Below are 72,089 nucleotides of genomic sequence, written 5' to 3'. Positions count from 1 at the left end.
AGTCAATGTTGCAGCTGGACCAGCCCTTGTGCTTCTTATTATGATTACAAGACACACCTCAGCCATAACTATCAAATAAATGAAAAACAAACAAACAAACAAATCTTATTACACAGAAGTCCTGGAGGGTACGCTGTATACCCGGGGCCCCATAGCAGGGTGGAAGGGAGAGGGAGCCTTCACACGCGCATACAGCATGCAGGCCAGCATTCTGCTTTTATGGGAGGCCGGTTTCCTCAGGGTTTCTCAAGTGCACTCTTTATTGGTGAATGTAAAACATATGAGTGGGAAGGGAAAACTAGCAATCAAATGGTCAGTTACTGCATCAACCAGAGATCTCTAAAACAGAGAAACGTCAGTGGAGGAAGCCTGGCTGTTTTTCTAGGCCCATATCTGGCAAAGTGTGTACTGGGGATAGCTGTGTTGGAAGTGGATGCTTCCTCTAAGCAATCAAAAGCTTAATATCAGGCACTTGTGTTACCAAAAATAAATAAAAAGCAACTGTCAGTTGCTTGCACCAGATACTTTCTCCTTGCTTCCCTTGTCTCCCCACAGTCTGATCAAATCTTACCCTCCCTTCAAGAGTACTGCTATCCTACTCATGAAGTCTTTGTAAACATGAGGCCCCTCGCTGCCTCTGTGACATCACTTCCCCAGCATACTTTTTTTTTTTTAAGATTTTATTTATTCATTCATGAGAGACACAGAGAGAGGCAGAGACATAGGCAGAGGGAGAAGCAGGCTGGTGTCAGACTTGATCCCAGGACCCCGGGGTCACACCCTGAGCAGAAGGCAGATGCTCAACCACTGACCCACCTAGGTGCCCCTCCCCAGCACACTTAATACTACTTTCAAGACACTTATTTACTGAATAGGACAGTCATTTAATAGTATAGTTATTTAAACAAACCATTATTTCCCCCTCTAGATTCAAATATATATGAGGGCAATCTGAATTCCTATTTTCTCTTTTTCTCTGTCACCTTTTGCTGTGTAGCAAAAACTCCAATATCTTAGTGGCTTAAAACATTTATTCTCCTGCTCTTGATCAGGTTAAAAATAAATTAGCTGATCTCAAATGAGCTCTGCTGGGGAGTTGTGCTTTTGCATAATGGGGCCCAGCTGTTCTAGGATACAGTCTGGTGTTGGGCATGGATCTGCTCCGTGTATGTTCATCTTAGGTCTAGGCAGAGGGGGAAGTATTCCAGCAACTTGCTTTATGTGGCAGATCTAAAGACACAAGAGTGAGTTTGACAATACCCACGCATGCCATTCTTCTGCTTCCATCACATCCATTAACAACTCATTTGCCACAGGAAGTCACATAGCCACCACCAAAGGGAAAGAAAGTATATACACCACCACATGCCAGTTATGAGAGTAGATGTAGAATTCTATTATAGGGAAATGAAAAATTGGAAACTTCCATTTGATTTACCTAGGTATTCCTCACGATAATACCTTTATTCTTCCCCCAACCAATATAAATAAAATATTTAACACATAACCTTCTGTTATGTTAGGTGGTCAGGAAGGAATTGACTTAATCTCTCCTTGTGAGTACAGTTCTTTTCTCCATATCTGCTCCCTTCCTGATCACTCAAAACATGCATTCCCTTTATCATACACTTACATACACTTGCCTATGTTCTGTTAAGCATTCAGTTCATTTATGATTTTAAAAAATATTTCCCATATATATGTTTCACCTCCCCAGAGAAGTGACGAATTCCCAAAAGGCAACTCTGCTTCATTTGCTTATTCTAAGGCTCCCGCACAGTGTCTAGCCAAGGGCTGAATAAAAAAGTAGATATCCAATATGTTTCTGATGACTGCTATTTCACAGTAAAAATGATGGCTCTTCTCTGGGAATTTTCAGAATCTGTTCCCTGCCTTACTATACAGAAAACATCAATGGTGTTCATCTCATTACAAACGTGAGTGTCAGCTTTAGCTGTATTTCATTTAAAGGTGAATAATGATACATAAAAGCTTCCATAGAGCCTTAAAAAGCTGATATGTGACATTCCCTGCCATTCTGAGCTTGTTCTGTCAGAGTAACTGACACTGTTATTGAAATCCCCACTGGTAGAGAGCACAACTGTACTGTTGAGGAATTAAAGAAATTATTTCTTGTAACAAGTTATTGGTGATAATCTTATGCTACTATTTGTTTGTTGGACACTGATATTGAGTTGTTGAGGCAAGGCAGCAAGGAAGGAAGCACAGGGGTTGGGAAGAGTGTGAGTGCTGTATTTGATTACATTCTACAGGATGGAAGTGAGGGCAGGAAAAGCTCTTCAGCACTCCTTTTATGCAGCAAGGTAATCTCATCTCCTGACTTCATTATTATTCATAGATATGCCTCTGACAGGTTAATAAACCATTGCAAAAGGCTTTGGCATTGTAATCCATGCTATTAGGAAGAACCATGACATTAGAAGTTAAGCTGAACATGTTTCTTAAAGACCTCCAGCTATTTTATGCCTCAGCAGGTGACTGAGTCATGCTCTGGCTTCATCACCACATCAGCTGATACCAGAGGTATTGGCACAATAATTGCTTTGGTAGATGCATATGAAAATGAGTGGCTCTCCTTAAACCAGAAGAGCAGGATCAGATGTGTGCAACGTTCGCAGCAATACATCAAGGTCACATGTTCAAACTGACTTACATATAGTGTAATATGATAACATTATATAGGCCTGCAGCTACTATGGAATCAGAGAGAGAGAAAGAGGGATTTAATGAGTGACTGCCTGCCCACTAACTTCAAAGTTTCAAAAGGACAGAAACTCTATAAGCATCTTTATGTTGGAGATTCTAGAAATCATGCTACAAAGTATATAGGAGTTAATGCCGCCACGTATATTGCATTGACTGGTGTTACAATGGCTTTAGGCAATCAGTTAATCTCTCTGAGGCTCTAATGTCTCATCCATAAAATGGAAAACTGTCTTTTTACCTGCCTTCTCTACCTCCTAGTATTGTTGTGAAGGTTGCATGATGTCATATTTGGAAATGGCCCTGTAAACTTGAAATAATCACATATAGAGATCGATGGTTAAAAGTTTGCATTTATAGGAGAGGCAAATAGGATACAGAGAAACTGACTTTTCCAAAGCAAATATTTATTGTTATCTGTACATACTTATCAGATAGCAATAATAATTTTTAAAATTGCTAGCACTTAGTGGAAATTTACTAATGTGCAGACATTCTTAAGCCTTCTATATTATAGTACCAAAATTAATCTTCTCAGAAACAAACTACGAAGTAGCTACTGTTATTATCTCCATTTTCCAGATGCAGAGTCTCAGAGATTTTAAGTCACTTTTCTAAGGTTATACAATTAGCAAAAGGTGGGGCCAGTATTTGAACCAAGAAGTTTACATTCAAAGTCTCTACTAGCTGAACAAAATTACAGTAGTATTGTTTTTACAGATATCCAAGATGTGCTTTTAATCAATTTGTAAGAGTTTACTGGGTGTCTATTATGAAAGCTAGAATAGTGCTTTGTACTTTTTGGAAGTCCCATAAGGAAATGTGACCTTCTTCTCGGGCTATTCATTCTTTCTCCTCTGGGTCGTTTATAGAAATTTGGTGGTGATGAATTTGTTTTATTTTGTTGTTTTGTTTTAGTGTGTTTTATTTTCCTCATAGCTCTGTCAATCAGTTTGCTGAGTATTATATCTGAACAGTAAACGAGCTGATTCATGGATCAACTGAACATGAGCTGATTCACATTGTCTGTGAATCAACCACACTGAACCCTGACTTTTCATGCCACAAATACCTTAGAAATGAAGGACCTTTCAGTTAACATGAAATTAATCACCAGGCTAAGCTAATAGTTTCCCTAGATTAAAAATACATTGTGATTTCTATGCAAGTCTAGTGACAACCTGCCCTTGCTAAAACCACATTTAGTTTTTTTAAAATATCTCTCCCTCAAAAAAAAAAAAAAAACTCTCCCTCTTTCCTTCTGTGTCTCCTATTTCTTTTCCTCTTTTTCTCTTTCTTGCTCTCTCTCCCACACATACACTCTCTCTCTCTCTCTCTCTCAGCAAATTTCTTGAAGTGAATTGCTTTTTGACTAAAAGATTTAGGCTTAATCCTATAGATCACACTTTAGCTTTGTTATTAAACATCTGAAATATAACCTCCTTTTTGGTGAGGGGAAGTCTTTCATACTTAACCCCTGCCTGTTCCCTTGCAAACAAATGAGAGAAAATATAAGCCTAGAGAGAAATATTTCTGCAGAGTTGCTCATAAAGTTGAAGATTGCCAGGAAGTCTTAGAGGACGTTGTCTCTCTTTTATTTAAACACATGGATTAGGTTAGTTACAAAGAGTCAGCCGCACCTTACTGACTTCCCCTGCTACTGCATCCCAGGCTGGGCTCCTGAGAAATATGTTATATAAGTATATGGGAAGAATTATGTTATATAACTATTAATATTTCTGCTTGACAAAGAATGAAAAATATATATCAAAGTGACACCAAGTGGCTACTTTGCAGATTGGCCATGAGAATTTTTGGCATAGAACTGCACTTATAGGGATATCCAAATCTGTAATATTCTCATACACTTTGTTTTGTAGAAATCCTAAGTGTGCTAAGTTTTCTAAGTAAGTATCATACGTAGAGTAAACCACTGTTGTCTCTACCTACTTAATATTTCACTCCAATTTTTGGACCAAGATCACAGCTTTTATCTGAGGAATCATCTTTCCTCCTTTATATATGTTATTGGTGGGACTTCCCATCAGGGACCCCAACATACCTTTTGGTAATTTGAATCAGGCAGGGCTAATTCTCTATCCCCAGAATTTATCTCTTGAGAGGAATAATGTAAGGACAAGAAATGGATGGAGCTGATCACTCTAAACTCTTAGAGATCTAAACCAACTTTCCGTTAAGTCTGGTTATTTCTATTTAGAAATTGTCCTTTTTAAGATCTATTTATTCATTTAACTATTTTCTGTCCTTGAAGTGCTCACATCTTCTTTTGATTTTCTCTACAAGCTTTTGTCAAATTTAAAAGAAATTTAAAACTAAAAATCTGGACTTAGTAAGGAGAGGCTATTCAAAAGGAATGGAAAGGGATTGTTTCAATAAGGAGAATGCTCAGACCATAAAATATCCAAGTGTTCTCAAAGGTTGGGCAAAAACATTTTCTTTTATAGAGAGGAGTAAACAAATTTAGAAAGAATCAGGCATAGAAAAGTGAGGGGAAAGGCTGGTTTGATGGATAGATTAGAGAATATTTTACCCTAAGAGTAATCTGTTCCATGAGGGCTGTCAAGCACAAGTTGGTTGAAGGTTCAAGCTGAGGATGGGCCAAAGTTCAGGGACCTGGGGAAGGAAAGAAACTTAATCAAATTTGATGAATGACCCATTTTGTTCCAGATGATCAGTGGGGATGAGCATTTCAGCTCATCCTTTAGGAGGCAAAAAGAATAGGAATTTGGAATGTTTTTATCTGGTCTTCTCATAAGTAAACAAGAAGGGTATCTGTGAGTCAATTTAAGTTCTATGGGGATGGGTCACTCTTTAAACTGTTTCCCAGAACATAAAAGGATCAGAGGATTTCCTAAAAGTCATTGTTTTCCAGAACTGCAGAAGTCCTGTGAAATTCAGTATTGTTAGTTTCCATTGCGTGCAACAAAAAAGTAGAAAATAATGCACTACTTTAATTTCCAGATTATTTGATCTAGAGTTGCCATTAATTTCTTATGTCAGCTGATGTCTGGTGCAGGAAGGATAGAAGGGAGGGAGGAAAAAAGGGAGGAAGGAAGGAGGGAGGAAGGGAAGAGGGAAGGAAGACAAGCATGCTAACTTTAACCACATGATGCAAGCTGAAGAGAATGACTTTACCCTGGACTCATAAAAGGGTATATTACTCACAATCTAAAAAATATGCAAACCTGCAAAGGCTAGCAGAGACCCAGATTACTACTTTACATGCTTTATCTAGCCTGAGAAATCTTTGGGGACATTCTGACCATCTCTTTAGTGCATCTCAGAAAAAAACTGCCAAAAGTTTGCCTTGTGTATTCATTCTGGTGTAAGAACTACACACACATGATGTAATGAATTTCCCCAAATGCCTCATCCCCCAGAATATGAAAAGAAAGGACATGAAGTGTGAGATACTTTGATAATAAAAAGACCTTTCCTCTTGAGTTCATTTCCTAGTCTCTGCTGCCAAGCCTTGCAGAGAAGATATTGTAAATTTTTCAGTATCATTCTAAATAGGATTGCATGCTAAAATAATCCTTTAGAAAATCTGGTGGGCCCATTGCATGATGATCCATAATCACTCTAGAAAGAAAATGAAGAACAATTTAACATATCCTCTTTCTTGCAATAAAGCATATCACAATATAGTATCTTCTTGGAAAAAGTGAGAATATGAAAATCTCATCACTACTGCTTTGACCACCATTGTAGATGGTAATTGATCAGGGAAGAGAAAACTAATAATATTCAAAGAACCATACAACATCAACGTATTTTTTAAAGGAAAGGGAAATAATCACACTTGGCTCAAAATACCTATAAGTGCCTCATTAAAATCTCAAAAGTACGTTATAAATTCCCATTTGTCCCCTAGGACATGACTTAATTATTCCTGGCTTGTAAGTGTTCATCACCTCTTTATGCCTATTTTAACCTCTTTATGCCTGTTCTATGAAGTTCCATCATGAACAACAATCCGCTTCTCTTAATAGCACCTCCTTTATAGAGCACATCATTTCCATTTATCTGCTCTTGGACTGTGTGTTAAATCCAACTAAATCAATTTTAACAAGCCCCTTCTTCAATTCTGAAGAAGCAATTAGCACCCAGTGATGTCACCCAAATTCCGGTAATTGTGAAGCAAATGTCTTCCATCTTTTCTCACAGGTTTTAAAATTCTGACAACTTGGCATTACTGATCCATTTGCAAATGGAATTTAATTTGTCTTTTTTAAAAAGTCCCATTTTCCCTAAGAAGTGTGAGTTATATAAGAAAAGAAAATATCCTGACACCCAGAGAAATATCTATGAAGTATCTTGGCTTTTATGCCACTCCTGCCTCAGAGGCATTCTCTTTTTAAAGATGGGGACCAATTCTCAGAGAATATGGTATCCGATTGGCCTTCCATTCATCCCTATATTGATTTGTTGTGGCCTAAGTGAAGGATCTTCACTACTCTTCTTTCTGGTTTTTTGCTCCCTTAATTCTGGTCTCATTACATTATGCTAATCCTCATCTTGCTGACTTTGTTGCCTATTAGACCACATGCTGAAATAATCAAAACCCTTCAGTGTCTCAATGTCATGGACTTCTTGTTTTCCCCTTACTGAATCCCTCCAATATCATTTCAGGCTTCCAGATGACTGCAAGTCTCCCTTCTCATCCCAGCCTCCCCTATAGGAAATGTCATGGGGATGACAGTGAGCTCTCAGAAAATGTGGTGTCTTTGGTTATTTAATAGAGACCTTGTACACAAAGTTCCCATTATTTTCGAGAGGAGGTAAATTTGGTTTCGATTTGGGAGTGGATTTCAAGTTGTCTCAACTCCACCTCTAGAGCAAGGCCCAGAGTCTAAAAGCATGTCCCCATGTTTGAATCTACTTTCATTATTATTGAACACTTAATGCCAAGTAAGACTGGAAGATGAAAGGAAGAGTAAAAGGAGCACAGAGAGGACTCCATACTTCCCCACCTACACTAACAGTAATAGTCCAGTAGGGAAAGAGAGAGAGAGAGAGAGAGAGAGAGAGAGAGAGAAGAGAGAAGATTTTAGAAAGCGATCATTTTGAAAAACATGAGTTTTCAGAGATTCTTTGGATAAAGCAATGAAGGGAAACATAGCTGGCTCATGAACAGACCCCTGAGAACGGTGGGTCTGCATGCTTTCTGGGCCTCGGAGCCTTAAATCCAACCCCCATACTACCTGTACTTGTGCATTTTTCTTCAAACCATCATTGCATACTTTGGGTTAAATCATTTTTTAATAGAAGTGCTTCAAGGAGTGTTGTCATTCCAGTAGCAGCTCTGACTTTAGTGTAAATTCGTTGTTTACTTTTCCTTCACAAATAGGTTAGACCAAAAATACTGAGGAGACAGAACATGAGAGGGATATATACTCCTGGAGCATAAAGTACCTTGAAGAGGAAAGTAGGCACAGGTTTAGAGACATAAAAGCCTGAGGTGAAAAATAGAAGGACAAAGAACTATAGAGACACAGGATGCTTCCAGAATAGCTCTTCTTAGTTTGCCTGGGGTCAGCCATCTGCTCTGGAATTGGAGAGAAGTTGTACTCCTTTCTTTTTATAATCTCTGCCCTCGTGTGCTTTCTGTTTATTTGCTTTCTACCTTCTTTCTCTTTCACTTTCAACTCATCCTCTGCTCTCCTTCTCTTCTTTCCCTGCCTTGATTCTTTCACCCAAAGGTTCAAAAACCAAGCCACTATTATGCAGATTGAATTGCATTATAAGATAAATCAGTTTGGAGTTCTGCTTTGACAAAAAAATATATATATACAACCCATCAATCTGAAGAAAAAGTATTAAGAGTTTGTAATAACCAAATTACAATCAGATTTTGGGACAAAAAGAGTGTGCAAATTGGGTCTTGAATTCTTCTGTTCTCCAAGGCACAGATTACACATCCTCTGATTTTTAAAATTTTATTTATTTATTCATGAAAGACACACAGAGAGGCAGAGACACAAGCAGAGAGAGAAGCAGGCTCTCTGCAAGGAGCCCAATGCGGGACTCAATCCCAGACTCCGGGATCACGCCCTGAGCCAAAGGCAGAAGCTCAACTGCTGAGCCACCCGGGTGCCCCACATCTTCTGATTATACTGATCCCAATGGAATGATTTTCCCAAACATAGCTGACTCTGAACAACATGGTCCGCGCCTCAGCTCCAGGACAAAAATGTTAGAAAATTATTGAAATATAAGAGATCAAACACACTTTTTTCCTTCCCAAAATTACCACAGCTTTGACTGTTTCTGTTGACTATAATCATCAGATGTAATTATGTTAGTACAACTGTATCATAAATACTTTCCTGTTTTTGTTTTATTGAATTTGCTTGGAATCCATCCAAAATACTTTCTATTCTTGATCACTTCATTACAACTGCAAAAGAACATATTCAGGGCTTAAATCCTCTGCCCTGAGATTTTGTGCATGAACATTATGACCCCATAGGTTGGCCAGAGATGAAAGAAATAGACCTTTCCTTTATAGAGAAGCTAATTCAGCAGAACAGAGTTTTTCCTCCAAACGTAACATTTCTACATATTGTTGGTTACTTCATGGGTATGTGGCTATTCTTGACTTTACCCCATAATTAGATTAAATAATAACTGCTGAGAACCCTTTAGCTTATCAAGGTTTAAATTCCTATCATGTAAGCCACATTACTAGACAAAAAAGTGTAAAGATCCAAAAACTCTAGAGCTACAGCAGTATTCTGTGTGCTAGTGTTTCAATAGAGAGTTACAGGTGTGGGTCCCTCCTGTAGAGCTACTATCCCCATTACAACGCATTAGGCCAAATCCTGACATTAAGTAGCTTCTTTCTTCTCATCCTCATTTAAGCTTTCCTACTGCCATTGAATTTTTATCTACAACCACAGAGAAGTACAATTTAAACCCACAATTTCATTTTGGTCATTTTATAATTAACTCTTCTGACTCCCACAATAAACTGGCATTACATAAAACAGACAAAAGATAGTATTATTCAGGAAGAGGTATTAGATCATAGGAATTATAAAACAATGCCATTTATTCAATAAGGTAAATTTCATTGTGAACTAACAAAAACATCAAGATAATTTTACCACCATTTAAGAACAAGTCAGCCCTTAAAGAGCTAGCAGATGATCCAGCTTGGATTTAGAGGTCTTCGTATCATCTTGTTGCTTCCTCTAGGTCCTTCTTGGTGCCCTCTTACCTATTCATTTAGGCAAGCAAGATGCATCCCACCAATAAGATGCTTTTGGAAGTGCTGTTTAGAGGGCAGAATGAATTTATGCAAATCAAGGAGGAAATAAGAATACAGAATTTGTGTTTAGCCTTACCTACAGAGGTCTATTTATCTCTAATCTCTGGCAGTTGGACTGATAGACTTACCTGCAGATTGACCCCATAAACAAAGTTCAATTCCTCAAATGCTAAAAGAACCTTTTCTGTTTAGAGTTTCATCTCTGGACTGTTCTTTATACTTTAGTCCTATTTATGCAAGTCAGTTTAAATGTCCCTTCCTGGACTAACACAGATCGTATGGCCTCCTGATAAACTCTCAAAGCATCCTCTGTGTTTCCTGGTAACAACCACACATTATAATAAATTCAGTTCATAGCACAGCACAAGAGATTTGAAGAGAAGACACTTTCAAGCTGGCTTCTAAAATTAGACAACTGTCTTCAGAGTTTCTCTGAGTCCTGTAAGGTGTGGTAGCCTGCCAAGTGGCACTGTCTTTGAACATTCTGTGGTCACTATGAAGTTCTCCAAACACTCATGATGGATTCATTTCCACCTTTGGCCCTTGGTGTCAGTGAACATACATGAGAAAGAATTTCACCCAAAAGTGGAGTTAAGTTCCAGGATGGGCTGGGCACACTAAAGAAGTCTAGTCTTGAAGGAGAGAAACAAAGAAAATTCCCCATGTGTATAAACAGTGATGCTGCAGAAATGAACAGGTTAAATCACAAGGACAGAAGGGGATAGTGATTCCAAAACTGGTGTGAGACTCTCTTTTTTTTTTTTTTTTTTTTTAAAGATTTTATTTATTTATTTGACACAGAGCACAAGCAATGGGAGTGAGGGAGGCAGAAGGAGAGGGAGAAGCAGACTCCCCAGTGAATGGGGAGCCTGATGTAGGAATCCATCCCAGGACCCTGGAATCATGACCTGAGTTGAAGGCAGATGGCTGAGCCACCCAGGCACCCTTACCACATCTTTAACCCAGACTCTGCTTCTATCAGTTGAGGCCCCTGGACAAATATCTTATGAAGATGTGATTCTCTCTTTCTGAGGACTAACTTTCATTTACAACATATACTGTTTTGGGGGAGAAGACCGTAAATATATTATCAGATTTGTCACAAAAGGCAGTTGTTTCTGCTCTCTGTCACATTTGATATCACCTCTTACGTACTCCATTCAGTTACCTGCTTTTGTTTTCATTTTTCAAGGAGTTTTCTGGCCACTAAATAATTGTGCCAATCAGCCCATTCTTTACTTAGAGTTTCTAGAAACGTGCCAGGAAGTGAGTCCTAAATTCTTTTGGCTGTAATTTCCATTTTAGTCTCTGTCTACATGGCTTTCTCTTGACTATTAGATTCATCTCTGGGTCCTGATCATTTCCTTATTCCTTTCTCCTTAATTACTATTGCTGGGACTTAAGAAATTCCTAGCTAAAACTCCTAACTCCACCTTTATTTATGGATTAATTTTATGGTATCACACAACATTTTGTTAGGAAGCTTTTCTCCCAAATAATAACATTTGTTGAGTCTTCACTATGGAAACAGGCACTGTTTTGAACATTCGCTATGTATTCACTGATTTTATCTTTATAGCAATTGTGGTGAAAGAAATCTGTATTCTATAAATGAGGATACTGAGGCACAAATGCAGCTAGTAAATGTAGATTAGGATCCAAACCCAATCTGTCTAGTTTCAGAGCCCAAATCCTAGCTTCATCATTTTAATAAAATTTAAGTATTATTGATGGGGTAAATATATGCCAGCTCTATCACAAGATACTTACAACAGAATAGCATTTCAGACAAAGTTAAGATTCAAATATAAAGCTTGTGTTGAAGTCACTTAATTATCAATTTAAACTTCTGAAATATAAATTAGATTATAATAGAGCTTAATGGAAGGTCTTGGTTTCATTATTTAGGGACAATAATTATAGTCAACAACAGAATGGCTCCTAGAAGATCAAAAACACAGGCAAAGATTTCCATCGATGTCTAGTGTTGTGGAATGACTATCGTATTTAGTGTCATGATCTGGATTTAATTTTATCTCCAACACTTAACTACTTGTATGATTCTTAAAATTTTACTTTTCTAATACTCCATTTCCTCATGGCACTGGAAACTAATGTTTTGCTGACTGTCTACCACAAGCCAGGCTCCCTGCTGGTGCTGTATTTGCATTACTTCATGGAATTGTCAAATCTCTTGGGTTTAATATAGTCTCCATTATCTAGGTTGGAAACTGAAAGGTCAAAGACTTTAAGTAACTTGACCAGAGACAATATTCAATAGTATAGCTAGATTTTTAATCTAGTTCTGCTTGGCTTCGAGATCTTTAGCTGGTACCATATCAACTTGGAGAGCACGACCTTCAGAACTAACTAGCTATTTCCTCAGTCTCAGGTAGCCATGGACAGGGCTTCTCCTACCTCTCCTTGGTCAGGGGCTGACCCTGATAGGAAATATGGCATGAAGAGAAGAAAATTCAAAAGTCTAGAGCATGTTAATATTCAAGACAACACTTTAAACTTTAATGCCAACATTCTTTTTTTTTTTCAAAATGTTAGATTAAAATTTTTAATCTAATGACACTCAGAGAACAATTAGACTTGAAGTACTTTTCCATTTCCTGTATTTCTTTAACTAGATTTCAAGAATAAAGAGAGATTGTTCATACTATTACCTGATCTCTTGTCAGCCTTAGATTCTACAGATACCAACAGTCAAGGTTTATAATCTCAAGACAAACAATAAACTGGTAATGTGTCTCAAAGTCTGCCTATTTAAAAAACTGTACAAACATTACATTATAGGTTACATTATAATACAAAATGCCAATCTGTATCTTAAATGCTCACCCCAAAATATAAAATTGTACTTAAACAATGAGCTAATTGTTATCATTTAAAATCATGTTTTTCTGCTATGGCAAATAAAAGTTAAGAATAGTTTAATGATGATTGTGATTTTATAATTGTAAAATTAAGAAGTTTCAAGATATCCTATGATGTCGAGTTTATTGATAAATTATAATGGAAGAGACTTTAATACTTGCTAAATCAAAATTTAAGAAAAAAACATATTTAGTAGATATTCTCCAAGAAGCAATTGACCAATGCCAAATAATCTTAATTTTACTTTACTATAAAGAAATAATTGTGGTCAACATCTTGCTAATAGGCACACCGTAATTCAGAGTTCTAAACATCGGATGTTCTACTGGAAACCATAAAGACCTCCTCACCTATCCTCCACCTGGCCTTTGCCCACTTATCCTCCACCTGGCCTTGGCCTTTTATAGGTCCCCTTGACTTAAGTCTAGAGTCAGTTGTCCACTGAACCCCAACACAGCCACCAGAGTCTCTTGAAACCACCATCATCACTGCACATGATACACTCTATTATGATATAATAGAGCTCCCTGTATAATATTATGTATAATTAGCCTCTGTATAATATGTACCCTATATAATATATTTCTCTGTTATGTGTAATATAGCACCCTATAGCATATTTTCAGGTCTCTGATGACAGTTACTATATATTATCTATCACCTGCCTCAACCATTCTAATCAGAGATGAGCAACTTATAAACTATCAGTAAATTTTTTCAATGATCATAGAAGCCCCCTGAAAATACATTCATAGAGTTGAGGCATCTAGTTTGAAATACATACCATTAACATTATCATGTATAAACTATCCTAACTTAAATACCACAAAACTCTGAGAGTCTCAACTAAATATTTACCCAGAAAAATTTTAATGTATCATTTTGATTCTCTCTTTATTCAGGTCATCAAGAACATAAATGGAATACATATGCAGAATATAAATTTATTCTACCTAAACATGATATTCTAAAATATGTGGATCTCTCCTTAATCAAAATTAAAGAATATAGGGCTCTTAACACACTCATCAGACACATGTATCACAAACTGACTGTGATCCTTTCTTTGCAACATTTAATGCAGAGTTTAGGGAATTATTATCCAATTTTTAGGTCTCCTATTTATCCACTGAGGTAATTACTATAAGTAAAATTACTGTATTATTTAAAAACTATTCCTTGATTTTTTGAAAGCTCTAGACAAAAAGATTATTACCTATAGAATTTTGTATAGAAATTAATACAATAATATTTCCAATAATATGAAGTCCTTATTAATTTGAAATACCACTAATTCCAATTTTTTTCAGAATTTGAAATAGCCATGACCAGAAATTAATTTGTAGTTTATCTTTACAAACCTTATGTAATCACACACATAGACATAAACACACATACATATATACACATTCAACAGGATAATTGATATTGACAAAATTATAATATTAGAGTAAATATGAATAATACAAAACCAAATTACTCCCTTTGGATTTTCCTAGAACCTGCTTTTGATCTAACTACACAAGAAAACATATCTGTGGCAGAAAATTAGGAAATTAAGAATTGTCACCTCTTTTCACCTTCAGATAGATTGGACTATTGGTATTTCAGTTGACATCATTAATATGTATATTTAGCTGAGTTCTTTTCAGCCATCTCTAACTTCAAGATATATTTTTCTCTTTGATTTCTTGTGTTTCACTCTTTTCCTTATGTCATATGCTAACCAAGTGTTCATGTAATTGCTCTCAAGAACTGCAGGGGAAGGGTACCTGTGTGGCTCAGTGGTTGAACGTTTGCCTTTGGCTCAGGGCATGATATCAGGGTCCTGGGATTGAGTCCCACATCAGGCTCCCCATAGGAAGCCTACTTCTCCCTCTGCCTGTGTCTCTACCTCTCTCTGTGTGTCTCTCATGAGTAAATAAATAAAATCTTAAGAAAAAAATGCGGAGGAATAGGAGGTAAGTTATGGCATTTTAATATAGTTGACTAGACAGGATATAAGAGAACATAAAGTGGTGTTAAAATAGTAAGAAAGGATGTTATTAACACATTTAAGAAACAGGCAATGATTATAAAGACCAGGGTATCTAAGAAAGATTTCATGGAGGAGATGACATGAGGTTTCCCTTATTGATCTAATAAATCAATGAAATTTTAGAAAATAGACAGTAAAAGTAAGAATCATTTGTACAATCTTCTCAGAGGAAGAAAAACCAGAATTCACTGTGAGGGGGAGAATAAAAAAGGGCAAATAAGTCCAATAGTTTGAATAGGTCAGAACCAACTATGGAATCATGTGTGCCACATTTGGAGGTTACATAAGAGAAAAAAGTACTTTGTCTTTGCCCTCACGAATCTCATGTTTCTATGGAAGAGAAAGCTAAGGAAATAGTAATGTCAACAATAATTATGTGGCAATATAATAAAGGCTATGGTCAAAACACATTTGAGTGCCATGAAAATACTAGGAGATGAGAGATTTGCTCTGCCCAACAACTGATAGGAAAGCCACTGATTAAAGCATTTCAAAGGCTAGTAGATTTTTGACATTGTATGTGTCTGGCATCCATTCACCCACATATCAATAACTATGCTTGTATACTAATAACTGAAATAAATGTTGTTGTGTGTTTTTTTCATTTTTTTGTTTTCCAGCGAGAAATGATCCTTCTTCTACTTCTATCCCAAGTTTTGACAAATGACCCATGCCTGGTCAATTAGATGCACTCCATGACACCTAGTTGGAGTAATAGATTTAGAGATGGGCCTGGGAGCCAAGCCAATGAAAGGCAGGTGTGGGAATTGCTGATTATGCTCGGCTGATGAGACAAAGCCTGGAGCTACATATACTTTCACAAAGTGGAAACCTGCTTAAGAATACAGCCCAAGAGAAGGACAAACTGATATATGGAGACAAATAGACTAAGTTCTAATGACATTACGTAAGGTCCTGAATATAGTTGTGAAGAAAGCAAACTCCAACGTGGGCTTCTCAGGGGCATGATTTTGAGAAGAGAAGGTGTGCAAGAAAGTCCCTTTTGCTTAACCCCCCCGCCCCCCCCTTTGAGTTTTGCATTCAGCAAAGAAGAGAAAATGTTGAGTGTTATAAGGAATTAATGATGAGCAGGTTATTCTCAATGAAGAGTCAAAAAACCAAAAAACTACACATTAGCCCAAGTGAACAAAGAAAGAAATTTTCTGAGAGAGCCTGTGGTTTTAAGATACTATGACCAGCAACACCTGGCATGTGATTGTGTATTTTGCTTTCGAACATACCCACCAATCACAAGAAACTCTATTCCTCATTCTGTGAAACATCACCACTAAACTGATACTGTTTGTGCTGATAAAAATCCTCTTAGAGACTTTCCTTTGTTTGTTTTGTTTCAGACACAGAATTTTTTTCTCTGTGCAATTTCTCTTATTTTCATTGACACGCCAGCGGTATGAGAGACAGATTGGTGTGATTCCACTCATTGGCACCTCCTGAAATGAAAGCTGCCACATAATAATTACTGGTGAGAGGGTGCCTGGTTGTAGAGTCGCCAGTTCCAACAAAATAGAAATGAGTTTTACTTAATCTCCCTTTTCAGGAGGCTATTTGTCTCATTATAGAATCTGGAAGTACCTTTTTTTTTTTTTTTTTTTTTAAGGGAACAGGATGAAGATGCAGTAAGGATTTGCATGCTTTCATTGAGTAGAGAACTAGAAATTGTTCCTGAGCTGGAAAACGATTCAGCACTAATAATACCAGGGGGAATGAGTAAAGATAATAAAAGGTATTTGTCACTATGAAATGCAGTGTCTTTCTTTAATCTGATTGTAAATCCCCTCTGGGAAGTCTAAAGGTACCTTTAGCCATCAACACAATCTGGTTAGTTCAATGAAACAACTGGTTATTTAAAAAGGCTCCCTAGGAGGAGCCTGCTTCTCCCACTGCCTATGTCTCTGCCTCTCTCATGAATAAATAAACTAATCTTTAAAAAATATAAAACTACCTCAACAGTCACTGTTAATGGGACACTGGAGCAAGCCATGGTTGTGGTAGATTATGGGGACAATTATGCTGACATTACTTACTGATGGCTTTTCAAAAGGGCTAGAAAATGAAACAAAATTGAATAGAGCTGCGGAAAAAAAAAATGATTATACCAGCATCAGCTTCATTAACACAATCCCACAATGTGTTCATTGTAAATAGAGGCTACCAAAATGCCAAGTAACAACTTCTGAATTTATTCCAACAAGTGATTACTAACTAGTTTTGTAAAACTGGGTGTCAAGGAATTCATGAGTTCAGCTGCTCTTTTATATGTTTTGCTTTTGTCTCTTTTGTCTTTTTTGCTTTTTATTTTATTTTATTTTATTTATTTATTTTTTTTTTTTTTTGAGGGTAGCAGTTGTCAGGTTGTGGTCATGGAACAGTGGAAGATTTAGTTCTGCCATCCTAGGTAAAAGGTCACCATGAGGAGGACCATCTTACAGATCATTTCACCACAATCTATTGTCAGCATCCATCTCATTTCCTAGGCTACTTGTGGGCATAGAACGAAGCTTAGCAAAAAATAAAGATAAAATAAAAATAAATGCAGCTTTCTTCAAACAGGTCAGGGTCTCAGAGTCCTAGAATAGCCTCACATTGAGCTCCACACTCAATGGGGAGTCTGCTTAAGATCCTCCCTCCCTCTCCTCTCTCTCAATCGCGGTGACTCTCTAAAATAAATAGATGAATCTTTTAAAGAATATTTGATTTCTTCACATTTTTGGTGTCCATTCTCCTTGAGATAAGTATATCAAATGTATCAACTATGAAATGAGAAAACAAAAAACAAAATTAACTAGCTTACTGTCACACACAGATCTGATCTAAGAACTATTAAGTAAAACTCTCCCCTTCATGGAGACAGGTTGAGAAAAACACCTTACCCTATGCATACAGTTAGAATACATTAATGATTTGCACGAGTGAATTAGGCTTCTTGCATAATCAAGTCTATCCTTTATCATTTCCTTGCCCTGACCAAAATCTTGAGTCAACAGGAAAGAATGAAGTAGTAGTATGCTCCACTGGAAAACTTACCCATAGTTTCTCATAGTTATCCAATTTATGGAATTATGGGGTTCCAATTTGGTTTTTTTTTTTTTTTTTTCCATTTGAAAGTAGTCATTTATTAACTGACCAGATTACAAAAATAATCATGGTAGATACCTTAGTTCATCCTTCTAATAAGCCTATTGATCTGGTCTTCCCTGTTGCCAGCATCTCCACCTTCTACAAAATGGGTGGTCTTTTTCTTCATTCCGCCACGTGGAGAAGATAATTTGAAGGGCCATAAAAAGTTGTTGGCTTCTTTGAAACGTTTTCCAACGGTATAGATCTCGTGAATCAGATCCTCCATGCAGATGATGCCATATTTACCAAGAGACCGAGCAATCAATGTGTTATCTGTCAGGGCAATTCGCTTCTTGTTGATCTTGCCATAACCACGCTTGTAGATCAATTCATTCACTGACTTCAGGTTTGGGTACCCCCATGCTATATACGGTTCCACAATCCTTAGCATGTTAACTGAAGCCTTGTTGAGCTTAACAAAGGTGCCATTGAAGATCTGGCGAAGGCGAAGAAGCTGCAACACCTTTCGAACCTTTGGGCTCACACCATTGATACCTCTGATCCTGATGACAAATGCCAACTTGGGTTCTGCAGGCACGTAGAAGTTGCCGGCTTTTCTCGCCATCCTCGCCATGCGAATCTCAGTTCTGTACATCTGCCTGTATTCCTTGTGGTAATGCTTAGCCTTTTCATAGATAAGCTTCCTCCTTGCCTTTCGAAGCATCTTTTGGGCAAACTTTTTTCTCAGACGCTTGATCTTCAACTCCGCGAAGTTCCTTCGCTTTTTCTTAAGGGTTTCCGGCACAGCAGGAACCTTCTTCTTCTTCTCTTCTGCACCCTCCATGGTTCCAGCCGGAAAAAGAGGAACCCAATTTGGTTTTGATTAATTTTCACATTTCCATGTGTCTGCAAGATAGCTCCGCTCTGAATACCTCCAACAGAACATGGTCAAATGAAATCAACCACAAATCGACTACAACTTCACTGCAAATCACCTCCTCAAGACTTCCCTAGGTTTGCTAATGACTCCACTATTTAGAAAACACTGATTTAGACTTTTTATATTTCTTGCCATTCAACCAAATTCTCCTTAATAATGATGTTAAGCTTATCAAGACTCTTAAATCTGTGTTCCCCTTTATATTTCTGATGCATTCATGATAAGATTCTCATAGCTTCTTAGCTGGAAAGCTTAACTGAGCTCTGGTTTCCTCTCTCCCGTTTGAATCTACCCAACATTCCACGGCTCTACTTCCAGGAACATGGGTCCCACCTTAGTTCAAAACTTCCTATGACTTCATTTACGAAGGCATTAGGCCTAAATAAAATAATCTGTGGACAGAATTATTAGTACACTGTTATGAAACTGACAGGCCTGCCACCACCTTTGCCTTATTTCCATGTTTTAGCATTTTTCCCCTAAAAACCGGTAAAGAATGCCTGATGTACATGCATCTATAATTGTCTTCTAGAGCTGTGTTGCACTAGACAAACGAATAAACAAAAATTTGTTAAAGGCTAGATAATGGTTTCATATTATTTATGGAACAGTAATAATTCCTACACAATCCTAACCCTTTGCCAGACAATGCTCTAAAAGCCTTACTAAATTAACTCATTTAATCATTACAACTCTATGAAATGGGTAGAATAAAGAAACAATACCATAGTTCCCTTTTTCCACTGTCAGATTAATCTTTCTAAATTGTAGCTCAAAACATACCATCACCTTAAACCTTAAATATTTCTCTGTTGATTTATAAGTTCAACTACGTAACGTGGAAATCTGAGCCCTGGATGTTCTGACTCTAAGCTGCCTTATCACCTTCTACTCCACCAGCACAAGGCCACATCAAGGCCTCCTTCCATAAACACATCTCCTGCTTCCCCACTTCCACACCTTTTTCCAACTTCCTTCCACTACTCCCAAATCTGCAAAATGAAATTACATTCAGCCTTCATCCACCATTTTTTTTCTACCAGTTGTTTTTCTGAAGATTTTAATTAACACGTTTCTAAGTGATTCTCCTTCCTCAATACCTAATATAGCACTGCAAATCTTTTAGCATTGATCACTTTACCATGTTCCCTTCTGAAATATAGCAATTTATGAATTTTTTTTTCTCCATTGTGGTGGAAACTCATTGAAGACAAGTCTGTGCCATTTTTTTAAATCTTTTTCCCCCCGAGGACAATGTGTTGTGCCCAAGATTGCGAATCCGAGAAGCCACCAAGGAGCCGACACCGATGCAAGCGCACAAGGGTTTATTAGCAAGCTCGAGCTTGGGTCCAAGTATACCCGACACAGCAGAGCAGGGACTTGGACCCCGAAGTGGGTTACAGCTGGTTTTTTTATAGGCTGGTCTAGGGGATTTTCAGAAGGGATGGAGGAATTTCTCAAGTTCTGTTTACATTTTGATATGGGGCTTTCAAGGGCATTGAGCTCTGTTCTCATTCTAATATGAGACTTTCTACCACGGGTGTGGGCTCTGTTGTCTTTCTGTTATGGGATTACCTGACATTGAGGACATTCTGCAGTTTTCCTCATAAAGTTCAGCTCTTATTCACAGGGGCTTAAGATGGCTAACTTGTGCTAATGCTAAACTTGAGGTGGAATGGCCTTGATTTTTCTCGGCCTCCACAAATGAGTATAAATGATTAGAACAGCACCTACTATATGGTAAATGCTCAATATAGTGAGGTATTATTAGCTAGAGAAACTACTGAATTTTCATGAGAAATTCAGCAGCACCATGGTCCCTTTGTCACCAGCGAGATCCCAAAACCTGATGTGTACTGCCTACCTGCTTGTACTCACTGACGTTTGTCCCACATTTTTCCTTAAGCTCTGATTTCCAGCTTATCTCTTCACTCAGGCAAATGAAAACCAAAACTGTCCCCGAGGGCTAGCAGTGTTCAAACAAGACTTTCAGATGGGCCAGACCACCCAGACCAATTTGAGCTTATTTCCTGACTCACATCTGTGAAGATGAACCATGGAGTGACCTAGAATGACCACCACCTACCTTTAGCTCATTATAATACTAAAATCTCCATTCCAGATAAAGATTTCAGCCTCATTTGCATAACATACAGTCAGTATAGACAGGCTTCCTTAAGACACATGCAGGGCCTTTATGCCTGCCCCTACATTTGATAACAGGGCTTCCCTATCTAAATATTCATCCTAACCCTGAAAAAAGGAACCCCCTTTCACCCTTTCTGGGGGAGTCACAGCTTTGGAAGCCTGTCTCTGTGATCTCATTTGCTGCAAATCAGATTTTCTTTGTGCAACAACACCTGGTGCAGTTTCTGACTCACCAAGGTGTGAACTCACATTAGGTCAGTTACACATTGACTTACATATGGCTATTCCCATTTTAGAAGTGAAGAATCTGTAGCTCACACAGACTAAATGGGGTTCTCACATTTTACACAGCACACAGTGGTAGTGCAAGCAAGGTATTGAACCAAGATATTTTTTACTTTAAAACTGTCTCCAGCTAGACCCTGCTGTGGTGCCTAAATGGGATGTCTCTCAATCAGATGGGGGCCCCCAAATGTGGAGCGATGATCCAGTGGAAGCTGGTGGGGGAGAAAATGGAAGAATTCACCTGGAGAAGAACAAAGGAGATGGAAGTTTATTGAATACACCGCAAGGGAGCTGAGGGCAGGGCAGCAGCAGAGGTCATGAGTTGAGATCAAGAATCAGATGCCTAAACAACTGAGCCACCCTGATGCCCCTTGTAGGCTTTTAAAGGGGGAAGATGAGGAGGTGGGGTGCTGTATGAAATTCTCCTTTTTTGGGCCTGGTTGTCCGTAGCCCATGAATCCATGGGTATTTTGAGGAGGGGCACGTGATGAGCCCTTTCTACATTCCATTGCTCAAGGCCATTCGCCTGAAAGTGGCTCCACACCCAATACCTGACCTTTTTTTACTGCTCACCTGCTTGTACTCACGGACATTTGTCCCATGTCATTCCTTAAACTCTTCTTTCCAGATTATCTCTTTATTCAGGCAAGAACTCTGTGCGCATAACACCCCAGGATGGAAATGGAAAGCACCCCTCAAGCAGTAAGGACTCCAGCAGGCAGGAAGAGCTCTGGTGGTCCAGGCCACTCAGACTAGTTGGAATGTAACCCCAGACTCACACTTGTGCAGACACACCATGAAGTGACCTCTAGAATGACCAACAATTACCTTCACCTCATTCTAATACTAAAATCTCCTCCCAAGGAGGAGCACAAACCTCACTTACATAACATACAAGGTACGTGTAGGCACGTTTCCTCAAGGGGCACACATGGCCTTATGCCCACCTCACCTGCCGTGACTAGGTTCCCCTTTCTAAACTTTCACCCTAACCCTCAATAAAAGGCACCCATTCCACCTCGCTCAGGGAGTTCCAGCTTTGGAAATCATTCCCTTTGTTCTCCTCATTGTCTGCAGAGAAAGTTTCCTTAGGGCCACAACTCCACCTGGTGTGTCTGTGACTTACCAAGGGGCCAGCTCACATTGGTTCATTTACAAAACCAATGCTCTCTTCGTGTATTTTGCTGTCTGACAACACACATCAGTTAGGTTAGTGCTCATTTATTAAGTTAATTATGGATTCTGAGGCTAAAAGTAGGATTAAGGGTTGCTGATCCAAATCCTTAATATCAGGCCAAGTGTGGCTTATTAATGCTAAAAAGAAAAGCACAGGCCTGAAATGAGTCATTTAAGCCAAGTCCCCAAACTGGGGTTTACTACCTAATCAAAATTTCAACCTCCCCAGAAGGGCGGTCTTAACTGGCCAGGAATTTCCTTTTTAACACCAGTGAGGTAACCTGTCACATTCCTTACCCCCACCCTGACCCCCTAACAGCTGGCAGACCTGACAGATGAGGTCATCTGCATGGTGACACCCCTTGCTCTTTTCCCCTAAGGGACATGACCTTGTCTCAAACAATCCTTCCTTTTTTTTGTTGTTATTTTCTTGCCTCACCTTCCTTCCTATAAAAACCTCCCATTCCACACAACTCCTTGGAGTTCCCCTCTACTTGATAGATGGGATGTTGCCTGATTCATGAGTCAATCTTTTTTTTTCATGAGTCAATCATTAAAGCCAATTAGATCTTTAAAATTTAGTCAGTTGAATTTTAACATAGCCTTTCCCAATTTTCCGACCTCAGCTGGACGTCCTACAATTCAACTCAATTCTGACACCGCCCGGAGACAGCCTCTGATTCTGTGGATTATGGGCTCCAGTCCCACAGGACTGCCTCACCCTCCCCTTTAGATGCCAGTCACAATCTCAGGTCCTTACCTGCGCTTCTGACCCACCAGCTATAGATTGAGTTTCCAACGACCCCCTCCTTGGGTTTGATTAATTTGCTAGAGGGGCTCAGGACTCAGAATAACATTTTATTTACTGGATAATGGTTTCTTATAAAAGGATATAACTCAGAAACAGCCAGATGGGAGAAAAGCCTAGGGCAAGATGTGGAGGAAGGGCAGTTTCCACGCCTCTCCTGAGCATGGCACTACCCAGGTCTCATTTTCATTAACCCAGAAGCTCTCCAAACCCTGTCCTTTTCGGATTTTATGGAGGCTTCATTACTTAGGCACAATCAATTAAAGCATAGGCCATTGGAGATTGATTCAAACTCCAGCCCCTCGCCCCTCAGAGGTCTGGCATCCTTTGGTGCATTCCAAAAATCACCTCATTTACATAACAAAAGACACGGGTCTGCTCATCATTTAGAAAATGCCACAAGTTTCAGCTCTGTGCCAGAAATGAGGACCAGATATCTACTTCTTATTATAAATCACAATTTCACGGTTGTATATAAAGTTTTACAGGGATGCAGCCAGACCCCTTCGTTTACATATTGTTTATGGCTGCTTTCATGGGCAGTTGCTTAGTTATTACAGAGCTGTACAGTTGTGACAGGGCTTAAAATATTTCCCATCTGGGCCTTTACAGGAAAAAAAAAATGCTGACCTTTGGTCTCTGTCAGTGATTCTCAACTCTGTTGCATATTAGAATCACCTACCATCGGGTTCTCCTACCTCTAGAGACTCATTACATTGCTCTGGAGTGGGAATGTGGGCATTTATGGTTTTTAAAAACCTTTCAGGTGATTCTAATGTGCAGTCAGGCTTAAGAATCACTGGCTAGGAAATGCTTCTACAAGCTGATTGTGATAACAATCAAAACCACTGGAGACAAAATTAGAAAATATGACCAAGTCCCAATTCAGAATTTTGTAATATGCCTGGTTGGTAAAGATACTGGTATGATTTACTCAGTGATTGCATGAACCTCGCAATGTATAAGCACTGATTTTCTGGCCCTGATGATAAAGCCACTGGAAAGCAGAGAGAGGAGCCCCATAATAAAGTCTGGGATGAGTCTAACACCTACTTGATTTCTCTAAACAAAACTACATTTTATTTCAGAGGATCAGACAAAGGCAGTTAATTAGAAGATCATTTATGTCTTGATTAGAAGTCTTACTCTGTGAACAGTACAGAATGCCATTTACATTAAACACAATTGAAACAAGAGGAACTCTACTTCAGTGCATTTGTATTATTGATCATCTACCTAATCGGCTTATAATTGTAGCTACTGTTGTCATATTTATAACATAATGAAGAATAATTCTTTATAAAGAATAGGCCCCCTACACACAAACACACACACAAACACACACACACACAAACACACACTCACCCTCCAGTCCCTATTTATGCAGAAAGGTTTATAAGTCATGCAATCACAATATTTTGGCTGTGAGTATGTGGAGGGGTATACGTGTGTAGCTGAGAGAGAGAGAATCACCTAACAACACTATTACGATATTCTATAGCTTGTGTCCTTCTAATTTTATAGAAATGTGGTAGTCCCTGTGAATTACAAAAAGAGATCCAAAACGGAATCAATCTGTGAAGAGAATTTCTCTAGAGTTTCCATACTCACTCATCTCCTAACAGATACTTTCACCCCAATACTTCCCACAGAGTTTAGGGAGTTCATAGAAATGTAAACTATTAGGAAGGATATTCAGAGTACAACACAACCAGAGTCTAGAATTTACTATCCAGTGTCATTAGAATGAGTTATGGTAGCCAGAGAGAAATCATGCCAAAAGCTTCCCTACTCACTGTGAAAGTATTTACAGTCTTGCTCATCACTAAGACCTATGCCCCTAAGATCCTCACAGAGAGTTGGATCCTGTGTCACTGAAAGAGAGGGGAGGCCACAATGATAATGGAGATGATAATATTAACAGAAATCATTTCCTTCCCCTTAACCCTCCCTTCCCCCCCACCCCCCCACAACCTGTATGCAAGGAACTTCTACTGCTCAGAGGTCAAGGGAAGAAATAATATACCCTTCTTCCCTCTCTCTCTGTTGGAAGAGGGATCACTTATTTGATTGGTGAGACCACAGAAGGACTGCAGTCACTGGTCCTTACTTCTCTCTCAGGCAGCACTGATGTGTTAAAGGCTGACTGTGTCACCTGAGTCTCAGAATCTTGCCCTTTTTGTGCTTGATAAGGTGTGAGGCTGGCCACCACCTTCCACAGATCCAGTTAGGTGAAAGTGTGCTCTGCAGATGCAGACCCCTTCCCTACCCAAATTTTAGGTTTAGAGAGGAGAGAGGATCTGTTAGGAAACCTAGATTCATGTTCCGGCTATGTTTTTGAACCAAAAGAGGCAGAAATAAAACTGGCCCACTGATTCAGAATTTGGAGTGGAAATGCATGTAATTAACTAGCAGTTTCAAACCCCCAACAATACCGTTTGAGGTGTTTACTATTCTTCCCATGATTCAGGGCACAAGTTCTTTATAATAATCCTATGAGGTCACTCAAATAGGTACTTGTTTCAAATCATTTTTGAAAGTCTGGCTATCCCTTGTCAATGCACTCATACATCTGCTGAAGAATCTACAGCAACTTATTTCTCCGTCTGCCTATCCCTCTACCACACCTCCAGCAAACTTATTTCTTTTGACAACATGCATTGATTATTATTCCAGAGAAGTTCTCAGTCCCTTAACTAAGCATGAGGAGTCACGAACTGCTTTTAAGAATACACCTAGATGTAGAAAGTGGAAAATAATGGGACTGCCAGTTTCATTCTTTAAATAAGTTATTGACTTTTTCTACCATGTGCCAGGCACTGGAGATACAGAAGCAACACATCTGCTGTCTCTACTTTCAGAGACATCATGTCCAATGCTTAAAGTTTAATGGTATGTTATCTTGACCAATCATTGGATCTTATACAAGTCCCATCTTGTGCTTTTGTTTCCCTGTTCTGTGCTGCCCCATGATGGTGCATGTGGTACCTTGAGAAGAATAATATGCTGATATAATAGTACAGCTGCAGAGAAGAAAGGCAAGAGCAAAAGCCATTTGGGGAACTATAATGGGAGTTCTATTTCTCGTTCCTCATCTTTGCTTTATTCTAAGTAAGGATGTGAAGGGGATTTTGCGGAATCTGTTCCTCTTCTTTGCCAGATCACAGAACAAGAAAACTACCCATCAGATGGAACAAAGCAACTCATTCATCCTCATGGCAACTAATGAGAAAAACAAAGAAAAAAAATTATAACTTCAAGTAGGAATAGAGTACTAGAATTTAATAAGCTTTTAAAAGCAAAAATTATTTCTCTATTCAACTGTCTTAGAGAAGAATTAGCTAAAACTAAAAAGTAAATAAATAACGAATATGAACAAGACTGAAGATAGTAAATAGCCAGAATTGTTTCAAATTACTACTGAACATTTTTTTAGAGATGGCCCTGAAGCATCAAAGACTCCTTTAACGATGCAGCAATCAAATAAACACAATTTGCACAACACTCTGCATTATTAGTATTTTAGTAATGAGAAGCACTTTTCAGAGATTGGTTCTACATTAACATACTGGAAGGCAGATGGTCATCATAATTTTAAGAACATCATGAGTTAATCTTGGCCGTGGCTTCCTTCAAACATTACAAATCACGCAACTTTAAAATCTGCCAGTTAGGGTGCAAATTGTATCTTTTATGTTCTTTTTTTTTTTTTTTTTTAATAAGCTCTAAAGTTTTCTTCTTGAAGGAATTAATCAATCTCTCACGGATTGTGGAGCAAGCACGGAATCTGGAAGAGGTCTGCTCAGTTTGGGTAATTGCACTGAACACTGTAATCTTCACTAACTTAGTCATAAACATTGATCTGATTTTTTAAAAGAACTAGAAGACAACCATCAAATTATATAGGCCCACAGTACGTCGGCATGTTAACAGTATATTAGTGCAATTTTGGTTTTGGTGGTTGTTTCCTTTTATGTATGTTTTCCTTTATGACTTTTATCATGACATTCTATTTACAGTTTTTAAAAATCAAGTCTGAAATCACCAATGCTCCTTCTCTAAGAGCACACAGAAATGTAAAAAAAAAAAATCTATTTTGGAATCCTAACGCTGCTATTTCTCAGCTGAACGTCTTTGGAAAAGTGACTTAACTTCTCTGAAGATTTCTCATCTATAAAATAAGAATAATAGTACCTACCTTAAAGGTTAGCATAAGGAATAAAGAAATTTTATAATATTCTCACTTCTCCAAGCAGCCCACATCAAACCAATCTTCACAGTAATTCATATATTTCAGCATTTTCCCAACTATTCTTCTCTGATATGTGTATCAGTTCTCATGGAAAAAGGAGATAATTTTGCTGAAAGATATTTTCATTGCTGAAAAATGCTAGAAAACAAATTATTTATGGTTCTCCCACTGAGTTCAGGTTTTAGGCTTGAGATGTGAGTTTTGACCCTGGAGTGGTAATGGTTAATGGCTGCCAAGAAATGCTGCTGGCCTCTAAATATATAATCGTTTACCCATGTGAATTATCTCCTCATGTTTGTTGAGAGAACAGTGCTTACCTGAAATGCTGCAGTTATCATAAAATCATTCTTCAATAATACATTCTGGGTGAAGGGGGATATATCCGTCAGACAGGATTCTCAGGCCATAAGATTTAAGTAATCAAGTCAAGAAATCAATGGGTTTTATAGCTCATAATGGATAAGTTCAACTTTCACTTAAATAACCTGAGTAGCTAAAAGCTTTTGGTAATTTTCTCATTATAAAATTCAGTTGTTTAAAGACAAACTGTTTTTCTAAAATCGACCAAGCATATTCTATAAATCGCAGTTCTGGCACCTTGCTCTTACAACCCCATATAAATACCTTCCTTTCTGAAGTAGATTTTGGATTCATAGAATATTCATTTGTGTGCCTGGACACTCCATCAAACAAACAAACAAAAATTCTGCATGATTAAACAGAATATATTGTTCTGCCTCTGTATTTGCATAATAAATCAGACCCACACTGTGGGTCACTGAGTGTTAGTTACAGCATCTAAGAAGTTGTACCTTCAGCCTAGCTCTCAATTTTCAAATTAAAATAATTTTAAAGGGATACAAAGTTTCCACATTATTGAATTGCAAATGAGTATTCAAGAACATGTGAACTATTTTAATATGAACAATGCAGCTATGTGATGCCAAAGTAAATAATTCTATCCATTACACGGTTCAGGGTTTGACCTACTATACAATGGCTCATATAGCTACTTTTGAGATTGAATACTCTATTAGGATATCATAGATATAAAATTCTTTCACAGTCCAGACTCAAGTATCAACAATAGGATGTTTTTGCTTACATCACTCTGTGTTCCGCTTATTGCCTGTTTAGGTAAAAAAAGGCCATAGTATCCTCAATAGAGGTATATATCAAGAAAACTGGACTCAAGTCATAACACATTCAACTACTAAGTGTTTAATTTTTAAGATATTAAATTGAAAGTAACAATGATCCAAAACTGATCTTCTTTCTGTTCGTAATTAACTATGTAAAGCATAATATGTGAAAAAATGTTATTCAGGGCCTCTGTGATAGTATGGCAATTGAAATCTATTTTACACATGGATACTTGTCAACAATGAAGAAATATCTTGAATGTAAAACATGCAACTAATAATAGAGCACCTCTATATTAAAGTGGGTACTTCCAAGTTGGAAGCTAAATTATTTCAAGGTTTCAGATTTATCTGATCATGTCTGAAATGGGTAAGGAAGGTCCTCCAGAAGTCTATTCATATAATGGATCCAATAGCTTTCTGAGAAATATCTAATCTCAAGAGAAAAGAGGGTTGAGCATCATTAAGCTGGTCCAAGAACAATAAAATAATGCCAAAGAAGAAGAGTGGTCTTGAGTAGAGAAGAGTATTGATCACTTACAGTTTTATAATCCAATTTTCATGAATTTATGTCTGACAGTTGAGTAGATTGGTTAGAATTTTTTCTAAAATCACTAAAAAAAAAGAACTGTTTTATTGAACTTTGTGAAAATATTAAAGAATTGAAGTAGTTCTACATTGTACCTGGGAAACACAGTAAGTCAAAAGTAGGGGAATGGCTATCATCTCTCTTGGTCTTATATACGTGGATGTGAAATATGAAAGTTCGTGTGAGTGAAGATATAGACCAGAGAAAGCAGGAAAGAATATAGAACATGAATAAATTTTTGGTGGCCTTAACAGAAGACAATGGAACAGAGCAGAAACAAACAAACAAACAAACAAAACGGATAAAACAGATAGGACAGATAGGATGCCCCTGGAAAATGTGGTGTCAGCTTTGCACAGTGGCAGTATTGTAGCCAATGAGGTTTATCCGAGACGCGATTATTGCTGATTGAAAATGTGATGTCTATTTGGGTTGAACTACATGTTTGCAACTTTTCTCCCTCTGATTTTATAATATACAAACAGTATAGGAAAATGAATAGAAAAGACACATATTAGAGCAAATATAATTCACTTCTGACCTTACGAAAATCAGGAAGAATTAGAGGAAAATGGAGTTCTTGTAGGTGAATACAACAAACAATAACCACAACAAAATCTTATTACTGATATAGTGATCTCATGTTTACTCTTAACTGGGATAATCTCGTTAATTTCATATGTTTACCTTAGCATACTGTAATTACCCTAAATACAATTCTCATTGCACTCATTGACTTATTCCTTGAATAAACCATTTCTCCCTAATTACTTAGAAGTCAGCTTTTCCTGTCATATCTCTATCTGCAAATATAGGGAGTGGCACCCTAGAAATATGAATCATGAAGCCAACACAGTATCTAGACAGTCTCAGATGTATTTGTTCTTAGTTGAGCGCTGATGATTCTTGGCTTACTTTTTCCCCCCTTGAATTTCTTTAATACATACTACAGCAGCCTACCTCCTCCAGAAAAAGTCAACACAGTGATTAATACTGACCCTTGGGGTATAATTTCATGTCATTAACAGAGTGAAACCAACAGCAGTAGCAAAGTGATGCATTTTTTAAGCTTCTCTGCTCAGCCCCATTTCTATGATTTTTAATATGCCATTACAAGTCAAGTTTTGTCATTTTCTCAGAAAACTGAATGTCTGGGATGATATTGTCTTCATTTATTGTTGCTCCAACAAATATTCATGTCTGCAATGTCATCAGACAGGTCCCTAAAAATTGCACCACAACAATATAACACAATTGAGTTTGGTATTTTGGTATAAAAGACATCAAGGCCAAGGCATTATAAAAGGAAGAGTCCTTTGTTTGAAAATTGTATAGGTAAAATTAGTTAGGGATTTGAGCTGAACATTTTAAGGCAGAGTGCATCAGCTCCGTATCTTTAATCAGTTTCTGAACATTTGAATCCCCACAAATTGCATATTACCTGACACATAACAGATTTTCGAGAAATGTATATTGAATAAATGAATGAATAATTCCTTCAATTTTGAGAGTGCAGGAGAGTTGCAAGTGCCTAGTTTCATTAGACTAAATAGCCTCTCTAAGATGGACCATAGAGGATGGAGTCAGATGACTGGTAGTCATTATGTCACTGCTTGATTCCTGGCACCAGTCATTTGGGATTTATCTGGTTGGTTTTCTTGTTCATTCTGCACCTACCTGTCTGTCCAAATCCCATGCTTCGTCATTGTCTCCGCCATTTCACTCATCTGACCAAAGCTCCTCATTCCCTATTGCAATACCTGTGAATTTCAATTCCTTTTCTTGACTTTTATGGATGTCTATGATTTGTGGCCTATTGTACCCCATTTCCCATCCTTCTCTTTCCAATGACTTTATCCTTTCCTTGTCTTAGTGTTCATGCCTTACTGATCCCATTCAACAACCACTCCTATCTCTGCAATTTACATCGTAAAGCTCTCCATTGTTACAAACACTCTGTTCCTTTCTGTCCTTTCAAATGCTAATCAGTGTTCAATACTTTGATACAGGGCTTCTACGAAGTCTTTTCAAACTCATTGATATCTCATTAACCTTTCAGTCATTCACTGTTCGTTTACTATGTGTTGAGATATAAAGTTACCAGCTGCCAGGGATGCAAATACTAGTATAATGTAGGTCCAAGTTTTGAAATTCTTATATTTTAATGGGAAAGATGAACATGTAAATAAATGATTACAATGTAGAGAGATAAGAACAAATCTGAATATATACAGATGGCTACAGGAGCACATTTATAATTCTTAAATGTCTTTCACATACTTGAGACACATTGTATATTTATTGCCTTGTCTTTTGATGTTGTATATGCGTTCAGTATGGTTTTCAGGACATGAAGCTTGAGGACAAAAACAATGTCTGATTTTACTATGTTTGTGTGTTCTTCCCACTGCTTAGCATAAGGATTCTTACTTGTTGATTTTTCTTTTCTCCCTGTGGTTACCTAGATTTATAGAAATTAACAAATTGACAAACAAAACTATTATTTTTTGGCATCATTCTTCAATATGTTCTCTTTTAAAAATCCTTTGATTTATACAAGGAGAATAAGCAGATAATTCATACAAGGAGAATAAAACTAGAACTACAAGTATAGAAAGATACTCACAAATTATTAAAGTTTTGTAAGATAAATTAACGGGTTATCATTTGATACAAAATTTTATAGGTTTAGAATATTCTGGGTTATATATTACATAAATTATACTATATTTGTTGGTAAATAACATCTACATTGTACCTGGGAAACACAGTAAGTCAAAAGCCACCTGGGTAAAAGCCATTTAAATACTAAGGGTTTATAAGAAATCTAGAGGCATGTATAGCACCTCAAGAATTCTGTCAGAGAGTCATTCATTCATTCATCCCACTGGGGATTCAGCAGTGAACACAATCATTGTTATTCTCTTGAACGTTTATTCTAGCTATATTGGGGTTTGGAAGTAAGAGACAAGTGGAAATAGATAGATAGGTAGACAGGTGGTTAGATGACAGATAGAAGAGAGATGCAAATACTAGTATAATGCAGGTCCAAGTTTTGAAATTCTTATATTTTCAAAGAGAGATGAGAGATAAAGAAATGTAGAAAGACATATGTGTATAAATATATACACATAAGCATACACATACATATTAGAGCAGGTAGTGATAACAATTAAGAACAATAAAGCAATGTCATCTGGGTGGCTCAGTGGTTGAGTGTCTCCCTTTGGCTCAAGTCATGATCTAGGGGTCCTGGGATCGAATTCCATATCAGGGTCCCTGCAGGGAGCCTACTTCTCCCTCTGCCTATGTCACTGCCTCTCTCTGTGTCTCTCATGAATACATTTTTTAAAAAAGAACAATAAAGCAAGATAAGATAGTTTGACATTTCTAACTTTCTACTCCTCCATATTAGTCAGCAATATCTCGATTCATGTTCACAGGATGACTACAGCAGTATCATTCACTCATGTGATAGCTTTTTTTTTTTTAAGATTTTATTTATTTATTTATGAAAGACACAGAGAGAAAGAGAGAGAGGCAGAGACACAGGCAGAGGGAGAAGCAGGCTCCATGCAGGGAACCCGATATGGGACTGGATCCCAGGTCTACAGGATCAGGCCCTGGGCTGAAGGCGGCACTAAACCACTGAGCCACCCGGGCTGCCCATGTGATAGCTTTTAATAGAGGAACTGTAAGAATAGAGGGGGGATGGGTAGATCTTTTCCTGAATCTTTCCATTGCATGGGATGTTTCCCAGAATTCACTCAGCCAGCCTCCCCCTATTTCTGGTCAGGCAGCAATGAGTCACATGTCCTCCCCTACACCAATGATTGAGAACGGTGGGAATGTCGTGACTGGCATAAAAATGGTTCATTCTCTGGAGCCACACAAGGGGTGCACATTCCCCAAGCACCATGCTCAGTTTGACCAAATCAGTCCTCTGTTATCAGGGAAAGGAGGAGGAAGATGGCTTTAGAGGAAGTCAAAAAATATTGCCAGTCACAATTAATTTAGAAAGTTAAACTGGCTGCCCAGAGTCACATGGCTATTAATTTGCAGAGCTCTAACTGGAATCCAAGTCTTTTGACTCAGATCTCAGGGCTTTTTCACTACTGAGCACACTGTAGCTCCCTGCTGTCTTTTTCTACAACATATGCACACACAGCTAGCCTAGTCACGAACTAAATGTGTGTGGAAGGAACAGTTGAATGCAGAGAATATACTGAATAGAAACACTATCATGTTTCTCCAGAATGTGTTTGGGTTTTTTAAAATACATTTCCGTTTTTCAATTGCCTTCCTAAAATGTGTACACAGAACTGAATACAGTGCTGAATTTCAGGGGTTTTCTTATTATAAAACAAAGGGTTAAACCTTACAATTTCAATGGCCTCTCAGCTTTATGTCCTCTAAGTGAAGATGTATTCTTACTTTCCCCAGGGAAAAAAAATTCTTATTCCTAATCGATAGATCTCTAAGGACCTTAATATTTCCTAAAAATGCATTATTTCAGTCTCATTATAAACAAATTATTAAATAGCTTACTTTTTCAGAGGGATACAGCATTATAGGAGCTTGCATCCTAGAACAGGAACACGTATTGAGGTAGAGAGAAAACACACATCTCTACCATGGACCATTTTTCAGCTAATCTCATTCCATACCGATTTCCCGTTGGCTTTCGGCTTGACTTTCTGTACGTGTAAGAGATTTTCTAAAAAAGTGGATAGACCCTGGACTTCCCATTTTACCTCTATCACTAACTTGGTAAGTGGGCTTACCAAGTCATGTGATCACTTATAATCTCGATTTCTTTCCTTTAGAAAGAAACTAGCTGATCTTTCTTGTTGACTTTTGGCTAAGAGCACATGTGATTTTTATATGTGATAATAAATACACAGTACCCGGCACATAGCTATCATTTATTAGTTATAACTACTGTTTTTAATAATACATTGCAGTTTTTATGTCTATAATTTTACTCTATTCCTTAGTAACTTAGTTTTATCCACTAGTCATGCCTTACTGGATCATTTCTAAGAGCTTAGAGAGCAAGAAAAACAACAAATTATTTCTTTATTATTTTTGCTTTGCAGATTTCTTGATGCACAGCAATTAATAGTAAATATATGTTAAGTTAAACTATCTATATATGAATGAATATAGTGCTTGCTGTGGACCCTCCTCATAAAGAAATGATCAATAAGTAACACCAAAACTCAAAAATCTTCTGAGTTGATGGTCCTAAAATCGTAGATTTTGAGTAGCTATGAGTCTTATAAATGATATAGAAAGCCCTAAAAAAATTCATTTTTTCCAATTAAAGCTAAAACAGGGATAAATAACAAAAACTGATATGAAGTATTTTCTCAATCTGCAAAGACTGAGGGTTTTTTGATATAAAATTCAAAGAAGCGAGCTAGTAGAACCTCTCATTGTGGAGGCCGAGAAAATTAAGGCCATTCCACTTTGAGTTCAGCGTTATCACAAGTACAGCCATCCCAGGCCCCTGTGAATAAGAGCTGAACTTTACCTTACTTCAGTTACAGGAAGAAAACAGCTTACAGCTTAACATCCTAGAAAGCCACATATTAGAATAAAAACAGAGCCCAAGCCAAGGGCAGGAAGCCCCTATTAGAATAAGAACAGAGCTCAATGCCTTTGAAGGCCTCATATCAAAATGTAAACAGAATTTGAGGAATCCCTCCACCCCTTCTGGAGGTCCCCTAGACCAGCCCTTAAAACTAAGCTGAAACCCACCTCCGGGTCCAAGTCCCTGCTCCGCTGTGTCGGGTACACTTGGACCCAAGCTCGAGCTTGTAAATAAACCCTCGTGTGTTTGCATCGGTGTGGGCTCCTTGGTGGTTTCTCGGATTCGGCACAACACTCATGAAATGTTGGACAGAAAACTATCAGATTTAGCCAAGGTATTTGAAATGAAGTCCTGTGTGGAAATAGGAGGAAGTACATTAATCCAGTTAAGTCTTCTCTTATTTTATGCTGGAAGAATAAAAATTACTTTTATCAAAAGTATCCTTTGATGTTGATGGCAGTTCAGTTGCCCTCCCAAAGCAAAAGTTCAGTGTGGGGGTTGGGGAGGTGGGGGGGTGCGAAGTTTATATTTCCCATTCAATTATCTCCAAGGAAGACATATGAAGCATCTATTTGCATGAGTCTAAAACACCAGCCTCAGGGAAAGAAACTGAAGCCTATCTGCTTGTGAACAATGGGCTGCATTTCATGCTTTGTTCTAGCAGGCAATGGACTTTATTCAATCACTGAAGAACAGTAGCTAATTTTCCCTTCCAGTCCCCAGGGCACACTTGGTATTAAGTGAAAACAGTAAACTGGCATATAGAAAGCATTCAATAAATGGTGGAGAACTTCTTATCTAACCTTTAGATCAGCCCTATTGAAGTAGGCTTTATTCTCATTTCATTGATAATGAGATGGAAGCTCAGGTATATTATATACATTTGACATCCAACAGACCTGGATTTGAATCATAGCTTTGCCATATTCTAACCCTGTATCCTTGGGCAAGTCTGTCCTCTTTCCACTACTCCGTAATAAGTCCATTTTTTCCCTCCAACAGACAATTGACTTCCATGGAACTCATATTTTGTGAACCTTCCACATCTACCACCCGATCTTTACTTTGAACTCTATGGAGTGGGTACAGACCTGCACTGAGCATTCTGGATTTATTCTCAACACGTCAGGATGCATAACCTTGCTCTTACACTGTTAGTGCCAAGGGGATTTAGAGCTTATTGTTCGGCTTATGTAAAGCTTAAACTCATGGGCTAAGGCATTGTTCCAGCTTTTCATAAATGATTTGTCTTTTTGATAAAATTTCATCTGATAATTCATAAAAAATGAGGAAAAGCCATCACCGCAGGGCACCTTGGGTAGATCAGAGCCTAATATCACAGAAACTTTTCTCCAATCTTTTTAGATCATCAAGCTAAATAATGGATCTGAAGTTTTCCGATGTCTTTTCTGCCGTGAAGTTTAAATTAGATGTGGTCTCCCCTGGGTACCATTCAAAAGAGTCCTAATGACAGTGTAAAAATATTGAAAGAAGCTAAACGAGATTCTTTTATTTAAATATACATAACTATATATGTACTAACTTCACTTGATTGAAATGAAAAGGAAAGAGCTAACTTCAGTGTTAATATCACTCTCTCATTGCTTGACTTTATATGTAAATGCCAATAATTCTGAGGTTTTGCAAGATGGATATTTATAATTACTGCAGATTTCATTAGCTAAAAAGCCAGCATTAGAAGGTAAAAATTAGATTTTAATGAACAATTCTTTGGAAGGATGTCATGAATTGGTATCTGGAGGATATAAGCACAACTTAAAAATCAAGCAGATTAAATGAGTCCAGAAAGGACTGTCTAGAATAAAGATTAAAATAACTTCAAAGACAGGCCCCTCTTGAACCACTTTTCCTACCCCCTGGGGAAAATGACACAGTAAGAAAAGAAATAAGAAAGAATAAGAAATGTAGGCTTTAAAAATGTAATTTGTGTTTTAAGGCTTTTTATTTGATGGGGAAAATTTCGGTTGACAATTTTTACAGTTGTGATTTAACACAGCAAATTAAAGGGTTTGGCAGCAAATAAATAGATTCACAATGATTGGTGCTGAAATTCGATGGCCTTCCACAGGATATTGTCCAAACTCTGCCTTGTCAGACTTCATGAATCCAGCAGCATCTCGGGCGAGGTTAATGATCAAAATAAATTTAGGGTATGGGCTTTCCAATCAAGCCGAGCCTGGGAGGAGAAGATCTTCTGCTGAGGATGATAGAAATAATAACAAGTAATATTGTTATCATAGCCAAATGCACAGAGCAGTTTTCTATGCCACATTCTGTGCTGAACGTTTTATATACATAAAGCATGTTTACTTGAAGACATGATTTAACAAGGAGATTGAAGAGCCGAAAAGTAAGGAGAACCTTGCTTTGTAGTCCTAGTTTATTTCTGTTGAGTATTGTGTATTGGGTCATAATAGCTTCACATCAGTTAGACTTGAAATTGCATTTATATTTTTAAAATAAAGTTTTTTTAAATATAAGAAACGGGAAAAGAACCACCTCTATCTATGCAGTGGTAATCATGAAGCAAGAGCATTTTATTCTAGAAGCTAACACTTACTTATAAGAAGTTATGGAATCTCTATGGCCACCTAACAGTATGTGCTTGGCAATAGATTATAGTGAGTGTGTGTTACTCTGGCAGAAGACTGAGAATTATAATTCAGTCTAGGTAGTGGGCCAGTAATTCTCAGCTCACACTCATGGCCATTCATAATCCCCTTCCCTTTTGCTAAAATACATCTTCCTTTCTATGGTCTCATTCGGAAATATCTCTATCTCCTGTGATTCTTATTTTATAAATAGCAAGGAAAGGAGATTCTTTATGGCTCGGTCTTTGATTATTCACAATTCTGTCGTGGGCACTAATGGCAAATCATTTCAAAAACTGACCCCGCTTACTTGTTTGAGATATTCTGGCCCTTCTGGAAAGTTCATGTTTGGTGGTGTTATTATTTTTTGTGGAAGTGTGTGTGTGTATGTGTGTGCATGTGATGATTAGTGAATGGAGTTATAATTACAACAGGGAGAAAACAGAACATGTTAGCTTCCCAGCCTAGCCCTCAGATATCTTCTATTCCTCTGCAGATCCTACTTACAAAATAACTGGGCTATTCCTAGTATTTGCTACAAGATAGTCTCTTCTGCCACGAAACCTCTTGCTTGCCCAGACCTCTAGTACTTTCAATATCTGTCCACTGAAATAACCTATATTTGGGGGGTGTAGGTAAAAATGACACCATGTCTGTCAAGTCATCCATTAACTGTTAGTCAAATTTTCCATTCTAATACCAAAACCTAATACCAATCCCATGGAACTCCTCTATATGATACATCGCTAGTCATGCACTTTCTCTTACCGACTAAAAGGACCTTGAGGATGGCATCCATGATTTATATGTCTTTATCCTCATCATTGCTCCTTATTCAGAGCTCTGCATTTTGAACACATTCAATGTTACCCAGTGATATATACCTAAAATAAAATTGAAGTCCTATAGAATTCTGTCCTTCACAACTCCATTAAAAAAAGAAAAAAAAAATGGTTCCTATAAACAAGAGGAATTCCTTATTTCATTCTGCAAACCTGGGGTCAAATGCAAAAACTTGGCTGTCAGATTACCCATATCAAATCCCAGTTCCTTGTCTGGGCAAGTTACTTCTCTTTTCCTTGGTTTCCTCATATGTGAAGCGAACTTGATAATAATAAAACTGATTATTAACACCAATCTTATAGGGCCATCAGAAGGTGTAAATACATTGTTACATATAAAGTACTTAGAGGTGTGCTCACCCAGCATGTGGTATGTGCTATATAAGCATTAACTGCATTGCTATTATATAGATGAGAGATTTCAAAGTCTCATCCACAGACATCCACAGGCTAGATCTGTCCTTCAACCATGCTGTGTTTTACATAACACTGTTGTTAAACACAATAATTTTTAGTTTGTTGCCAACACTTAAATAGGATATTTCACATTAAACCCAGATTTCTGGATTTCTTTGGGAAATCATGGAAGGCTTGGTTAACATTGAAACCTTTGTTTACTAAATGGAAAAAATTCAGCTGGAAGCATGTAATCTCTGCCCTGTGTAGGCAGTACAAGTGTTTTCTAGCATTCTAGGCTTCACAGCTGCTTGTGATTCTCTACCCAGGATCCTGAACACCACATGCCATTCCTCACATCACACCTATTCTGAGACTTTTTTACGCTATCTAGCTGGAACATGTGGGCACTGGATTTAAAAGTCTGAAATTTAAAAATAAATAATAATAATAATAATAATAATAATTTGGGAATACATGACTGATAATCACTTCTACAAAATGACAAGCCCTGGATGTTAATGTTACTATTGTAATAACTATGACCTTGACTGTCTCTACCATTGCTGCTCCACGTATACTGAGTACACATTATTTACCAGGCACTGTAATAGATGCTTTACATAAATCATGTCTGCTACTCATGAGAAACTTGCAAGGTAGGTAGCATTAATTTACTTATTTTGTAACTGAGGAAATGGAAGGAAGCTCAGTAAAATATAACCACTTGCCCAAGGTCAATGATGTTGTCAGCAAGGAAGCACAGGACTACCAAGCTCCAAACTCAATTCTTTTCCATCATATTCACCTATCTTCCTCTTGTCAATCTTTCTGGTCCTCTCCCACAATATTTATCTACATACCAAGGAAGACCAAAAGAGGTTAATTTTAGCTTTATTGTACATGAGGAATTAAAGCATAGACTGACCCCTAAGGAAGAAAGAGACAGAAATGAGTCAGCATTGCCCTGGGACAAATGCAGACCTGGTTTCTCTATTAGAAGTACTATGTAGGGCAGCCCCGGTAGCTTAGTGGTTTAACGCCGCCTTCAGCAAGGGCGTGATCCTGGGCATCGAGCTCCCTGCATGGAGCCTGCTTCTTCCTCTGCCTGTCTCTCTCTCTCTCTCTCTCTCTCTCTCTCTAATAAATAAATAAAATCTTTAAAAAAAAACAAAAACAGAAATACTATGAAAATTAACTCAGAAAAAGATTTTGCCATTATCCATAGTAGAGCCTCTTCCAATTGAATCCTCTTCCAATTGAGACAAAAACCTTTAAAGATATAATTTTCCAATTGCTAATGCTCAGCCCTATTTTAGAAAATATAAAACTTCTGTTTTGAAAGCATAACAACTCATTTCTAATGAGGCAAGAAACAATGTATTTCCATTAACATTACAAACTGCGATGGGTATTTCAAGTAAGGGAAAACTCACTACATGTATAGTGAATTAGTTATCCATTATTCATTCTCATTAGGATATATAACAAACATTTTCATAATTTTACCAAGAATAATTTTCAGTTGCTGGTTAATTTTTGTTTACAGCTTTATTGAGCTCCTTGGAGCTCAAACTATTATTGTTTTTCTGGATCATTTGTAATATTACTAGAAATTATACTTTATGATATCTGTTGGAGAGAGGAACCATTTTCTGCAAATCCTGACTACCTTTTCTGATTCTCCAAGAAGCAAAGTATTCAACGCCATGCTTTAGTTTCAGAATCAATTACTCGAGGTGCCCTGAAGTTGTTTTCTCTACTTCTCTCTCTGGATAAAAAGGAAAGCAAGCTATGAATTGCCACAACAATTGTATGGCTGCTCTGATGTCCAGTTATCAAATCATATTTATGCTGGATTAATTAATAATATTTTCAAAAGATAACATTATATGTAGATGAGCTGGATAATGTTTAGGAGAAAAGAAACAAACAAAATATTGAAATATTGCAGGGATGGGACACCTGGGTGGCTCAGTGGTTGAGCATCTGCCTTTGGCTCAAGTCATAATCTCCACCCTGGGATGGAGTCGTGCATCAGGCTCCCCAGAGGGAGCCTGCTTCTCTTTCTGCCTATGTCTCTGTCTCTCTTTCTCTGTCTCTCATGAATAAATAAATAAAATCTTTTAAAAAAATATTGAAATATTGCAGGGACATCACTTAGAGACCAATTCCTGCAAGCTCCAGAATAATTAAATTCAAAGAGTTCATGAACTCTTGAATGTTGATGGGCATTCCACCATGGCAGTCACTAAATAAATTCACCCAAATTATTTACAAATAAATGAGCTTTTGCTTCAGAAAACAGGAAAACTATATATATCAAAATTCTTTATACTTGTTCAAATTTCCATGCTTGCTATGCTCTGAGCAGGCGTAAAAGGAAGGAAAACCCTAATAAGTAACACAGAGGAAGAATCCCTTGATCTCTATTTAAATGACAATGAGAATTGATAGCCATAAGCAAAGTAAACAAGTGACTAAGCTCTGAGTTCTATTGGAATTCACCTGACCCTTATTCTGATTTTGCTAACTCATTCTACAGTAATTGAAAATGTCACAAAAATAATTCCTCCCTTACTATAGTGTGAGATTAAGCAATTACTGTAAATAAGGAATAATCAAGTTCAACTATTTTAACAATAAATTGTCATAATGCTGTTTTTAATCTATATGTACAAAATAATTTATCATTTATATAGCACCTTCTCCCTTGAATATGTCAACACATCAATCTGGTTTTCTGTCTCCTGCAAGTTTTCAATCATCTTTACATGAGCAAACAGTCACATTCTAAGGGAAGCAAACATCCTAATATATTCATGCTATTATTGTTCCTTGGAAAAGATCCAGAGCCTCAATAAGGCAGTGATTGGAAATGCACAAAGTATTTTAATATCCTAATTATTTTGATTTAACTTCCTCTAATAGTTTAAATTGATACTGAATTTATTTAGAACCCATTAGGTTTTTTTTTTTTTTCAACAGATCATAAACACAGACTGAACTTAATCTCAAGACAAAATTAATTATTCATGCTTCAAATTGCCAATACACTTTCCAAAAACCTGCCACCCCCTTCTGCATTCAGGCTTTTATTTTAATTCTTTTTCCATTTTAGGAAAGTAATTACTGGCAATGTATATGTCATTCTGAAGAGAAGTGAAGCTTTCTACTTACTGATCTGAACACAAAACAGACACTCAGAGCCACAAGGAGAAAAGTTAGTAGTTGTCATCAATTCGAGTTCATTATGACAGCCTACCATCATTCCCCTGAAGCTAAGTTACCATGTAAAAAGGACAGAAGTTACAGGAACCATCTCTCCTGCATTAATAACGGGAGAATCAATTATTAAATTATCTCACACACTACGGAAGACTCAAAGTGGTGTTTTCAATGAACACAGCGTACATCTTTATAAGTTAATTCTCACCTTTTGTTTTTTTTGCTGAGTTCAAATGGCTGTTTTCAAGAGGAGTAGGTGTTTGATTCAATGAAAACATTACATATTCAGACTTAATAGCCAACTATGGCAATCCAAATCTTTTTGACCCCTGTTTTCCCAAACATGAGTAGTTAGATAATTATAGCTACGATTAACCAAAAACCTACCAATACCACAGATGGTGCTAAGCATTTCACATGCATTATTAATCCATTTCGATTCTCAAAGAATCTTATGAGATTAAGTTCTATTAGTATCTCTATTTTACAAAGGATTTTTAAAAATCTAAAAATCAGGAAGGTGAAGCAACTTGCTCAAAATTCTACAAATTGTAAGCAACAGAGCCAGGTCTGTTTACCTTTTAACCCTGATGTGAATAACTACATCATGGTGCCTCTCTGCTACAGGGGCACGTGTACATTTAATTATTCATTCAACACTTAACGCAGGACATCCTTGTGTAGGGCTCTGGTATATGCCAGAGGCTATGAAAAATACCAAGATGGTTAAGACATGGCCCCAGTGCTCAAGAAACTCCTAATGTAAGAAAACAGGAATACTTAACAAATATATGTTTTGTTTGTAAGAAATGAAATTGGTGATTTTGAAGAAAATTTATTTTTTTCCTTAAAATAAGAGATAGCCAATAATGTAAATAGAAGAAAGTTAAGAGCAAGGGCATACACCATCTAGTTCGATGAGGCAGTATCTAGACATGCGGCCCTGGTTAGCCCTGTCACTCACATCAGCATTACCTTGGCAAAATCTTTGACTCTTGGCCCAGATTCCTCAACTGTGAAGAAGAATTACTGATCAAATTAAAACAAAAACAAAAACCAACAAAAATACCCAAAACATACTAAAAACCACTTAGGAAAAGAATAAAACGTGATCCAATTATGGAATGATATTATCTCTAGGTTCAGGGACACTGTTCATTTCATCTCTGTCTTCTCTTGTAGGGGACAAGAATTGCTTTTAAAAAGCTGGAATGCTGAATTGTTTTGTGTAACTTTCTGGGTGAAGGAAAGATTTTTTTTTTTTTTTTTGGTCTATTTTTTCTTTCCAGGCTCATGTTCCTTAAGCAGAGAGGGTCACATCAGATATATTACCCACAACCCAGGGCAGAGAAAATGGTGACATAAAAGACAAATAACAGGATGATTCAACAGGCCCATGCTTCTTTTATTCCTATAGAGGTAACAAATAGAGAGTAACTATGCACATCACCTGTCCTGATATGGGATGTAATCTATTTCTGTGCTTGCCTTTCTGGTATTCTGAACAACTGCCCTGGTGGGCCCTGCTACAATGCAGGACCAGCATGCCAAGGATATGATCCCAGTAGATTTGACTTTGGCATAAATTATAAGCTTCCTGAATCATTGAGCTCTCCCTTTCCTTTCCTTCTTCTTCCCTCCAGTGATTTACCCTTCTCTTTCACATCCTCATCTTCACAACCAACCTCTTGTTCACTTTTTTGCCTCCCATGCTGCCTTCGTTGGCCGGAGTTTGACTGTTAATGAAAATCTCTGAAGCTGACTTTTGACTCTAATACTTCATAGCTGCTGTAAGTTTAGGCTGGTTACTTAGAGATCTATCTATCTATCTATCTATCTATCTATCTATCTATCTATGATCGAGAGAGCCAGCAGGGTGATGGACAGAGGAAGAGGTAGAAGGAGAGAAGCAGAGTCCCCTCTGAGCACAGAGCCTGAGGTGGGGCTATACCCCTTGATCCATGAGATCACCACCTGAGCCAAAATCCAGTCAGATGCTCAATCAACTAAGCTACTCAGGCACCCCTGGGCTAGTTACTTAAAAAGTAGTAAGGTATCTTTATTCCTAAAATGGGAAATATATAGTCCACTGTAAGAATTTAAACAAGCTAACATAGGTAAATGTATTTAGCACAGTGCTTGACACATTAACTTGTTCTATTTTTGACAGCACGTCTAGAATTTTTTTTAGGTGTGGCTCTCTAATTCAATTTTAAGGATAAAAATATATGAGCTATTCATTTTTGTATTCTCCATAGTGTCTAGTAGAGTGCATTCATATAAGAGGTGTTCAGTAATATTTTTTTGTATGAATAAATGAATAAATAGGTGAAATACTTGGTTCCTAGAGTATAGCCTATGGCAAAGCTTCATCTAAATATTTTACTTGTTGGTTCTTCTGCCCCCATAAAAGTCTGAAATTTGGATTATCTCCCAGCCTGTGAACAGTTCCTTCCCTTTTCATATTCCACTGCATGAACTACTCAGCCAGGATTCAGCTCTCAGCCCATTGTGGCCCATTAAGAAAGGACAAAACTCACACTGGCAGTGCTCAGGCAGTTAGGACTCCAAGATACACAGCAGAACAGGAGTCAGGGCATTTGGTGGATTGACAAGAAGATACATTAACATTTTAAGAGTAACTTTGAGGCAAGTGTGCAAAATAATGTAGTTACCAAACACTCAAGATATTCTTTCTAGAGGGAACAAAGCAGTCTTCTCTTGTATACAGATCCTGCCCCTGCTAAGACAGAGACATGTCATGGAAATCATCCTGACCTGAGAGTGAAAGCAGGAAAGACTGGAATTCCTGAATGGCTTTCTATGAGCTTGGGGAAATGACTCCTCTCTGCTGCACAGTTTCCGTTGTGCAAAGGAGAGTAAACCAGATGTCCTCTCAGATTCATTCCAAAATATACAGTTGTGTGAATATAAAATGTATAACACATATGATAACGAATAACATAATAAGTCAGACCAGCATGAAGAAAGAGGTGGTTAAAAATAGGAGAAGTAGGAGTGCCTGGCTGGTTCAGTTGGTAGGGCATGCAACTCTTGATCTCAGGGTTGTGAGTTCAAGCCCCACAATGGGTATAGAGATTACTTAAAAATAAAATCTTTAAGAAAAATAGGAAAAGTGTTTTGAAGTCCACTTTAGAAAAATAAAAGCCCCATTTCAATGGATCACGTTCATACAATTCAGTCAAGATTTAACATTATCAAAGAGTCACTTGATTTGGAGTCAGAATATAAGGGCCAGAGGAAAAGATGTTAGGTCCCAAGTGACACAAATTAGAGCCCATTTTGAAATAGTGCAAAAGATAACCTTTTTTTTTCAAAAAAGTTTAAAAAGTTAAAATTTCTATTGAACTTAGAGAAACAGTGTACAATATTGTTCTTATAGGTTTTTGGGTAGAGCAGGTAATGGAAACAGGCTTTTTTTTTTTTTTTTTTTTAATCATTGCTATCCCAAGGAATGTGAATTCAAGGGTAGGTATCTGAATTTAAGCAGTTCCTATTGTTTAAAATCTGGGAGCTGAAAATTCTTCATATGAAATTCAGATAGGAACAATCTAACAATTTTCTATAGTCATCCCAGGACCCTTTGATACCCATCATCCTCCTCACCTGCTCCAACACCCACACAGACCAAGTATCCCTGTCTCTTCCAAAGAAGATGCTATAGGGGAGAGGGGAGGATAAGGCAGTGAAGGAAGCTATTTTCCATTTGTAACTATTTCCCAACAACATGCAAACGTTCCAAGTTGCTTGGCAGTATGCTGCACATAAAATTAAATTTGAAGTGCTAATTTGGCACAATTTTTTATTCATAACACCAATTCTCAACATTAATTTTGACATGTCCTTTTTTTTTTTTTTTTTTTTTAAGATTCCAACTGGAACTGAAAAAAATCACTTGGCGAAAGAAGTATCTGGTAAGAAGTGTGAAGTCCTTGCTTCTGGCTACAGGTGAGCTGTGTTCCCGCCTGGGTAGGTGGGAGCTTCTTATTAGGCTTAGGAGCCAGCTCTTACTCTGTCTGCCATTGATTCCAGAAAGCTGATAAATGGCACTTATTTCTTACTCATGACCTAGTTTGTAAGCTCATAAATCACTGTGAGCACTCTGAAATTCATTTGCTGGAGCCTCTACTTGATAAACCAGAGTTAGGTACCTACATAGGAGAGGTCAGGAAGTCTGCTCAGAGATCTGGGTTTGACTCGGAGAGGCTATTAGGTTGAGAAGTAAGTCATTTCTGTCATTAAACACTGGCCAACTGGAATGTTTAGCATTAGAAGTGTATGTGCATGGTTGTGGCCAAGGAGGGGGGTTGTTTGTGCTTGCAGCACAGAGGAAGTAAGGGCAATGCAGAGGGTAGTTACGTAATAACACTAAAAATCAGCGTACGTAATGAATCACACTAGCCTGTGTCTTAAACTAGTTTCCTGACCCATAAACTCCAAGCCTCCCCATATCACCTCTCCATATGGTCTTTTCCACATCTGTATTCCCCATGTATTAATTAAAATTCTTACTTATATTTCTATTTTCAACTCAATATCTGCCTCAAGTCTTGTCTTTAAAAATATCAACTGTGAAATTAAGAAATTTATGTTCTGCCTATATATTTTATAATGTATACAAAATAAACACAGAACTACTAGAAGTTTTTTAAAAATGATCTGTGTGGCATCTGAAATCATGTATTTCTCATTAGTAAATTGTTTACCACACTCTGGGAAATTGCTCTAGAAGATTCACCATCAGTGACATTAAAGGTCAGAGTACTACAAAAAAGCAAAGTTCTTCATGAGTGTTTTTGCCTGTTGTACTACTAAGACCAAGTAACCAAATGGAACACTGCTGGGATTATGTTGCAGAATTCAGACTTGCAAGGGGCCTCTAGAGACTTAAAATCCAGCTGAGAAACTTTAATAGATAAGACTCCTAGAGTACATTAGTTAATCCAAAAGAAAATGGTTTATGATTGGAAAGGCAATATACCAACACAGAGCAGTGTTACCAATGAAGGATTTTAGGCTATTGAGAGAAATTAGCTCAACGGTAGTTCTTTTACCTTTGGGAGAAAGTGAGAGGCCTAAAGTTATCAGCAGTATTGCAAATGAGTCTTGGATCAAAATTGGTTATAAATGACTTTCTAAACCACACTATATTGAATTCATTTAATTAATTCACTTAGATTTTTCACAGTGGAACAGGCTTGGCTTATAGGCACAGACCTTGCTCAGAATTAAAGGTAGAACAGAAAGGATGAGGCCCTGATTTTACTGAGCATCATGTATTGGGTACGGTGGCTCTCTTGGTCTTTAGGAACTCCTGAACTCTAGCCATTTACCCTGCTAATTGTGCTTACTGAGCTTGGAGTGAGATCAAAGTGCTATAGGCAAGTAGCTTGGTCATGCTCTATTAGCCCATATCATAAGAAGTCTTGTGTAAATGGGAGCTTTATGCCACAAGCAGAGCAGAGGCAGAATGTAGATGGCTTGGTCCAACTCAGCTTTAATCCTGGGAAAAGTCTGTATGCTTGCTCTAGGGTCAAAGAGGAAACAGAAGAATATTCCTGAAAGTGCTAAAGCCATTAGTCCATACAACAAATTTTACTACAAAGACATGGATGATATTTGGCTACATGAAAGCAGAATATTTCTGATCATAACTATATTTTAAAATGGATTTGTTTTGATTTTTAAAATTCAACTTTACTCTTTTAAAATTCAAAGAAATATTGTTATCATCTTCATTATAATGCATTATCTATAATGTAACATAAATTATATGCAACAAAATGCACTCATTTAAGTGTATAACCAGAAGGGTCTGAGCTATGTACTTGTGAAACTAACATCGCAATCAAGATAAAAAATATCAATCACACCAACTTTATCTTCCTATCAACACTTCTCTGTGGATTTATATTTTAAATGGTTTTATTGTAGACAGTTTACAGTTGGCACTCCCTTTGTCCAATTTGAAAAAAATCTATGCTTTCAACTATAATATCTATATCATTTAAATTTATGATTTTCAAATATGAGTAGGATTAAATCCATAATCTTTTGTCTCCTATTTATCATGTCTCTGTTTTTCCCCCCTCTCTTTTCCCTTGCATTTTATTGGACTGAATTATTCTATTCCACCTCCTCTGTCAGTTTAGTTGGTGCTTCAGAGTTTATAATATGCATCCAAAATGTAAAAATGTATGAGCCTTACTGGAATATTCTTTAATTTTCCTCTTCGTGTTCTTTGAGATATTCTTGTCATACATTTTTCTACATATATTATAAACCCCACAATGCATTGCTGTTGTTGTTTTAAATGGTTGTCTTTTAAAGACACCTAAAAATGATGGAAAATAATTATTATATTTATGATTTGTGGTGATCTTCATTCATTTATATAAACTCAGGTGTCCCTCTGGTGTTATTTCCTTCCACCTAAAGAACTTTTAAAATACCCTCCATGGTATGAATCTGTGGGCATGAAATTCCTTCAGCATTTGTTGTATGAAAATTTTTCACTTCACCTTAATTTTTGAAAGATCTTTCTTTTCATGGTCGGATATAGAATTCTAGGTTACCAGATTATCCTCACAGACACTTGCCAGTTTGGCTCCAAGATCTTCTGATGTGCATACTCTGTAAGACATCTTCAGTAATTCTTACCCTTGTTCTGCATTTCCTATGTCTGTTTTCTCTGTGGTAATTCTGATCTTTATTCCTCTGTATTTCAAATGTCTGTTAATATCCTGGTGCTTTCATGTTATTTTTCCTTTGTCACTCTTTTTTATCCATTTGATTATGATGCCCCTTGGTATGGTTTCATATAATCTGTGTGTTATAGTTTGCATCAAATCTGGAAAAATTTGGTCATTATTTCTTCAAATATTTTTCTGCCCCTCTCCTTTGTTTTCTGAGACTCAAATTCTATGTATGTTGTACCAAGTGGTATTGTTCCATAGGTCACTGAGGCAGTGTTCTTCTTGTAGACTTTCTTTTTGTCTCTATGTTTCAGTTGGGGTAACTTCTAGTATTCTTTGTTGAAGTTAGATCATATTTTCTTTTGTAATCTCTAATCTTGTATTAATTCCATGCTGTGAATTTTTCAATTCAGATATTTTTTATTTCTAGATGTACCATTGGTTCTTTTATATGTCATTTCTTTTTTTTTTAAGATTTTATTTATTTATTCATGAGAGACACAGAGAGAGACAGAGACACAGGCAGAGGGAGAAGCAGGCTCCATGCAGGGAGCCCAGCGTGGGACCCAATCCCAGGAATCCTTGGGCTAAAGGCAGATGCCCAACTGCTAAGCCATCCAGGCATCCCTATATATCATTTCTTTTTATCATGCTAGTCTTTAAAAATTTTTGCATAGCCATAAAAGTTGTTTTTACATCCTACTGAGCTAGTTGTATTATCATTTGTCCTTTCTGGATTTTTTAATGCAGACTTAAGTTTTTATAACAGCTTTAGATTCACAGCAAAATTGAGAGGAAGGCACAAAGATTTTCCATATACTTCCTGCCCCTACACATACGTGACCTCTATCATCGATATCCTGCATCAGAGTGGAACACTTGTTACAACTGGTGAACCTACAGTGACACATCATTATTACCTACAGTTTATAGTTTACAATATAGTTCACTCTTAGCATTGTATATTCTATAAGTTTAGACAAATATATGATGGCTGGCATGTATCTACCATTACTGAAACACTAAATATTTTCATTCCCCTAAAAATCCTCTGTGCTCAATCTATTCATCCTTCCCTATCCCCAAACTTTGGAAACTACTGATCATTTTACTTTCTTTGTAGTTTGCCATTTCCAGAACCCCATATAGTTACAATTATATAGTAGGCAGCATTTTCAGATTGACTTCTTTCCCTTAGTAATATGCATTTAAGATTCCTCCGTGTTTTTTCCTGGCTTTAACAGCTCATTTCTTTTTTGCATTGAATATTTCATTGCTTGGATATACCATAGTTTATTTATCCATTCACCTATTGAAGGACATCTTGGTTGCTTTCTGGTTTTGACAATGATGCATAAAGCTGCTATAAACATCTTGTGCATGATTTTTGTGCACATATAGGTTTTTAACTCTTTTAGATAAACAACAAGGAGTGTGATTGCTCAATCACATGGTAAGAGTATGTTTAGTTCTATAAGAAGCTGCCAAATTGTCTTCCAAAGTGGCAGTACCAATTTGCATGCCCATCAGTGATTAATGAGAGTGCCTATTGCTCCACATCTTCTCCAGCATTTGAGGTTGATATTCTTCCATATTTTGGCCATTCTAACAAATGTGTAGTGAAATCTCATTGTTATTTTAATTTGCATTTTTCTGATGACAAAGATGTGGAACATCTTTTCGTATGCTTATTTGTCATATGGGTATTTTCTTTGGTGAAGTGTCTGTTTGGATCTCTGGTCCATTTTAAAATAGGGCTTTTTGCTTTCTTATTCTTGACTTTTAAGACTGTTTTACATATTGTGGTATCAGTCCTTCATCAGATATTCTCTCCCATTCTGTGGCTTCTGTTTTCATTCTCTGGACATGGTCTTTCTTTCACAGAGCACAAGTTTTTAATATTAATGAAGTAAGTCCACCTTATCAATTCTTTAATGGATCATGTCTTTGGTGTTATATCAAAAAATGCACTGCTGTGCCCAACTAGGTTTTCTCTGAAGTTATCTTCTAGGAGTTTTATGGGGTTTTGTGTTTTATGTTTAGGCCTGTGTCTACTGTGAATTAATTTTGTTAAAGGTGTATGGTCTGTGTCTAGATTCATGTTTTTGCATACTCATCTAGTTGTTTTAGAACAATTTGTTGAAAAGACTATTCTTGCTCTATTTTCTTGTCCTTGTTCCTTTGTCAAAGATCAGTGGAGTATATTTATGTTATGATTATATTTATGACTATGTGAATTTTCTTTTCTTTTTTCCTTAAGATAGATTTATTTATTTATTTATTTATTTATTTATTTATTTATTTATTTATGATAGAGAGAGAGAGAGAGAGAGAGAGGCAGAGACACAGGAGGAGGGAGAAACAAGCTCCATTCCAGGATCCTGATGCGGGACTCGATCCCGGGATTCCAGGATCGTGCCCTGGGCCAAAGGCAGGTGCCAAACGGCTGAGCCACCCAGGGATCCCCACTATGTGAATTTTCTATTCTCTTTTTTTTTTTAATGGTCTTTTTTATTATTATTATTTATGATAGTCACAGAGAGAGAGAGAGAGAGGCAGAGACACAGGCAGAGGGAGAAGCAGGCTCCATGCACCTGGGAGCCCGACGTGGGATTCGATCCAGAGTCTCCAGGATCGCGCCCTGGGCCAAAGGCAGGCGCTAAACCGCTGCGCCACCCAGGGATCCCCTCTATTCTCTTTTATTGATCCATTTGCCCACTGTTTTACCAACATTACACTGTCTTGATTATTGTGGCTTTATAGTAAGTCTTGAAGTCAGGTATTATCAATCTTCTTACTTTGTTTTATTTATCAAAATTGTGTTGTCTATTCTGGGTCTTTTGCCTTTCCATATAAACTTTAGAATAACTTTGTCAATATCCACAAAAGAACTTGCTGAGATTTTTATTGTGATTGCTGTGAATCTATAGGTCAATTTGGGAAGGATGGACATCTTGATAATATTGAACATGGGATATATCTTCATTTATTTAGTTCTTCTTTGATGAATCTGTTTTTAATTACTAGTCTTTCTCCTGGTTACGGATTGCCTTTACCTGCTTTTTGACTTGCCTGGTAGTAGCTTGATTTTGTGGAAATTATATTGCTGAATGTCTAGAATTAAAAGAGCACTGGGATTTATTCTGTCAGGCGGTTATTACTTGTTGATCCATATGATCCCTTCATGGGTATGATTTAAGTTCGTTTTGTTTTGTTTAGGTGGGTCTAGAACTACAGTAGCTTTCACTTCAGGGTAAGTTCAGCCTTCCTCCTACAATATAAGATATTTGGAATTCACTCATTGCTGTGGGCATCACAAAGGACTCTCCATTCTGGATGGTTGAAGCTTGAATATCTCTTTACCCTCTGTGACATTTGAGTCTGGTTCACCTTAATGTTCTGCGATCCTTATTTGTTCATCTCTTTGGTTTCATGCTGTAGAAGGGTAGCTTATTACTTAATAATTACTCAAGAAGGGATGTCTGGGTGGCTCAGTGGTTTGGCGCCTGCCTTCGGCCCATAGCTGATCCTGGAGTCCTAGGATTGAGTCCCACATCCAGCTCCCTGCATGGAGCCTGCTTCTCCCTCTGCCTGCTTCTCCCTCTGCCTGTATCTCTGCCTCTCTCCCTCACTCTCTCTCTCTCTCTCTCTGTGTCTCATGAATAAATGAATAAAATCTTTAAAAAAATAAAATAAAAAATAAAAAAAATAATTATTTAAGAAGATCCTTATATAGATTTCTAGAGTTCATTTTTTACATAGCTCTGTTTCAGAGTTCTATGTACACTTCCAGAGGCCTCACCCTCGAATTTTGATCTCTATGCCCTCCATTCAGCAAGTTTACCAGCCCCTGTTCATTCACTCTTCCCTATAGCATTGTTCAAAAATTGTCCCAAGAAATTTATCCAGGGAAATTGTAGAACTCACCTCATTTATTTCCCATCTCTCAGGCATTATATTACAGCATTTCCTAGTGCCCAATGTATGAATTAAGTCAGTTAATATATTTTGCCCAGTTTTATAGCTGTTTGTGGAGGTTTTTGATACTTCATTATGGCCAAGAATGAAAGGAATCCCTTTACTTCCCATATGTATTTTAAATTTTGATGAAGTTGAGTATGTTCACAAGATAGTCTGAATTTTCAACTTTCTGAATCTCATATAAAACACTGAATTTTGTATTTATGTCATGCCAAGTAGCTAATAAACCATAGTCTTTATCTTTTCCAAAGCCATAGAGAAATTCCATTGTTAGAAGAGAATAAAAGGAACATTTAAGTTAATCCTTGCATGATATCTGGATGACCTTCTACAGAATTCTTCTGTCTTATTAGGAGCTTATATCTGAACATCTGTAATGGTGTGGAACTCCATTCTTTCAGAGGAATCATATCCCATGGTAAGACAGCAGTGTTACAAAATGCCTTCTTAAGTGAGCCTAACTTCTTTCCTCTTGTACTTTCCAATATCTGACCTTTTTGCCAGACACTAGAATCATCTGGAATGTAATTTTTTAAAAAATCATTGATATCGTACCTGCTTCAAAATCAGATTTGAAGCAGTATATTTAGAAGATACGCATGGCAGATATTTGATGGTTAAGAATAGCTCTCAGGTCCCTTAGGCATACTCTAGCCCAAATTAAGCATTCCTGGTCCCTCAATTATTTCTCATATGAATAGAAAATAGAGCCTTTATAAAAGACAATGGAGAGTAGAATGGTGGTTGCCAAAGGCTTGGAGGAGGGGGAAAATGAGAAACAGATTTCATATCAACTTTATATTCAGTGAATATAGAGTTTTAGTTTTGCAAGATAAAAAAGTTATAGAGAACTGTTATTCTACTGTACTGTGCACTGAAAAATGATTAAGATGGTAAATATGTTATGTATTTTTTGCCAAAATAAAAATAAATTACAATGGATCCATGTAATAAAAGCAGTTAAAGAAATAAGCAAAAATAGAGATCTCTTCCAAAGCTCATGGTGATGTTTTCATTCTATAGGCATAGACGGTAGATCTTATCAATGGACATTGTCAAATCAAACTTTGTTTTAGAGATCTTTTGAATCGGCAACAGAAAAGAATAGGGAGTTCGGATCATGGCAGGGGCTCCAAGAATGAGGGAATCAGTTAAGGCAACTAGGTCTGCAGAACCAAAATTGCAAGCTCTACTGTTGCTACTATACTGACCAGGGATTTAGGGGGTTTTATAGTAGATAAAAATCAACATTTTGACTTCAACTTAGAAGCTGACACAGAGCCAGTGTAAATTAAAACATTAATGTCTGGGCTTCTGGGTGGCTCAGTTGGTTAAGCTACAGACTCTTTTTTTTTTTTTTTTTTAAACTACAGACTCTTGATTTCAGTTCAGGTCATGATTTCAGGTCCTGAAATTGATCCCCGCATTGGGCTCTGTGCTCAGTGGGGAGTCTGTTTGCCTCTCTGCCCCTTACCCTGTTCATGCTCTGTCTCAAATAAATAAATAAAATCTTTTTAAAAATATATATAAAGTTAATGTCGTGGGCTGGAAGTCAGCTAGCTAGCTCTGGAATAAGCTACACACTAGATTCAGACCAAGGAAAGCATCTGTGTCATCCACAAAGTGAGTTTACCTTTGAGCTCTTACTGTGACAAGCCTCGTCACTGAGTCGGGCCACATGACACTGCACACCATGGTTCTGTGGTCTTTTGAGAAGATTCTGTTGTTCTGTCCATGCAGCATCCACTTCTCTCTCATCTAGTTTGAGCATCTGATTTTCATTTTGGAAACTCCCAATCTTAGTATATGGATGATGCTGACCTACTCCCATACTCAACTAGACAGACAACCTGGGCCTTGTCAATAAGTGAATTTCTGGCTGTAGAAATAGATTCAGGGATTGCACATAATCTGAGCAATGACTATAAGACTCAAATTTTCTGAAATTACTGAAAAAATATATTTCTTCAGCTACAGTTACTAAGCTAAAAGAAGATAAGTTTCTAGAAGCCATTGGAGAGACAGAGAGTGAAGTGGAACCAAGGGACAGGTAAGTTCCAGGTGACACTTTTGGACTTCTGGATTTGGCTGTGCCAAGTCCAGGGGTTTGAAATTCCCTTTTGTGCCTAAGTCAGTCTGAGCTGGTATTCTGTCCTTTACAATAAAGAGTGATTTGAAAATAGTACTACACCAAGTGAGATTATTCCATAGATGTTTCTACTCATTCCATATGTTTGTAACTCATGCCCCAAATTAGTTTATAAATTCCTAGAGCTCCAACAGAAGGGCTTGTTCTCCTTTGTTATTTATCATAATGCATATCACAATCCCTGGAACATAATAGATAATAAATAATTGATGATTAACTTCTATTTCCCTCACCATCCTCACATTAATTGCATTATTCCTGAGTTTGGAAGTTCAATGTTTTTCTTTTTTAAGACTTTATTTTTCATTTATTTGAGAAAGAGAGAGAGAGCTCAAGTAGAGGAAAGGGAAGAGGGATAGGGAGAAGCAGACTCCTCACTGAGGGGGCAGTCCTATTTGGGTCTCAACCCCAGCATCCTAGGATCGTGATCTGAGCTAAAGGCAAACACTTAACCAATTGAGCCACCCAGGGGCCCCTCTGGGTGTTTTATTTATTTTTTTCTTTGTTTTCTTTCTCATGAAAGTGAAACTCTAGTGTATGTCTTTAGAAAATGTATTAGGTTTTTCTTTTGTATCAAAACCAAGTCCCCCAGGAAAAACAAGCAAACAGGCACAAGAATAAAAATCGATCTCTTTAGACATCTTTATATCTCAGTACACCGTCTCTCTGCCAAAACCTAGATGATATGTTTTAGAACTTCTATTGCAGACACGACCTAAACATTGCTTTCTATGTTAGGGATTTAAAGATTCCTAACCATGAGTATACCAAGTCTTTAAACGTGCTGTATGTTTCCATTAAATGCTTTGAATATTTAAGATTAACATGCTTCATTTTCTTATATCTCTAGGAATAAGTAGGAAGTGATAAATGGATATTTTAATATCAAAAGGAAAGAGGGCCTTGAACAAGTAGATTGCTTGAATCATAACTTCAGTTTACCTATTGGCTACAGCAGGTTTTTTGAAAAAAAAAAAAAAAGAGAGAGAGAGTGAGGGAGGGTGAGGAAGGGAGAAAGAGAGGAGGGAAGGAAGGAAGGAAAGAAAAAAGTAAAGAGAAAGAAAGAGAAGGAAAGAGAGAAATAAAAAAAGAAAAGAGAAAAGAAAGAAAGAAATTACAAAAGACATGGTAGTTGTCTTAGTGATTTAAGCAATACCATGGTGGTGGGGGCAGGAAGGGTTTGTCTGGTCCTATTCTGGTGATGTGATTGAGAGTGTTAGATTGTAAGCTGCTGGGGTTTGAATCATCACTAATTAGCTCTATCACTTGAAGTAAAATAGTCACCTCACTGTGACTTTATTTTCTCCTCTGTAAAATGCATTCATCTTAGAATCTACCTCAATGGGTTATTATGAACATCAAGTAATCCAATACACATAAAACTTGTAAAACTGCACAAAGTAGGCTTTCAATACATGCCAGCTTTATATTACAGAGGAATGTAAGGATGAGTAAAGGCTCTTTGCATAGGGAAAGAAAATCCTCCTTAGTGAAAGATGATTAAAACAAGGAAAAAAAAAAAAACAAAAAAACAACCAAAAACAAATAGAACAAACAAAAGCAAAAAAAAAAAAAAAAAATCCTCTCATTTTCTACAGAGTGTTCTTCCTTTCTTTCCCTTAGTGGGTGGAAAAAGGCAAGACATTTCTGAACACAAATAAGCAAGAGATACGTTTATATGGGTAACTCCTATAATCTTCCCTAGTTGCTAAGAACTTCAGTGCTGATGCCCCAGATTGGGGAATATCATTTCACGTCTATTTTGATGTGCCATGTTTATTTTCTCTGTTGGTATCTTAAAAGAATGGTAAAAGTCAATATTGATGGAAACTGTGTACATTTTTCTCATTGTTTTGGTAGTAACATGCTATTCACTAGAGGGTAGAGAAAGATTCGTTTCTTTTAATTTGAGTGCAATGGACTAGTGGAACAGGTAGAAAAATAGGTAACCCATTTGGGCAGGGACACCCCCATGGTGTCCCTGTGTGTTGGAAGAGGTCATTGAGAGGACATGCCTGCCAGTTGACCAGCAAGCTAACCCTGTGCCCCTTTGCTACTTCACTTTGCTCAATCATGGGCACTGACTGATAATTTGTAGAAGTGGGGCTTAGCTGCTGGAACTCATCCTCCAATTTACTACCAAAGAGTCAATCTTTGCCCCTTTCTGAACTGAGCCCAATAACAGCATTGCCTTATTCATTTATCCTCAAATTTACACTTTGCTGCTTTACTGCTTATTTACAAATCCAGAGCTTGCATTTCCTTTCTCTATTGTTTCCTTTTCTATTTTACTGGGGGGAGACTATAAGACTAAAAAAGTCTTTTTTATAAGACTATAAAAAATGATGGAGAAGGAATTTAAGGTTTTTCTAGGAGACAGCATTGTGTAGAGTAGTTTTATTCAAATTTAACTTTTAAAGACACACACACAAACAACATTTCTTCCAAGTCATTGAGATTTCAGTTCATATCCCAACATAAGAATCATCGATAGGAGGGAGAAAAGAAGAGACATAGGAGTTATCTACTTCAAAATCAATGGCTAGGATTCTCTTGAATTCCTACATGATTTTTTTAAAAAATTGGCATACATTAAGTTCACTTTCATTCATTAAAGTTCAATGGTTTTGAAAGATATACAATGTATATATTCACAATTGCAGTATTGGACAGAATAGTATCACCTTTCTATTCAACCCTCCCTCCTCTTCCCTAGAATCCTTCGCATCCAGTTTTTTAAATATTTTTTTTTAATTTTTATTTATTTATGATAGTCAGAGAGAGAGAGAGAGAGAGAGGCAGAGGGAGAAGCAGGCTCCATGCACCGGGAGCCTGATGTGGGATTCGATCCCTGGTCTCCAGGATCTCGCCCTGGGCCAAAAGCAGGCGCCAAACCGCTGCGCCACCCAGGGATCCCTGCATCCAGTTTTTGATGATTATGAATCAAGCTGCTATAAACATTTGTGTGCAGGTTTTTGTGTGGACATAAGTTTTTAACTCATTTGGGTAAATACCTAAGAGCCTGATTATTGGACATATGGTAAGGCTATGTTGAGCTTTGTAAAAAACCGACAAACTGTCTTCCAAATGTCTGTACTCTTTTGCATTTTCATCAGCAATGAATGGGTGTTCCTGTTGCTTTGCATTTTTGCCAATGTTTGGCATGGTCAAATGTTTTGAAATTTAGGCATTCTAATAGGTATAAAGCCATATTTCATTACTTACTTTGCAATTTCCTAATGACGTCTGATGTTAAGCATCTCCTATGCTTATTTCCCATTTGTGTATATTCTTTGATGAGAGGTCACTTGAAGGCTAGGGTCCCTATTTTTGTGCTTTTGTCATCTTTGGGTTAAGAAGTTTTCCTTAGAGTCTATATTTGCAGTTCTCTTAGCTGCAATCCCCTATTATTATCCTGCAGCCTTGTTGGTATGGGGGTTAAGTGTGGGGAGTGAGAAACATTCTTTGTCCCAGACTTTTAGTGGATCTATGTTCCTAAGCTGTGACCTCCACAGGGCTGCTTAGCATTTTCCCCATTAGGTGAATAGGAAAGCTAGAGATGTTTGGAGTGGGGGAAAGCCTCCAAATCCAGCTCACTGAAGGTTCTGATAAAGTACTTTGCTCCTGAGAGCCAGCCATTGTTATGAAGATTCTGGGGGTTTCCACAAGGATTACTTATCCTACCTCTGGCAAAGTCACGGGAGTATCTTTCTTGGTTCTTAACCACGAGAACCTGGAAGTCAAACTCAAAAAATTGGGGGAGCCCCAACTCAGCACCCCAGGAGTCTCTTCAACGATTCATCAAAATTACCATCAAAATGTTTTTACCATGTTATGGCTCTCGTGGATTCTGCTCCAAGTAAGCGTGTTTTGGCTATGACTTTTGGGGTTCATTTGTTCATCTGTCTCAACACGTTTGGGGTGGTAGTTTGCCTGTGACTTCCGTTCTCTGATAGGTCAAAGAAAAGCCTTTGTTTCAGTTTGTTGAAAAGCTTTTGTTTCAGTTTGTTGAGGTTTCTGTTGCTGTTGTATGGATGGCAGTGACAACTTCAAATCTCTTTACAGGTCAGAGCTAAAACCAGATGTCTATTTCATTTACTTCATTCTTAGAAGAGCCCTTTGATGCAGTTTTCCCCATTCCTACTTCCCCATTTCCTACAAGGAAAATAGTTTTGACCAGGGCAGCTGGTAGCCTCGTAATCAATCCAGAGCAATTTGCACACTCAGGTTTCAGGGTTCGAGGCCAGTGTTCTTTGCAACACACTTTCATCTTCCTCAATACTTTTGCAAAACAGGCTAATTATGCATTTGTTCCATCAACAAATGTTCCTGCATACCTAGTGTCCACCAGTATTCTCAATGCTCTGCTATAGCAGTGAACAAAACAGCCAAGGATTTCTGCAAAGGGGCTCACATTCTAATGAAGGAGATAAATGATGTAATTTATTTGCCTTATTTGTGTTTTTATTGGTGTTGTTTAGAGAGTTATATCATAAGAAAAATAAAGCAGGGAGGATTTTAGACAAATATGTTGATTATTGGCTATCCTTCCGATGGAAAACTGGGTTTTATGTAACTGATTCATAGACACTGTAAGTATGATTTATGTTAGAACCTGCCTTCACATTTTACTGGTTCAATCATTAATTGATGAGTTAAATGAAATATTTGATATCTGTTAATTTGATGTTGTATCGCTCCAGGCTATTCAAAGAAACTGAACCAATAGGATACATAGACACACACACACACACACACACACACACACACACACAGATTGAGAGAGAGAAAGAGAGAGACAGAGCAAGAGAGAGAGACTAAGAAATGGAGAGACAGAGAGATTATAAGGAATCAACTCATAAAGTTAGGAAGGCTGGCATGTCCAAAACCTGGAGTGTGGGCCAACAGGTTGGACTCAGGAGAGCTGTTGGTGCAGTTCTAGTTTGAAGGACAGCAACCTGGAGATCTAGAACTGATGGTTCAGTTCCATTTTAAAAGAAGGCAGCTTCTTTTTATGCTAGTCAAAACTTCAACTGATTGGATGAGGCCCACCCACACCATGGAAGGCAACCTGAAGTTCACCAATTTAAATGATAATCTCTCCAGAAACATCTCCCAAGTCACACATTAAAATGAAGCATCGTGGATATTCATATGAAGCTGAAAGGTTTTCAAATAAATTATCTTTTAACCATCACAAATATTTATATGAAACAGAAAGGTTTTCAAATAAATTATCTTTTAACAAGAAGGATAGGAAGTGCCAGCAGTAGTGTTGAAATTTCAGAGAACCCCATTGAGATTTAAGTGAGGCAAGTCCTATAGAAAATTAAGGGAAGGACATTATAAGCATTGTTGGAGTTTATTTCTCAAGGAACAGGGAATAGGCTAGTGTGGCTGGAGCAGCAAGAACACAGAAAAGTGAAGTGGGGTCAGAGTGGCAGATGCAGAGTCAGATCACAGACCATTGAAAGGACATGAGATTTTGATTTGAGTGAAATAGCAAGCCGTTCCATGGTAGGAGCAGAGAAATAATATAATTTTATATTATGATTTTATTGATATTATTTCAATGAAAGTAGTCCTAAATGGCAGAAAGGTAGGCACTATTTCAGACATGTCTCAGATGTCATTTGAACTGAAGTTCAAAGCATTTAAGTGAACTATTAAAGGTCACAAAGGTAGCAAGTGACAGCCAGATCTGATTTTCTTTCCTTTCTCATAATATGCTGATGTACAGGTTGTTCTGTACCTTTTAATGACCTGCAGGGCCTCCAGGTCATTATTTGGTCATTTGGGGTAATGATTATTAGATCTATAATTTTGAATTCTCAGAAAGGAGAATCAAATTAGTCCAAATTTGAAACAATCCATATCTTCTTTCCCTTTTTTGTGAGCTCCAGACTAGGATTTATATGCTGTTATGGAAACCATTCCTACCTTCTACTAATGTTCTTTGCTTAAAAATGTCAGCTTGTTCATTTTCCCAGATTTCAATCTACTTACTGATATAAAGAAACATGTTTTTCCCCTTTCCTCTAGAAAGGAAGGTAAGAAATATTTCCCTGGATGATGCTATTACAATATTCAACAGCAGGTCCCTGGAGAGCAAGGATAATTCAAAATCTTAAATAAGATATTCAATTTGAGATTAGTTAAGTGGCTATTTGGCTAAAAGGGATTTGACAAACAAGAAGCACTTCTATATCTTCAGGTAAAGGAAATATTCAGTTGGATTTAATTAGCAGCGGGATTTTTCTGGCACCTCTCCATTATGAACCTTCAAGCATTGAAAGGATAATTAAAATTTCTGCAGGTTAATAATCGCAATAAAGTTTCATTTTAAAAATGAGGATTCTAAGCTCAAGTGTAAACACTGGTGTGAGATTCCCAAGGGTATTTCCTCCAAGATCATAGTTAATATACAGACTGTAGTCAAGCATTTTATTAACAGTTGTGGTCTTGATCAATTTGCTTTAAACTCACACAGCTTTCAAGTCCTGTAATTTTAGGCTTGGGAGAACATGCATCGTGAATAATGTTGGCACTGAGTTTCTTCAAAATTTCCCAATAAGCACGTTATCCCCAATAAGTACAGAAGAAATATTTACAGTTTAGAAGAGTACTCTTTCTTTGTATTGTTTTTGTTGGGATTCCTTTGTAGAGAGGTGGTGGCTCAGGACCAAGAATGCCATTGACCCAAATCATCATGATGTGAGAAATAGGAGTGTTCTAGCATAAAGAGGTAGTGGGTAGCTAGTCTTTCACTATGAAACCTCATTTTACATATTCTGAGTGTGGGAGGACATGCTTCTACCTTCTTTGTCCTTTTATCTCTCACTGTTCTTATCCCTGGTTGATAATCTACTACTAGATGACAGGTATTAGAAAGTTCGTTCTTTCTTTTTTCTTTCTTTCTTTCTTTCTTTCTTTCTTTCTTTCTTTCTTTCTTCTTTCTTCCCTCTTTTCCTTCCTCCCTTCCTCCCTCCCTTCCTTCCTTCCTTCCTTCCTTCCTTCCTTCCTGCCTTCCTGCCTTCCTGCCTTCCTGCCATCCTGCCTTCCTGCCTTCCTTCCTCCATGAAGAATGTGAGTGTTCAAGGCAAAAGGTTCATCCTGGAGAAATATTGCTGCTGTGAGGTGAAGTCAGCCCTGGTGAAGGAGTGATGGAAGGAAGGAGGGAGAGACACTAAAAGAAAGTGAGCTGCAGGTGGACATGTGACACCAACAGAAAGGGACACAGAGAGTACAGGGGGAAAAAGCTTTCCTCTGTCCTTCTGGATATTGTGAAGAGTACTAGAGGCTTTCTCAGAGTACACTGTGCCTTTCCACAGTTAGAAGCCATTAAGTGTAAGTTACCATATCTATTTCCAAAAGTCTAAAAGAATGTCTTATATATACCCATTCATCGCTTAGTTCCCTCCAATGATATGCTGCAAGCAGCTCATACAGATTCATGAGAATCAACTGTCAAATTTTCAGGAATTTTGTGAGTCAACTCTTAAACCACTGATAGCTTATAATTGGCTATGATGGATTTATTGACACTGTGAAGTCAGCAAATGCTGCAAATCAGGGACTGCCCTCACCTACACAGAGAGCCGGATGAAACCTTTTTCATCACAGCACTAAAGTCTTGCACTCACTACTTGACTCCATAACATGTGGGTTTGCCTCCCTTTCCATCCCATTTATAATCCTCCTTTAGATATCACAGAAGACATAACTTTCAAGTACAATGTCCCAGACAGTCCACATCCTTCCTGACTTCTCAGCATTTGCGAGTATACTCTGACTCCGCCTACCTTTCTTCCCACAATACTGTTATCTCTTGGGTCCCATGCAGTTCTGAACTCTCTTAGTTTCTACAGCTTTCTTTCTTCTTTCCTTCCCAGACTCATTCCTCATGAGTCTGAACTTAACCGTCTGCATTCTTTCTTCCTTGGTCAACTCATTCATTACCTGGTTTATGTTCCTCCTCAGTGCAGATGATGGCCACATTCACCCCTCTATCTCAGGCTCACTGATTAGTTCCCGATATTTCAACAACTTGTTGATGTTTGCACATGGACGACCTGCTGATAATGCACACTCAGCCTTTCCAAAAACAAACACACTATCTCCCCATCTTTCTTCTGCTCATTCTTAGACTTTTTTATTTATCCAACAACATCATCATCAGACCAGTCCAGTTTACAATATCTGATGATCACATGTAATTTATAAATTAATAAATTGAATGTCTTTCTTCCTTCCTGCTTATATAATTTATTGCATGCTTTCCTGAAATCTTTCTTCAAAATGTATCTTGCATGTGTTGCCTCTAACATTTCTCTTACTGCCACATTGTGTTAGCTAAGATCTGCTTGTTTGGTCCCTTTCACTACTGCACTGGCTTTCTGATTTGTTTTCCTGTCCCAGACACCTGTTGGGATGGGAGACACCAGGTATAAAGTAGAAAATCTTTGGTCATTCTGATGCTCAACTACTTATATTGGTTTTAATTTGGGTCCTTAAATTACTCTCTTTCTCTTCAAGAGATGGAACCTAATTATACTCCCCTTGAGTATAGGCTGGACACAGTGACCTACTTCTAATGAATGGACTAGAGCAAAAGGAGTAGTATGAGACTTTGGGGACCACTCATTAGAAGTTCCAGGCTTCCTCCTCACTCATTTTATCCTGGATCATCCATGCTAAAGGATGCTAAAGTCAGCCTCTATGTCATACAGAGAAGTCATTTAGGAAGCCTTGTAGAGAATTCCATGTGATGAGAATCTAAAGATTTCTGTATCCTCCAGCCCACTCAAGTCCTGGCCAAGCGCCTGATTGCTACCTCATTACTGCCTCACTAACTATTCCTGGATTCTTGCCCCTTGAAGATTGTGAGACAATAAATGTTTGTCATTTTAAACTGGTAAATTTGGGGGTAATGTCTTATGCAGCAGTAGATACCTAAGAGACTTTCTATCACTCTATTCCAAAGCAAACTTTGGAATTTACTGCATGCTTAAAAGTAGAATTCTGACTATGCCATATTATTGTTGAAAATTTCCAAAGGCTTTAGACATGAACTTTCTACTAGACACAAGTCCTGTCTTTTTTGTCTGGTATTCAAAGACTTCTACAATATATCACCAATTCAACCTTTAAGCTGTATATCCCAGAAAACTCACTACTGGAGTCCATATTTCAGCATATCTGGAAGATCATCCTCTCTGTATAATAGGCTCTGCATTTCCTATCCCATTCCTATTCCTACAGAGGGATGTAATGGCTTTGTTAGGATAATTACAGAGACTTTTAGCTTCACCATCTTTTTAAAGCTTCCTCATTGAGGAAATCCAGATATTAATGCTTAAGTATAGCAGAAGGATAGAACTTTGAAGGAAGATGAGGACTAGAATGTACTTCAGGCTATCTGTCCTTTTGCAGTTGAAGACACTGGAATTATTCTGTTTTACTTGGTCAGGAGTGTGACTCTGTCCTCTTTCGCTGCTCTTACCCTTTATTGCCTATGGCTTGGGTTGATCTCTCAGGAGCTGCTACTTTTTGGAGTACCCTGTCTAAATATCCATTGCCTTGACTCCTACTTGATCATGACACTTTGTTCCAACCTCCCAAATATTAGAGAATTACTCTATTCCCCGTTTGACAGTAGGAATGCCTAGCTTTTGTTTTCTTCAATAGCCAATTTCTAATTCTATAGCTCTTCTACTTAGACTTATAATTAAATTCAGTTCAGCATCTTAGTTTCATAAAAAACAAAATATCCAACACACTCTCTCTCCTTCTCAGAGGGTCTCCCAGACACCTTCACCCTGCCTGGAGGTTTGAGAAACAATATAAAAGTGGTGAGTCTCCCCTCCACCCTTCTGGAAGCTTCTCCCCATATATGGAGCAATGACTTCCTGGAGTTGATGATGATTATTGCATGTACCATCTGCCTAGAAACATTTCTCCCTACTCCCTCTCTTTCTCCCCTGCTCTTTTATCTTGTTCTTGCTTTCAATTTGTAAATCTTTATTCTCTGCCTTTTCCTTCTCTCTTGTTTAAGTGCCATTCTTCATGCTTTCACCTGTGGAAAATGTGCTTCTGGAAAAAGAAAAGCCAGTTAGTATTTTTAAATTTTAGTGAAAACGATACAACAGGAGTTCAATCCTTGTGGATGAGCAGCTGCTGTTGCAAGGGCTGATGTTTTTTACTTCTCCTGCTTGGTATCTTTGGGTTCGTAGAGGGGATATCTCCAGTCCTGATGTGCACTGCCCCTTGAGCCATCTTGATTTACTCATATGAATAAATTAAGGCCTATTTTTACTCAATTCTCTCATGAGAACAGAGTTGTCAGGTGAGCCAGCCATCCAGCTATACCTTTAAGGCGGGCCATGCCTTGTCAATCCTTCTCACCCCCTGAAGTATCAGACTCTGCTAATTTTATATCTGGAAGAGGAAAAAGAAAGGTTATATTTGGTTCTTCAAGCCGGTTACGTATTTGTGTTATATTTCTTACACAATGAACAACTTTCCTATATGAAGATAATTCCTAGAAAGGGGCAACTTTCCTATATGAAGATAATTCCTAGAAAGTTTCCTTCAGACAACTGAGGGTCAAGTGGCTTGCCAAGAAGACCAAAAAGAAAGGAGAATCAAAGGGACAAACAAGAGTTTACCCAATTGTCATACCAGTTCAGAGTCCAGGGAGTTACACTGATGACATGTGATGAAATTAATTTTATGTGTCAATTTGGCTCTGGTGTCCAATTATTTGGTCAAAGACAGTTCTAATTGCACTGTGAAAGTTATTTTTTAGTCATGATTAACAATGAAATCAGTAGACTTTGAGTAAAGCAGATTATTCTTCATAATGTCAGTGGGCCTCATCCAAACAGTTGAAAGCAGTAAGAGAAAAGACTGAGCTCCCCAGAGGAGAAAGAAATTGTGCCTCCAGATTGCCTGATGAATCAAGACTGTAACATCAACTCACCAGAATTTCTAGCCTGCTGGTATGTCTTGCAAATATCAGACTTGCCAGCCCCAACAACTGCATGAGCCAATTTAAAATCTCTTTACATACATATCCCATTGGTTCTCTGGAGAACTCTGATTAATATATGACAATACTGCACTAACGCCATGCTTATCATCCATGACCTGAAATAATCAGGTAAAGGAACATTTGGCACATTGTATTGCTACCAGTACTGCTATTACTAGATTTCCTGGCCAGCATTTATTGAGTTCTTACTATATACCAGACTGTGCACTAAATATTTTCCATAGATTATATTTTTAAACCATACATGACTCATTTGAAGTTGTTGTATACCTTATTTTGTACAATTGGATTTAAAGAGAAAAAAGAAATGAGAGTAGAGGAAGGGCAAGGAAAGAAATGAATCACTTGCCTATGCCACAGTCATTTAAGAGGAAGATCCAGTACATAAATCCAGATTAACTCTAAATTCACATTGATACCAGTACACTGAATTTAGAGGCAGGAAAATCCATTAGTAACTTGTGAATTGATGCTCTGATATTAGGGACTCCAAGCACATCGACAGAAATCCAGTTTAGTAATCCTATTTACCAGCATTACGACTGCAATTTTTAAGTAGCTGGCCCTCGTGAAAATGGGTTACACCTGAACTGAAAAAAATAAAGATGAACAGTCTTCACCAAAAGATAATCCATAACTCAAACCTCCAGATTTGTAGGTTTCTTTAGAATAATTGAAATATAGTAGGTTCACACTCCACTTAGTTTATTTATGTGGCAACTTTGGAGCATCAGGAGTTTTACATATGTGAGGTTTTATTAGTTTTCATTTTAAAATAACTAAACTATATCATTGTAAATGCCAAAATATTTTTTAAATTATTGTCAATGGGTTTTTCGAAAATACACTATACTTGCCATCCCCTTCCTCCATAAAGAGACTCTGAATAATACAAATGCATCTTTCTGATGTAGATCATCATTATGACTATATATCTTTGTTCATAGAGACACCTTCCAGAACTAAGTAATGATGTACTTAGAATTTTTTCCTCGGCACTAAAAAGCCCCAGGTGTCTAAGATTTTATATTTTTGTCTACTTCTTATGTTTCAATTTCCTTATACTATCTGCTGGAACTGCTCACCATAGCTGTCAGAGGGTCCTTACTGCCTCTTGCATGCAATGTATCTAAATCTGAAATCAGTATCTTTGCCAAGATCCTCTTTTGCAAATAGCATCATTATTCTCCAAACTCCAAATCTGGCATTACTGTTTAACTCCTTTTTATTTCTTGTTTCTCATGTTTGACATATTGCCAAATCATACTGGATCTACTTCCTCCTATTAATACATATCATTCTCAGGCAAGATTTATGGAAGCATAAATGTTCCCTCCCTTCTTTTCATCCATGTGTTAAAGAGATCATTTGGAAAGCAGAATCAAGTGAATAGGGAGAGTCTGGCCAGAAGCAGGGTTTAAGCAGTCTGAGTTGACATCCACAATCAAGAGTCCTGGGTGGTTGGTACAAGCCAGAATGGAGAATACAAAAAGAGTTACCAGGAGCTTGGGTTTTGCTGCAAGAGATGCCAAAATAATCAGGAGAAGGAGAAAATTGGGACATGTCAAAATGCTTTTGAAAATTGTTGTTAGGGTTATGAATCATTTCCCCAATAATGGTCCTTGAAAGATGCAAGCAAAGGTTAGAATTGCTTTTTAAAAAATTGCTGGTTGATAACAAGGCTGCTGCTTTGGAAGCTACATACCTCAGAGACTGTCTTGTGGTTCAGTAGTTAGATTGTTTGTTGAAGAAATGAATGGGTACACAAATGCTCTATTTTTCACGGATTGGGGGCCATGCCCCATCCTCAAAGCCTGGGTTTGAGGGCAGTCACTTTTCTCACCTCTCCTGGATCCTCTTCTCTTCACTCCAAGGATCTTGGTTGTGTTCTATACAAATGAGGGTGGAAGAAGGTATCACAGAGAAAGGAACAGAGACTAGCAATGTGATATCAGAAAGAGGGTTTTATCTGGATGCAGGAGTCTTTGCTCTGTTGATAGCTTGCTATGTGTCCATGAGAAAACAGCTGGATCTCTATCAAATGAGGTGATTGGCCAACTTGATAGTCTAACATGATACATAGCACTTAATCAGTGCTCAAGAAATACTTAGAGAATTATTTTTTAACTTCCCTTCTAGTTCTAGAATTCTAAACCTATGATTCTAGCAAAGCAGTTGTGGCAGACATGACTCTTAATAGAGATATCCTCTGAGTGCTGAGAATTTTGGATTCAGGCTGAGTTTTCTGCCTCTGCTTCCCATGAGTGGATGGATGGTGGTCCCATTTGAAAGGTCTCTGAAATTACACAGAATGGGCATGATGATATGGTTAATAAACTATCCTGGTGTTGCTTTTGTTTTGTTCCTAAAAACTGCCTATCACACATTGTACCAAAAAGAGTGCATCTGCATATACAGAGTAAACAAAAGTGCTTGTTCACTAAAAAGCTTTCCCTGAAAAAGAGTCGAAGGTGAGTTGGTGACATGTTTACTGGCTTTATTTGTTACCCTCTAAAACTACACAGAGGTAGGCCCCAGATCAGTGCTGATGGCAAAGAGAGACAAATGGTACGGAGAACAGGGGGGAAAAGGAAGTGCAGACAAAATCTATCTGGGCCTACTAACAGATGAGCAGTTACTCTCATTTGCTTGGTTCTTTCTTCATGTCACTTTCTGGGAGATTGTCAAAGAGATTCAGACATAACCAGAGAATCCATTCCCAGAGGGTTTGGAGAAAGTGGAATCCATTTTATCTCAGAACCAAGACTATCAGGGTTGAAGAATATAGTAGAAGTCTCCAGCTCACTTCTTTAGTCCAGGAGAAATTGTGATGCTCTTAGCTCTGGTTCCCATGTGCCTGGGATTAGCTCTTAATGCTTGTTTTTACTGAATCCCCACTAGTCTCTTGTCTCTACCACATGGCTCAGGCCTAGGTATTTGGCCTTTGCCTCAGCATTTTGCTTAGATTCCAGACCCTGCTCTGTCCTGCTAACAGCCCACTTGAAATGGAACCTAGATGCTCTGATTTGTTCCTGTCATCTTGTCTTTCAGGGTCAGACCTCACCCACCTCCCAAACACGGGTGCTTCAGTAGAGTTTTATTCATAATAGACCTATACTGATGGATGAGGACACGCAGAGGCCACTGGGATCATAGCCACCAGCTTGGCTTCTAGGATAATCACTGACCAGAATCTTCAAGGACATGTTTCACCTATGGGATTATGCCTAACACAACCTAAGATTTTTATGCCTCTATGGGTACTACATTCAAGTAACAGCCATTCAGCTGGGTCAGTGTCCTTTCCAGTCTTGCTGTCTTTGTCCTTCCCACCTATATCTCATGCTGACTCAGTAGGACATCCCCAACCAAGTAGTTTTTTTTTTTTTTTTCCTATTTGTAGTAATACTGGATTCTCATCAGTTAAAACACAAAAACAAAACCCTGCTTCCTCAAATATGCTCATACATAATAGAGCACAAGGCTTCATTGTGAGTTATTACAAGAAACCTCTTACTCCATGGGGAAAGGTCATGCCCTGCAGTGAGGTTGCAGAGGCATGAGGATCACAGTAAATAGTCTACACTCCAATGAGCTAAGCCATGTCTGTTTCTATGGTGTACTCTGGGTGATGTATGAGCTCCTGGGTTTCAGATATCTTAGTGTTGGTATTTGGAAAACACTTCCTCTATATCCACTTGTTTGCCAAAGTTAGTAGCAAATATCACTTCTTTCCTCTGGGAGAGCTTAGACGGCCTATCTTCCCTGTGTACCACATCAAGTAAGGTCAAAGGAATAAGTCTTCATTTGTGTAACTCAGCAGCAGAGGCTGAGATGAGATTTGATGTGTGCTGTCGAAAGAATGGTAACTCTTCCGGTGTAAACTCTTTCCCACAACCACACGTGGCGCAGGGAACTGAGTAAAGGTACAATTTCTCATTTTAAACCATCTCCTGTTTGTGGCTTACCTGTAGAAGGACTGAGAGGGAAGAGTGGGTAAAGTGGAAGGAGGAGTGGGTATGTCCTTTAGGAGTCCTGGGTTAAAATTCAGACTTTATTATTTTACCAGCTAGATGACCTTGGACATGCACCTTAAACTTTCCAGACACAGATTTCTGCATTATTAAATGAACTTACTACCTTAAAGCATCTGCAGGTTTTAAATCATTTATTCCTTATAACATAGCAGATGTACCACACATCAACCACCAACTTATTCTCTTCTCCTTTTTTGCCTTATTGTCCCCTTGTTACACACACACAAAATTGCCGTATCCACCTGTCCCATAGCCCCAACACACTTGTATATAATGCATGAAATTAAGAGGCTAAAAAGAAGAAATAATGCATGTAACACATTTGTAAATACATCTAAAAATTAGGAATGATATACTGGGCAGACCAAGAACGGATTTGTTTCTCTGCCATAATTAAAAACAGAAACCGGTAATAGTTCCCCACCCTTCTAGATCCTGGGAGCATTTCCAGATTATTTTTTTGGGGGGAAAAATCTCATGTTTTTTCGTCATTCTTGCTAGTCCAGCAATTTACCTCCCTCCCAAAACCAAATGCAAATGTGCGAGAGAGATGCATTTTACCAGTTTATGTCCACCCTCCCTCCCTAGATGCCCAGAGATTTAATTCCATAAATCCCCAGGGACATCTATCCAATCCCAACCAGGGGGAAAGCTCTGCAGAGCTAGAAGGAAGAACTGAATCTTTTCTGGGCATTTTTCCAGACAGCAGTTTGGCCAGGCATGTCACTGAGGATGACTGTGTCTTTGTTTTGAGCCATCTGAAATGCGGCACACTGCAGGATTCAGAAAACAGTCCTCCTATCGAGCAGCTTTCTTTTCTTTAGTCCAGCGCATGAGAGGCTTTGATTTAGAGGAGATCCAGGAGCATTTCTAAGCTGTCCAAGCCCCAGGCCTGTCTGGTCTTTGAGTCTCCACCCACCCTTTGGGTCAGCCCACACCACCAATTACCCAGCCACCTACTAACCACAGCGATGAGTTTAAAATATTGCTCATCTTGTAGGAAGCACAGCACAGAAGGAAAAGTGAACTTTTTGATGTCATACAGATCTGCTACCCTGTGATCATGAGTGAGTCATGTTACTTCTCTGAGCCCTCTTTTCACCAAATGTAAAAGAAGAAACCCATTCTTACTTTGGGAACTTGTGTGGATTAAATGAGACAATGACATATTAATAATGTTACAAAAGGCTAGCTGCTTTGTTATTGTCGTTAATATGTTTTTCACTCACAACTTCCTCGTTCTATGCTTTTGCTTCATTCACATCTTTTATGTAACGCTGAACTCTTGGCTTAGGAATTAAAGCCATGATAGCCTTTGGCTCTTTGGGCTTAGTGTTCAAATATATTCACACCAGTGCTTGGACCTAGACTTTACACTATGAATTTGGTTTGCTTCTACCTCTGGCTGTCAGTGTGGCCTTTGTGTTCTGGCCTGGACAATGAGAACATCCTGCCTAGTTATTTAGTGAGCATGTGGTTAAGCCAGTCCCAGCCATTTGTCATGTGCATGCATGTGTGTGTGTGTGCGCGCACGCGCCTGTGTGTAGCATTATATATTACATGCTGGTGCTATTAGGAGGTAGGGTTGGCATCTTCTTGTGGCCAGAAGATGGTGGGGAGAGTGAATACCTGCTGGTTGAACAATTAACAATACTACAGAAATTAACTCAGGGTATCCTCCAGAAGCGTCCACATTTTTTTTTCCTCTAGAAGTAACTCTTCTGTTTACACATACCCTCCTCCAAATAGTTAGCGTACTGACCATGAATATGTAGGAGTGCGAAATATTCTTCAGAGAGCGCTGGCTTGCAATACTCAATATGCAACCTAACCAACAGGTCTAGACTCACTAATAGGACATGTTTCTGTACGTGTATGGCCTGTAATTCATTACTGTTACTTCATTATTGTGTATGTCTATGGTGGAGGTTCATTTCCACAGGTATGTACATATATGTAAATATGTATGTATATTTACATTGTATTTATACTTTAAACTTTTGTTAATCATGTAAATGTATATGTATGTATGTAATACCTATATACACATGCCTGGTAACTTACAGAGCTTAAAGATTTTAAACTTTGAAATTTCATGGATTAAATTGCGAGTATGAGAGTA

General features: G+C 37.7%; 2 protein-coding genes and 1 pseudogene across 2 annotated transcripts in view; 1 reads left to right on the top strand and 2 right to left on the bottom strand.

Moving 5' to 3' along the window:
• Window positions 1-18,057: 18,057 nt before the first annotated feature.
• LOC144301139 (large ribosomal subunit protein uL30) lies at window positions 18,058-18,880 on the bottom strand. Its single transcript, XM_077877718.1, has one exon. The coding sequence runs from the start codon at window positions 18,859-18,861 to the stop codon at window positions 18,115-18,117; it is 747 nt and encodes a 248-aa protein (XP_077733844.1). The 5' UTR covers window positions 18,862-18,880; the 3' UTR covers window positions 18,058-18,114.
• Window positions 18,881-29,704: 10,824 nt separating this feature from the next.
• On the top strand, window positions 29,705-29,775 carry LOC144301504 (U4 spliceosomal RNA; annotated as a pseudogene).
• Window positions 29,776-67,638: 37,863 nt separating this feature from the next.
• SORCS1 (sortilin related VPS10 domain containing receptor 1) overlaps window positions 67,639-72,089 on the bottom strand; it is a 508,497-nt gene continuing 504,046 nt past the window's right edge. Inside the window, exon 26 of the mRNA XM_077877715.1 lies at window positions 67,639-67,819. Coding sequence (XP_077733841.1) covers window positions 67,795-67,819 — 25 coding nt within the window. The 3' untranslated portion in view covers window positions 67,639-67,794. The remainder of the gene's footprint in view (window positions 67,820-72,089) is intronic.

This window comes from Canis aureus, chromosome 29 (assembly GCF_053574225.1).
Source record: "Canis aureus isolate CA01 chromosome 29, VMU_Caureus_v.1.0, whole genome shotgun sequence".
Lineage (NCBI taxonomy): Eukaryota > Metazoa > Chordata > Mammalia > Carnivora > Canidae > Canis > Canis aureus.
The sequence above is the reverse complement of the archived record's forward strand: the minus strand, read 5'-3'. Positions and strand labels throughout refer to the sequence as shown.

Bases quoted from the DNA above. Each gene is read 5' to 3' on its own strand.
- LOC144301139 (XM_077877718.1), bottom strand. From the start codon at position 18,861: ATGGAGGGTGCAGAAGAGAAGAAGAAGAAGGTTCCTGCTGTGCCGGAA.